We start from the raw sequence: 72,089 nt of genomic DNA, 5'->3' as shown, positions 1-72,089 counted from the left end.
GACAGGAAATCTTTGGATTCGAAGGGGTATCAGTACTTTGGGGGATTTATATGGCCCAAATGGCTTTCTGGATTTTGACATACTAAAAATCATATTTGGCCTAACAAATGATATGTATTTTAAATATATACAGATAAGAGATTACTTGATACGCAAAATGAAAATAATGGAAGTAACACAATCAGATACTTTAGAATGTTTATACTCTGAAAGAACAAAATCACTTATCAGTTTGGGTTATGAACATTTGTCACGTGGCAAATATGATGATAGTACTAAAATTGCGTCTAAATGGTCAGACAGACTTGGCATGAATATTAGTTCGGTGCAGATCGCAACCTCATTATCACATATAAATTCTATAGTGCACTCCTCTAATTTAAGATTGCAATCATATAGAACAATCACACAACTATACTACACTCCGCAAAGAATTTTCAGTTGGACACAGGGCAATTTAGTAACTGAGAAAACAAAATGTTCGAAATGTGATTTGACAGCAGCTGGAATAGAACATATGCTGTTTTCTTGCCCAAAACTACTTACATACTGGGAAGGTATAATCAATGTTTTAAAAAGTAAACAAATTAATACCCCGTTGCTTTCAGCACATTTGGTGCTTTTGGATATTCAAGACGTTAATTGCTTGTATAAAGATCTTATAACTATAATATTTGCGTGTGCTAGGTTAGTGATAGCAAGATCATGGATTTCTAAAGAACCGCCAAATATATCAGAATGGTATAGTCTGGTAAACGAAATAAGAATAATGGAACTCACGCTAGCAAAACACAGAGTCCCAAAAGCGTGCAAAAAAAAGGAAAAGATTTGGAAACAGTTTTTTGAATTTTGAAAACTTAACTACATAACTTTTATTTTAAAATGAGGCCAAACGTATTTGTGATTTTGTATTTCGTGTTAAAGACTCTATCTGTTTCGTTAAAATGTATTTGTTTCTCCTCTGACCTTTACATATGTTTTTTATTCTTTAATTTCTCTGGAATTAATTGAATGGTTTACTAAAGTATACTTTGATATTTTTTGTTATGTAAATGCAACCTGCTCTTTCTTGCAATAATAAACATACTTTAAAAAAAAAAGAAAAAAAAGAGTTATCGTTTTTAAATTACTCTTAATTTGTGGTTTACTAGGTCTGACTCCCAGAGTATCTCTACGAACAGTTGCGCACCTTTCTTTTATTATTGTTTGGTAATTTGCGCTCCTGCTTCTCTGGAGCTGGAATTAGTGAGTCCTGACATATAGCCAACGCTGCTGCTTCCCCTTTAATGTTAATCAACATGATGGCAGACCCTTGGACAAAATTACCCATCAGTTTCATCCCCAAATCCAGGGCAGGGGCTGCCCTCTACTCATTTTGAATCTGTTTTAGCACTTCTGGCAAAACAGCTAATGAGGGTGTACCTTGAGGTCAGGAAATACTGCAGCAAAGACTGTAACCATGGGGTGCAGCCCTCCACCGGGGGACCATTTCCCATTGGCAAGCATATTATCAGAATTCTGTGTTTTTCTTGTATTTCCGTATAGTGAAACACTGCTTCAAGCTGGTTAATTTTTTGTGCAATTAAGAACAGAATTTCCTCCCATCTGGTGGAGGATCCACACTCACTAGATGATGTCATGAGTGATGTCACTGACCATGTCATGAGTCATGTAATATGTGAGGTCAGTCATAAGCAGTGCATTGCTGGGACGTAAGTAATAACTAGCTCAGGTAACTATAAATGCTGAATTTCTATGGTTTTGTGTGTGTAAAATCTGAACTGAACCTTTATATATATGTATGTATAAAATTTTAGTAGAGCTAAAAAGTCTTGGCTATTGCAGGAAAGGCAATGAGAAGACACTGTTTATGGATGGGTCTGAAACAAGATGAATGGTATTGTGTTTGTAAATGATGTGGAGCACATACTATATATGTTTTAGCTCTGCCAAAAGTAGAGGAAGTTTGACGAAATGTATTTAGAGTGTTAAACCAGATGTTGAATCGAGAAAGTAGAGGATAAGCAAACTTGATTTTTATCAAACACATTTTCTATTCAAACTACTGCCAATTGACCATATAAATGGTTTAGTTAAAGTTATTTTCTTAGGAAATAAGTATTGTGGGGCATATTGCCAAGCAATAGCGATAATTATCGCTATTGCGATAATTATCGCTATTGCTTGGTTAGAGACAAAAATTTACCGCTGAGCTGCGGTGATTTCTACCGCAAATAAACCTTGGTATTACCAAGGTTTATCGCAAATGCGATAAAAATCGCAGCAATGCATGAATATCGCTGAAAAGTCAGTGATATTCATGCATTACCGAGCTAATGCTCTTAGCCATGTTATCCACCTCCCATTGGATAACATGGCTAAGAACTGCTCAGGGCAGGTGTTAGCTTTTGGAGATATTTGCGCTTAGCGCGAATATCTCCAAAAGTTGGTAATAGGAGATAGCGATGTTAGCGACTGTTTTCAGTCGCTAACATCTTGGCACGCCCACTTTGCATGTCATTAGTGATAAATATCACTGACATGCAAAGTGGGGCCCAAGATGGTCGCTATCTCCTACTAGCTGTCGCTAACTGGTGTTAGCGACAGCTAGGTAATAGGGAGATAATTTTAGCTTTCTTGGCTTTTAAAACCAAAAAAACGGAGATAAACCCCTTTGATAATATGCCCCCGTATTCGTACTTGGAAAATCAGGATAGATGTTTGATTCATGAATGCCTACTTATCCACCCCACTTCCATGCATTGCGTGGGTTTCACTTTTGTGTAATTCTACACATTCCTGCCAGGAATTATTTTATGAATTATAGACAGGTTTAAATGAAGACATGTTTAGGCATAAACCTATGGATGAAAATGCCATTGAGATCCACATAAGGCTAGCAATTCTTGTGTCAAACTTAGTTAAACCTGCTCGACTGCTGGGTGTTAGGAATCTTATTTTCTACATCTAAAAGATTCTTCAATAACCATCTCTCAAGTGGTCACTAAGATGATGGCTACTTTCTTGGGTTTTCAGGCCGTGGACATGCTTTCCATAATGCCTGCATCTTCATGTTTTATTTATTCCCTTGTGCTCCATAATGTCTGCATCTTCAGGTCATATTAATTCCCTTGTGCTACCACACTTTGAAGTCTCAGCACATTGGCGCGTTACAAAAAAGCGACCCTAGGGGATAACCCTACTCACAAAGCTTCTGCTTCAAGAGGGTCGTAACTTTAAGTGAAATATGCAGAATTACGTAGACAGGTTTGCTAAATGAAATGCAGTGGGAGTGGTCCTCGGGGAATCGAGGGTCTAAATAAACTGCTTCAGTTGATCTATTTTAGACGTGATCGTGAATGAAGCGCTAGAGTCTGTGTGAATTGGTATGCGGTTAGGATGCACGCATCTTTCAATTTTTGCACACCGCAGTGGCAGTGACGTTTAATATTGAATGAATGAAATAAATGTTTTCTATAGCGCACGGCTACTTATAAGAGTGCCCCTGTGCTTTTAGACATGCAAAAGGGGATTAGACAGACGATCGTCCGCCCTTACTCACCGCTAAAGTCTGAATAAGAATGTTTTCGGTTCCTTTTTTAATTTAACTTCCTCAAGGATAAGTCTCAAATATTCAGGCAGTTTATTCCAGAAGTTTGCTGCTTTAACAGTGAAGGAGGAGCTGCCTTATTGGCTGATAAAGAGAGATGTGGAATGGCATCGCCCTTGTATTCCCAAAGGGTTTCCTATGCGGAAGTCATACTTACAGAAACACTAGTCTGAAATAGTGCATGCTAACCTGACATGTGAAATGCAAAGCCAATTTTACCTGTCAAGGTGTCACTTATCAGTGCAGCAATTCCCTTCCGTTGTGGATTTTCGTCATTACTAAGTGACACCTGGAGAGGTTGTGAAAGCACATAGTTCTCCTATTTTCAAAGGGGTCAGGCAGGAAAGAAAGTCTTTTCATGGACAATAATGCCCATTAGAAAGGAGAACAAACATAGTTTTTGAAAATCCACACATAGACCGTTTGCAATTTACAGACTCTGCAGACAAAGGGCTAAAGAAAGCAAGTAGGTGCCCGAAGTATGTCAGCAGAAAGGTTTGTGTGCTTGAGTAGAGAGTTTACATGTATGTATGCTGTGCGCATTTGTCAGGTAGTTGAAGTACTTTAGAGTGTGTGGGCACACCCTAATGCAAGCAGAGCTCTATGACTACTTTTTGAATGGGTTCCACAGTGTTTGATGTGGGTGTATGCACGTTGGAGGTGGGGGACTCTCATCTCCTCCCTGATTCCTACTTTCAACAAATGCATTCCTTCATTCTAACACCACCACTGTATTTTGCATCTGTTTTGTTTTGTTTTAACTCTCTCCGTTCAATCCGGTGACGTGAATTATTTTAGGTACTTGGCCCTGAATATATGTTGCATGGTAAACCAAGTGTGGTAATGAAGCATTCGAATTTACCATTACCGCACATTAAAATTGGCAGTGGGATACATAAAATCTCTTGAGTACGGCTAATATCCGTGTGAGATTTTATTGCACCCGATTTTGTTGCATGCTTGTTTTCCGCCCAGTAATATTGCTTGAAGAAAGTGCACGCACAAAGAAAATGCACCAACAGCAAATTACATATATAAAGAGAAACTATGTCATTTCCTGCTTCCTAACTAATTGCATTGAAGAAAAGAGACTTTTGTTGGAGAAACTCACTGCTCATGTTGTTCCTAAAGAGCAAGCTTCAGTTCATTCTTCATCTGGCGGCTATTTTGAAGATTTGCAACCATTGTAGTGCAACACAAAGAGAGCCATCCATCTACTCAGCCAATTCTCCTTTCAAGCATGGCTCCTGAGATGATCCGATAATTCTAATTCGATAAGCTTGTATTATAAGTGCTTGTGGAGGTGATAGTCATGGAGGAGGCAGGGCTAATGAGACATTTAGTCTCCAAAACCAGTTTCAAATCGGCTCGAAAGTATCAGTGTCTGTACCCCCTAGGAATGAAAATACATGCAAAAAGTGATTCTAAGCCCTCAAACAAAGAGTTGGTGTCCTCATATTGAAGCACAGATGGGAGATCGTGCTTGGACACTGGTGCTAAGCCTGCTCCAAAACTTAAGTTAGCTCCCTGGGGGAAGTCCCTTAAAGTGTATGTCTCTCACCTGGTCCCTTTACACCTCCTGGTCCTGCACCTTTTTCCATTCCCTCACTATTGGTAATATTTACAATACTCTCAACTGATTCCTGGCAGGGAGTTAACTTGAGTTCAGGTTCAGATCCCCCACCTGTCACCAGGCTCTCCCATCTGTGGTTTGATAACAGACCTCAAACTCAATGTTTGAGGCCATGGAATCGTTTTTTGCATTCCTCCACAGTTCTGGGATGTGCAGACACAGAAATTATTGTATGTGTTATTTGTTGTCGTAATTTTATTTTGGTTTTGGCATTAGTCCTGGAGACCAAATACCCCCTTAGGCATGCCTCCTCTTTGAAACTCTCTTCTGCAAGCGCTTGTAATTCACGCTCACTGACTTTATCAGTTCTGATTCGCTCAGGATTAATTCTTGCAAGTAGAATACGCTGACTAGATAGATAGCTGTTTGTTTTGTTAGATTAAAATACGTTGTAAATCAACAAAATGAGTGCCAGATGTTGAAAGAAATTAAGATTGCTCTCAGGAACAAAGTGATGATTGTATCCGCCAAAATAAGTCTCTCATCTGCACTAGCATAGTCAGGAAGCAAGACATAAAATTCGCTCTGTTTTTAAATGTAAGGTTATTTTTTGTAACACACTGTCGCTGTGCATGCACGTTTTTGGAGTGATTTTGCTGTGATAAAATTGGACGTGGTAAAGCTGCTTCTAGTAAAATCGATTCCATGGGCCATTAAAAAATGCTCATTGATGAACGATTATTTATATCCCTCAGTTGATTTTTCTGCCTGGGAACAGTAAGTCTGGGTATGATTTAACACACCCGATGTAAAATAGAACTCGTAATGTGGACATTGCAAGAGACGATTTAAACTGAACCTGCTACTTGTCATGTGCCATCATTAGAAGTAGACATATACAGAGTACATGATTTCCTTCGTACCACCTCCTGATCTGATTGGATATATTATAAGGTGTTTCCGGATCCATGACAAGACATCAATTTGACTAATGCAAAAAGAACACCCATTATCTTTCCATCTGTTAGATCTGGAGGTCTCTAGTTGGTAGAGGTAGGTACCAATGTCCAAATAGGGACCCTTGCTTCTGGTCAGGGTATGGGGGATACACTCTTTATATAACCCCTGCTCATCCCCTTGGTAGTTTGGCACGAGCTGACAGGCTTATCAAAGGCAATATGTAAAGTATTTGTACCAACACTCACAGTAACACAGTGAAATCACCACAAATGGACTCCATACCAGTTTAGAAAAATAAAGTATCTTTATCTAACTGCACAAGACAAAAATTACAAAAAACCAAAATACACAGTTCAAGAATATGATTTTCACAGAGTTCTAGGGTTTGCGTCAAAATAATCCACAGTTGCGTCATGTTTAGCCCAGAGTACCTGTAGATGCAACAAACATTCCAAATGGAAGCTACAGCGTTGAAAAACCAGCGATGTGTCACTCCTGAGACTGTGGGGAGGCGAAGCCGGTCTGTATGGCGAGGGATGCGATACCTTGTATGGATTCCGGTGCCCATGTACGGTAGAAAGTGTCTCACACAGGCACGATGCGACGATCTTCGGGACAGCAACGATCTCAGGTGCAGCTGCGATGCGCGGTGCAGCGTTGATCTTCTCCTCTCGCGGCCCCTCGAGGCGATGGCTCTGCGACGATGTTTGCAGTGACGTGATGCGATCCGCAAGCAAGCAGTGCGGTGAGCTCACCCAGCGATGACAGGCTCTGCCACGATACTCGCAGCGACAGGAAACTTCCCGCACGGGGGCAATGCATCCCGCAACCGAATGATGCGTCGGTTCTTGCCACAACAACAGGTGCTGCGACCATCTCGATCTTCGCTGTGGCGGGAATTTCCTCTCACTGTCGGGGATACGCTCCACAAGCGAGCGATGCGTGGAAATTGCAGATTTTCTTCTTTTCTCCTTTTCCAGCTTCCCAAACAGCAGGCAACATCTTCCAGAGGCAACACAATTGGATCAAGCACTCTAGGAAGGGCAGAACTCATACAGCAGAGTTCAGGGGGAAGCTGGTGGTGAAGTCCTTTTGTTCCTGGGACTACTTAACAGGAGGCCAGCTCTCCTCAGGCCCTTCGAGATCTATTCAAGCAAGGGGACACAGCACACAGTGAAGTCCTTCCCCTCTCCTTGGCTGCAAAACAACTGCAGGTCAGTCCACAACCACACAGCAGGACAGTCCTTCCTCTTCAGTTTTCCAGCTTTCTCCTTGGCAGAGGTTCCTTCTTCATTCCAGGATGATCTAATTTTCTGTAGTCTGGGTAGCCTTTTTTATACCAGTCTTTCCTTTGTTCTCTGGAGGCAGAGAGGCCTTGGCTTAGTCAGAGCCAGTTCAGGTCAGTCCTGGAGCACTTTGTTGACATGATTCCTTCTCTCCTTTCACAGTGCAGGGCAGAGACATCAGACGCCCCACAGGAGATGGAGCCAGCATTGTGGAGGGAGAGCACAGCCCTGGAAACACTCAGTGCACTTTACTAGGGACCTACTGGTAAAACAAATATGCCAATCATGGATAACCAATCACAATAACAATTTATACAGAGAGCATATGCATTTTAGCACTGAACAGCAGTGGTAAAGTGCCCAGAGTCCTATTGCCAACAACCACAGGTCAGGAAAAATAAAGGAGGAAGAAGCAAAAAGTTTTGGGATAACCCTGAAAAACGGTCCATTTCCAACACCATCCATCACCAAAACGGCCTGTTTTCCTGGTGATAAAACTAAACGGAGGCTCTACCCGCAAATCTTTCACCTCTTTTGTCTGTGCCTTAGGACAGTGTTGGCAGAGAAATGTCCCCTGCACGGTGTCCAGTCATGGTTTCCTGCCTTGCGTACCGCACCACATTTTTCAGATATACTGAATTGTGATTTTGACCCTGACCTGTGACCTGAGGCATAGCACTATCTTTTACTGAGGGCCTGCTTGGCACACCAAGCAGGCCCTCAGTAAAAGATAGTGCCATGGCTCTACTTTCAAAGAGTGATGCTGGTAGGGTGTTTTCTTAATTCATAATTGTTATCAGACCTTTTTACCCATCCATCTGAAAAGGAGGCCTACTGGTCACTCATGTGAAGTTCTGCTTCTATCTGCTTAATTATTTTTCATTGCTAATATTTTGAGTATTTGCTGTGCATGTTTATATGTGCTGCCTTCTCTGTACACGTGTGGTGTGTGAGAGTGAACTAGAGTAATGGATGTCTGTGAGATCTATTTTGGATATGTCTGCCCTGTTTTGCGCACATGATGCAGTTGTGGTTATTTTCCCAAAGGTTGAAGAATATCGCTCACATTTCTGAAACTGGAGGCATGTGAGCAGAACCTCCAGTTCTACAATTGCAGACAGTTGATACACAGTCACTTGTTTCTCTAGTCCATGTTCTCTATGGCTGAGGAGGGGAGTGCTCTGTAGGGTGCTCAGGGGGCTGCTGTGCAACCAAGGGTGGTGTCTGTCTGAGAGCCAGTCTCCCAAATGTAAGCAGACAACACCTCAATCTAGATCTCTTGCTGAAAGAGCTGTGTACCTGTTCTGAAATACCCAGAGGCCTGCCTGCCGAGAGAGAAGAACCTGCTAACCCTGCAGGAGGTGTGTCTGCCCAGTAAGAACAATGTGCAATGTGTCCCAGGTGTCTGTGGGGCACCCAGAAGAGAGGACTGAGCAGAGTAATCTGCTGGTCTGCATTTGAAGTGGCCCCCATAGCCACTGTTCAACTTGTCCTTGAGGGAACCAAGAATATGTGTCCTCAGTTGAAGAGGCCCGGTTAGGCTGTGATTGTGTGTCAGATTATGCCTGTCTGTGGCCACAACCGCCGCCTGAAGATTCGGCCTATGCATGGCTCTCCCTGCTTGAGCTATGATAGGTCTGTACATCGGTGCAACTTCCAAAACCTCATAATAAGCCTTTGCTTCAGAACAACTTCACAGAGTTGTTAGCCTCTGTTTGGCTAAAAGTTCCCAGAATAACCAGTTGTTCTAGGGCTGCAACTGCCAGGTGTCCCTGGCTTGTGCATGGAAGCATGTTCTGAAGTTGTGACCAGTCAGAAGAAGCTGCATGGGCTTAATGTTGTCGGGCCCCAGAATAAACCAGATAGCTTCAGTGTAGGTACTTAGTTGAGACCCCAACTTCAGAGACACTAACCATTGGTGTGTCTAGGAAAGTATAAAATCCTGACTGCTGCCTCCACTTCGCAAACCCTCTTGACTAGCCATGTGATGCAGTTCCTTTCTGGGGAATATTATTTGTGTCCACAAAAGTAACTCAGACTCACATAGGCTCAAAATCCAAAATCTTGACTCTCTGGCTTTTTTTATTTCTCACTCGGCAGTGCCCAGTGGTTTCCCAACTTCCCTTCTAGGCACGGGGAGCCCAGTCATTTAAATAGTAGATGGCAAGAAGAAGTTAACAAAGATGCAGTTGAGGTGTGATAACTGAAAAGATATGTAAACATTTTGGAGTTAACCCTCATTGACCTCTGGCAAAATGGATTTCGTATTGCAAACATAGGTGTGAAATGTCATATGATGTATAAATTAGTAAATCAGGTTAATTTTGCTTTAGATGTACTTTTCCCATAACAATTACAGATCTAAGGATTAAATATGTTCAACTCGGTAGGACTATGCCATGCAGCATGGAATGTTGGTGGGACATTTTAAAGTATATGCTTAGCGTTAGAGTTAGGTGGGCCAAATATGTTGTTCTCTCTGTGCAGAGATAATTACTTTCAATCAGTGTAAGCAAAGCCTACGATATTGGGTGTAAAAAATGCCTTATATTTCACGCATGACAAAATTATCTGTGACTGTTTGATGGATTCTAGGCACTATTGTGGTAAAACCTCAAAGCGTAGAACAAAATATACTGAGGATTAGGTGAGAGTATAGAAAAAAGATGGATTTCCTCACAAAGATCAGGACTTGAAATCATAGAGAGCACCACGGGTTCCTCTTTCTTTGTGGGATGACTTGGTCACAGCCTGCTATTGGGGTATGAAGAAACGTTCTGCTTTCAGGAGCTTCTAATCCCTCTCCTTTTCATCCTTCGACGTCTGGTATGACGCAGAATGAGGGTCTGAACTGTCCAGATCTTTTGCTGAGATTGCTGAGTACACGCCCACTGCTGTGGTGCAGATGACCAGAAGCACTCACATCATCGTTCGAAAATGATGGAACACTTTGCAAGGCAAAGGCAGTGCAGGATAGCATTGAATGTGTGTCTTCTTTCTTTAATTTCATGTTCAATGCTGTGTAGAACTTTTCACACAATTGATATCAATGCCTCCCTCAGTACTTATGGCATATTGTATTGTGCTTAAATGCAGCAGATAATGTGAGTGAGTGTGGTTCCTCATGGCTATGCTAGTTGTGCTTCATTGAGGTGCACAGTGAACACTCAAACTGAATGACAGAGAGATGGAGAAGAGGACTAAAGCGCTCAGACAGGAGCAGCCAAAAACTTGGGCAGTATAGCAAATAAATGCATTGCCTTACAATGCCCCCAGGGTAAGTAAGGTAATTAACAGGACCATCACACAAAGTCATTTGGGAAACACTTAGCAGGAATAGATAGAGAAACAACCAGCATATAGCTCTTGTCATGTTTAGGTTTTGCCTAGACAGCGCTTGTGCTGTCTCCTCGAGACATGTTGTATTCATAAAATCTGGCTCCCATGTTACACACATGTTTTTAATTGCCACCTTAAACTGTGTTTTTTAAATCCGTTTTTCAATTGGTTAATTTGTTTAGTAGTCCCTCCTTAGTCCGTTCTTTTCTACTATTGTAACCTTCCATAATGACTGCCCCTGTTACATGTGATGTTACTCTGTACCTTTTAAGTACACAGTTTGTGAGCACTCTTTTGTTAATGCGTTTTGCCCAGCTCGTGTTGCAGGCACAAAAGCTACTCACTTCCCAGATCATTATGGTATTTTTAATATATTATACTTCTTATGTTGCAGTGCGGGATGCTGCACTCTATCTTAAAGTATGGCGGCCATGCCTTTTTTTGGTTCAGCACATCGCACCTCGTCCACCTCCATTTTGTAAAGTACTTTAAACATATTCTTACTGTCTTAATACTACTACTACTACTCTAACTGTCAGTGTGGCACCTGTTAAATTAGCGCCAGCTTTATCTTTGACTTGCATCTTTTGTGCTGCATTGCACTGTGGGGTGTTCTCCCTCCCTCCATTGAAAATGTACACTCTTCCCAGCACCGCTGACTGCTTAGGGAGACCAAAGCTTCCTGCAATAGATGCGCCCAGGGCTGGACTGACTATGGGGTGTTTTGGAATGCTGGCGAGCTGGGGGCTGATTTCACTGCAGTGGGGGCTGATTTAGTTCGTGATCTGCGTGTGCTTCGAAATAATTAAAGCAAAATAAATTTTGTTCAGTACACGCAGGTCCCCATCAACAAAATCAGCCCCCAGCTCAGCAGCATTCCAAAACGCCTGGTAGCTAATCCGGCCCGTTAGGAAATGATCACCTCTCCTCTTATATTTCGTCAGCACTTCAAAGACCATAATAGTATTTTTTGACTTATTATATTAATTTTGTTGAGCTTATTACTGATATTCTTGCCTCTCCTCCACACTTAGCAACGTGTGTCCACCCCACTTTACTTTATGCCTCTTCAGGACTTAGGGAAGAGTGAAGGAGCTTAGCAGCTGGTGTGATGCTTCCACAGCTGGCAAAATCCTTTGTCTGCTAGCTGCTGACAGTCTGCTGGATATTTGAGATGATGACAAGGCAGAAACGTGTTGACCCAGATAGCAGCTGATGAGTACAGCATATTCAGTAAGGCCCACGTTTGCACAGACATGAACAGGTTGTTCTTGCCAGGTGCCCAGACTTTGACCTTGGATTCCCTTGCTCTGCGATTCCTGCTGAAGATCTCCTTTCATGTTCAACTTTGGTTGTGGCTTCAGAGGCTCATGGAATCAGCAGTGTTCATGGTCCCTCGGCCGAGATTCAATCTCCCTCCTCTGTGGGTGCATCTGTTGTCTCATTGGTCTCCTCAGTCGCAGGATCTAAGGCTTCTGTTTTCGGTGTTTTTTTCCCTCCTCATGCCTCTGTGCTAGTGGATGGTGTTGCTCAACCTTTCCAGGGGGTTGCCGGTGCAGCCATCTCCTCCTGTGGTCTTGACTATGGATGTCAGTCCTATCGGGTGGGGGTGATGATGGGGTCTGGCAAGCTGCTGGGGCGTTTGTACCTCCAGGAGGGGATGTGCTCATCCAATTGGAGGGAATTGTCTGTGGTGTCTCGAATGGTCCTGGTGTTTCACCAAATGTTGCTGTGGCAGAATCGTGCTATCCAATAACATGGTGACTGTGGCCTGCCTGAATCATCATCAGGGAAACTGGTCCCGGTCTCTGAATGATGTGGTGTTTCCCTTGATTTGCTGGGCAGAGGAGCATCTGTTGTGTCAGTGGTTCACATTAGGGGGGTGGCCAATGGGGTGGCGGATGCCCTCAGTCATTTGTTTCCCCCTCCCAGGAATTGTCTCTGACTCCGGTGATCTTTCGAGAGATCTGTGAGAGGTTCAATCTTCCCTTTCTGTATCTGTTTGCTTCCGGCACAATGTTCAGCTTCTCTGCTTTTGGTCCAGGGATCCTCAGGTTGAGGCCTGGGGAGAGATGGGCTGACTCTTCCTTGGCTGGCCCACCTGTTGCATGCGTTCCCGCCCATTGCTATGATCCCCCATTTTGTTGGTGTGGGAATCTCGGGGGGTGGTGGTAGTGGTGCTGTTTTGGCCAACTGAAACTGTTCAGGGTCCATGGTTGCTCCACTGCTTTCAGGGTCCTCTGATGCTTGCTTCCATGTTGCCTCCCCTACTCCTGCCTCTGTCGGTTTGGAAGTTAGGAGGCAGTGGTTGCTGCAATCGGGGTCTCCCCCATCACTTAGCTTTGGCTATTCAGCAGTCTCATCAGCATTCAACTCAACTCTGAAGTCCTATGAGAGACATTGGGGGAATTTTCAGAGCTGGTGTCATGCACTGGGGTTGGCTCCGCGAGAGTGTACTTTGCCGGAGGTGCTGCAGTTTCTTTGGGAGGGGTTCAAGAAATGTTTGGCTGTTTTCATCTTGCGTGCTCACTGTATGGCCATTAGGCATTTAGGTGCCCTCAAAGGAATTTGTCGGATGTGGACAACTTGGTGTCCAGGTTGCTGAGGAGTTTTTTATTTTCCCGTCCTTTGGTGAAGTCCTTGTTCCCTTTATGGGAGCCTCCCCTTTTGTTGCATACATTGAAGGCTGCTCCATTTACGCCTTTGGCTTAGGTGCATCTTAGGTTTGTCACATTTAAAGTGGCAATGACTTTGGCTAGGTAGTTGGGGGCTCTGATGGCGAGGGAGCCTTTCCTGTCATTTTCTGATGATGGGCTGGTCTTGCGTTTGGATTTCTCTTTTGTTCCGTTGGTTCCTTCGCAGTTCCATTGTCCTCAGGAGTTGGTCTTGATTCCCTTTATCGGGGATTGATTGTCGGAGGATGATCTTCCTTGGTCATTGTTGGATGTCAGTGTGCCTTACGGGTCTATCTGGATCCTACTCCTCCTTTTCAGAAGTTGGACTCCCTGTTTGGCCCTTTTGGGGTTTCCTATCAGGACAGGAAGGCTTCTCCTTCGTCCATTTGTTGCAGCAGTCATTGAGTTGGCTTACACCCATTAGGGTTCCCCTTCTCCTGTTGTGCAGAGTCGTTCTACTCATGGGATGGCGGCCTCTTGTGCTGGGGGAATTTCCCTGTCTAAAATCTGTAGGGCCGCTTCCTGGGCATTCTCTAACACACATGTGTGTCATTATCGGATCCAGAATTTGCTGGATGGTAATGCCAAATTTGGGTTGGGGTGGTATGAATTTTGGTGTGCTGCTAGGGTATTCTCCCTTGTAATGAATGGGACAATGACAGGAGGGACCTGGAGGTAATGCCGTATTTACTTACCGGTGATCCTCATTACTCCTAGTCATGTGGTCCTCCTCCCATTCATTATGACCCACCCTCCCTTCCAGATGGCTGACCTTCATCTGGGGCTTAGTAGTTCGGGGGGAATGATGGTTAAGTATGTTTATGTACTCCGGGTGGAAGGGGTGTGGGTATGGTCCTGCATTCCTTCATTTTTTTTTCTGTTGGTGAAATAGGATGATCTCACTTGTAATGAATGGGACCAGAACAGGGCCTGGAGTAATGAAGATTACCAGTAAGTAATAGTGAGAGACTCTTAATTTTATGGCTAAAAGATCGGATATGAACACTGTACTGAAAACATTACAAAACATTGTGGATTTTAAAACATCACCAATATAAGGAAATACGAAATTTGAGATTTTTCTTAATTGAGAAGAAATGTATGCTCTTAAACCATGCAGAGCTTGCTGCTATGAAATATGTTGTTGCCTGATGCCTAAATAGATTGGTTGTATATTTTGAACAATTAACATTCATGTTGTATGTTAATTTTCTAAATTAAATGGTACACGATTTCAGCAGAATGCGTATTATTTAATAACATTATATCAAATAACTAGGCTAAGACCTAGTTGAAGATACTTCTAATAAATAGGCCTTGTTTTGTGTTAGTTTTTAGCATGGTTACCTCCTCTGAGTGCAACATACATCTGAGGCAACGTTATAGCCTAAATCGGCTTTCTTTGCAATCGTGGCATTCAGTAGTGAGCTTTCCAATTTCAAACATGAAGATGAGATCATAAAATGCGTCACTGATTTTTCATTTGTTAGCCTATCGCCTGAAACAATTATCTTGCATTTCGCTCATGAATTTTCCCTAAGCTACAGTTATAAAATTGTAGTACTGCATCATGAAAACCCGCGGGAATTGCCATAAGCTAATAACGCATAACATGCAATATATTATTGTTTTGTTTCTTGTTAGTTTTCCGTTATATCTCCATTCAAATAAAACTAATATAAATATGTTTTCCGGTGAACATAACATTCAGTCTGGGTTATAGACAGAATTCTTGCATTCTGTGTCTGCGGATACAGCCTTCCAAAGACCTTCATGGAGATTAGTGAAGTACAGTCTAAGGTTTTATTTCATAACATTCAAGGTTTGTTGTGTTCTGGTTAAACCTAAATTAAGGTATTAATTTGTATATAACAGGTATATTTGTTTCACTAGAATAATGACATGGAATCAGTAGCCCATATATATGAAGCCTTTGCATTGTCCATTCATTGCTAGGAAAATGCAAAACCTCAGAAATATTTACAAAGCCACCGAGGCCTGATTAACCTGGCTTTACATAGCTTTATAAAAAAGGTATTGCATGGCAGCTGTTTGCACTGATTTACGTTCCGTATCAACTTGGGAGGCGTTTCAGGGGCGGAGCATGAGTGTTCCTATGTATCCACCCATGGATTTCACGTGCAATCCAAGATTTGCAAAGACATGGGAGCCTGGCAAAGTTTCACAATTCTACACCTGAGCAAGTGAGGCATAACAAGGAATAATATTTTAATTTCTCCTCTTGATTTCCTCTTTTTACATGTGCTGCATTCTGCTGAATACATAGAAATTGGAAAATGCCTCTCAGGTGTTCCTTCCTGCACAAAAATAATGCTGCCTGCAACATAGGCACCCTTGCATTATGGGTGTCTGTGCTACAGGCAGGACTGTTTTCGTGCAGGAAGGCACCTGGCACACAGTACACCACCACAAAGAGAGAACAGAGCAGAAATGCTCCATGTCTTCGTAAATATGAAGCATTTCGTCTATCTCCCTTCCACACAACACAGCGCAGCAATTTTGCTTGCTGTACTGCATTGCTTGAAAGTTTAGTAAATATGCCCCCGAAGTGTTCATTATTGGCTGCAAAGTTTGTTGCTTTAAACAACTCCCTAGTAAATAAATACATAATCAAAAGTAAGCTTTTCAGTAGTTGGATGACGATAAGTAAACCAGAGTTATGAAGGTATGAGATTGACAAATCGTTTGGAAGTAGTGTTTTTGTTCAGGAGTCATGTTGCATCAACGTTTGCCTTAAATGTCCTCTGGTAACAGACTACACAGTTGGGGGTAGATTTACAATAACTGGCGCATCCCCAGGGATGCGCCAGTTATTGTTCGCCGCAGCTCCGCCACCCATGGTGCGCCGCATTTAGAATGCGGCGCACCATGGGGCAAAAATGGCACAGATGCGTGACGCATTGCTGGAGTTGCCTCGCAAGCGCGACGCAGCTCCAGCAATGATCAGGGGGGGCCCTATCTGTCCAATGCTGCATCAAGCCTTAAGCCTGCTTCAAGCAGGCACAGGGTTTTGACGCAGCATTGGCCTAAAAGTGACTTTTAGGAGGCGTCCCTGCGTCGGAACTTCCCCCCCTGTGCCGTAACGCCTCCTTCTGGCGCAGGGCTTTACAACGTGACGCATCTCCCAGATAGCAATTCCTTAAACATGGCTATTAAAGTTTCACAATTCTTTACCTTCATACATGTGTTCATAAACTATGAAAAAAATCTGATAAACTAAATATGTAACTTTTTCACTTTTATTTCACAGCTTACACTGCCATACAACTGAAGTAAAAACGGTGACAACAGACAACTTTCAAGAAAACTACAACATCTACATTAAAAAAAAAACATCAAACACAGTGAGTATATAAAGGAACTGAAAAATAGAACAATATAAACAAAATAACAATTTTAACTAAGAAATACATTTCTCTTCTCGGCTTCTGCAAATTGCACCAACAAAAACTCCACAACATTAAATTAAACAACTACAACTAGTAAGTATTAATTGTTTTACTACTAAATACAAAACAATACAATTTAATTAAAAATATATGTAACAAATTAATAACAGAAACCTTTTTCCTTCATACCAACAGAAAATATAAAAGTGAATAAACAAAGACGATCAAAACATACCATCAAGAAAAGTAGAGCAACACTAATATATGTATATTTGATATAATAATATTTATACTAGCATGTTTATAATTAAGAATTGCATAATTATTAAACATATATATATATATCTTCACAGTTATACTTCAAAAATGGCAGAAAGAACAAAGTTCATTTCATCGCAAAAGGGGAAACTAATGCTTTGCTACATGGGTTACATTTATATCCAAGAAAAAGTTATTGAAAATAAAACCCATTGGAAATGTTGCAAATAATATTCCAATGCATGTTATGGGAGATCCACTACTACTGAGACCAATGTAGTAAATGTTAGAGAACACAATCATCCCCCCAATGTACCTGAAGTTGAAGTAAGAGATGTCCTGGAGACAATAAGGGAATCAAGCACAAGTTCTCTAAAACAAACACCCACAACCGAAAGAATGTATTGACTAGAGTGCCAGAACATGTCACAGGACAACTACCGTCTATAATTTGTAAAGACTAATAGCAAATACTAAAAGAGCTACAGCTCAAACTCCACCTGTCCTCCACATTTTTGGAGAAATTCAAATAGTACCTGTGTATACCTTCACCCACAAAGAGGAGAGACTCCTTATTTATGACAATGAAAGTCATGAAAAAAGAAGTATTATTCATATATTCGGAGAAGTGTGGCTCACCGGTTAGAGGCGGCAGACCCAGAAGCAGAGGTCGGCTCGGGACCAGGGTTCAATTCCCGACGCGGCAGGGTATGGAACCAATGTCAGCGGGCTCGATAAATCTCGCCTCCGTGCCTCTCTAACCATGGGTCCCATGCTGCAACTATGGGCAATAGCTTGCTTAATCTCCACAACGGCCCCCTCACTGCCGGGGATGCCTGGCTTCACCTTGGGGATGCCCAATAGGGACCATCTCACAGGAAATGCCAGGACGGGCACACAGCGCCAAGAAACCCTGGGGTGAACATGCGCTCTACAAATTCATACTAGCATAACATAACATAACATATATAGTCCAAGATTGAGGGCATTATATCGCTTCATGATGTAGCGGGGGCTCCTCTCCCCCAGGGTTGGGATTCCGATTCTCTCCCTTCCCCACTCAAGTGTGCTCGTTCGCACAGGTCGCGGGGGGCTCAATTCCCACCCCCTGCGCATACTAGAATATAAACTCATGTGTTTTCCTGGGTATGGTTAGGTTTAATCATTTATTTTGATTTCATCCTTGGTTCTTGTTTTATTTTCCTACCTATTGTAGCGTTCAAACACATCAGCATTTTGTTTTGAGGTCATGTGTTCCTCCTGTGTAATGGTTGCTGTGACAGTATGATGAGCCTGTACAAGGTTCGCTCCTCAGATTTCTGCTGGCAGGGGCAATCCAAAACATGTTACTAAACTGTACCTATACTATAGCTACCTAATGCACGTTGTTTGCTCCTGTGAAGAAAGATGGAATGCACTATGGTCCCTGTAAATTGTTTGTAATCCTTGCATTCAAATCTATAAACAGATTTTGACCCAAAAAAAGAATTATTGTGTTTGCAACTAATACGAATTTACAAAATCTTAAAACCTGCGCAATATGGATGATGGATGGCACATTTAAAGCTCCAAAGTATTCTATCAGCTGTATACCATCCACGGAGAATATGAAGAGACAAATATCCCCTTTATTTATTCATTACTGCTTAATAAACAGAACACCACTTATGTATAACTACTAACTTTAGTCAAACAATTCACACATAATTACTGTCCCCAAAGAATCATAATAGACTTTGACCAGGCAATTATTCAATCCATCCTCAAACTGTACCCACACACTGCAATTCAAGGTTGCTATTACCATTTCATTCAATTCAGAGCCTATGGAGGCACCTACAGAAATCTACTATGAGCATAGATTATTCAACAAATAACAACATTGCCTATCAAATAAACAAATTATAGCCCTGGCCTATGTCCCAACTACTGAAGCAGCCAATCAGTACAACCTACTTATAGAAAGTCCTTTCTATCAAGCTAATGAATCAAAATTAAGTCCCTTCTTAGTCTACTTTGAAGATACCTGGGTTGAAAGGTTACATAGGTCAGGGCACCGTAGATAACCTAATTTTCAGATCACCTGGTGGAACGTATACGCCAGTACTGTGGCTCAAAATGCCAAAACAAACAATGTGGTAGAAAGATGGCATACTGTCTTGCAAGCCACAATAGGAAGCGGGCAACCCACACTTCCCAAACTCATAGAAGCAATAAAAAAAGAACAGAGCTACCAAGAACTCGGACTAGAGCAATCACTAAGTAAAATAGGCCCTAAAATAAGCAAACAAACTAAAACCATGTACGAATACCTAAAAAAGAAAACTAAGTTGTATCCAACTTCACAAGGTCTAGAATACCTAGACATAGTTGCTAAATCAATTATTTAAACTCAACAAAATATTAAAAATCATTTAAATCTTACCACTATAAAACATATAAACAACACATTTTTTTGTAATATTTATGATTATGTCATAATATTTAAAAACTAGCACAAAAATATATGACATAATATAAATATTAAATAACAAAATAAATAATGAAAAAAGAGCTACATTTCCGACCCATTGCAAAAAAAATATACTTACAGTTATGTAGCAGTAGAATATACTCAAAAACAATAAAATCCACAGTAAACCAATTAAATATAATTCCATTGGATAACAAAGCCCTCTAAAAAAATGCAAAAATACAACTGTACAAAAATAATCCAATAATGCAATCCTCTTTATGACAAAACCTTCAAAAACCCTAAAATAGTTTAGAAACAAATGCTCCAACAACCTGGGAAAAAAAGGAAATGTAAAGTAACTTGTTATCAAATAACAAATAACATTTTCCTTTACTGAAAAAAAGCGTCAGCAAATCCATCCTTTCAACAAAGACAAAACCTGTAAATAAAACAAAAAAACACCCACCCACAACACAAATACAAACCCACAAACACTAACATAAACATTAAATACAAAATGATACATTTAATAAACATATATCAAACACTACATAACATTCTAATTATACCCAACACTACGTCAAACATAAGAAACACAAAACTACCAAAACAACACCTAACTACACCAAAAACGTTGAAATAATGCCCTAACAAATTTATTCACACTACTACCGTAAACCTACCCTAAAACTATGTTAAAAGTACATAAAATTAAACTTATCTGAACAGACGAAAAGCAGCTCCTAACCACCAGGTTCCAGCTTCGAAAAAGACCTAAAAACAAAACCGATAGAAAAAATGGCTGCATATTTGAAATGAAAAAAAGACTAACTCCCCATAGAAAACAATGGAGAATATAGAAAAACAGCTCAAATGTAATATTTAGGGGCCAATTCCGATTCAGTAAAATCCCGTACGAATAGCCGTATGGAACATTTTTCCCGTACCAATCGTATCCTCGAACGTCCCCGTACGTACAATGTAGTACGATGCGTACCCAAAGCAGCTCTCCGTCCGTATTGTACCAAAGCCCGCACGACTCAATAATCCGTACGAATCACATTCGGAATGCACAGTACGCGATGTCCGTACGGATCGAAGCATCATTTTCCGACCCAGCAAGTACGATTCGTCCAGTCAACACTCCGTACGACTCTTTTTTTACGAAAGCTCAAAATTTCTGGAAAAGCAGAATTCGACTCAAAATGCGTGCAAAATGGACCCCCGGTATGGTTCGTACACCCCATGATCTTAGGGGTATGGTTCGTACACTTACGATCATGGGGTACGGTTTGTACACCCCATGATTGTAGGGTATGGTTCATACACCTACGATCATGGGGTACGGTTCGTACATCCCATGATCATCGGGGTATGGTTTGTACACCTACGTTCATGGGGTGTACGAACCGTACCCAGCATGATCATAGGTGTATGAAACGTACCCCTACAATCATGGGTTGTACGAACCGTACCCCATGATCGTTGGTGTACACAGTGTACCCTACGATCATGGGGTGTACAAACTGTACCCTATGTGATTGTGTGGCTCTCCGTACAATTGCTCATACGCGATGTTTACCGTACGAATCGGGTACTCATTCCCCGGTCCGGATCGTACTTGTCGGGTCGTACAGCGTATTTACGAATTGTATGGTTCACCTTCAGGGTTCGTATCGTATGGATTTTCCCTTGCTTTTCGTACTATTCGCAACGATTCGGATGTATTTTGTTACTACAGATACTACGTGTTCAGACGAATTTGTATGATTCGTACGGAAACGGCTACGAATTCGAATCGTCAAACAGATTTCCCGAATCGGAATCGACCCCTTAATGTATATTAAATAAATGTTTATTTCATATATTGTATATGTACCAAAAAGATAAAAATGGGCAACACAATCTATATGCTGTACAAAATATTTCTGTTAATATTGTACAAAATTTAACATATTAAACATTATTTTATTAAAAATAATATTCAATGTACTAAATAATCAAATATAACCTTGTCAAATGCATATTATAAAATGTTTCAATAATAATACAATTATATAAAATGTTTTATAAAAATGTTTAAAAATGTACACAAATGTTTTGTTTTTGGTACAAACAAATAATATACCATAAAAATGAAACTTGAATATTTTGCTTAATCATTACATGACTAAGGGGCTCATTATGATAGCGGTGAATCCGTCACCGGCAGCCTGCCGGTGGCGGATTCACAGCCAAATTGCAGCTATTATACGCCTGCCATATTATGATTGTAAGTAGTTTGCTGGCGGGCAGGCATTCCGGTTGCCTGGTGGACCTGGAAAGCATACCCAGAATGGTGGTGGTGTCTAGCAGGCACCGTCCGCCATATTAGGATGCTTCATCCCCGCCAGCGGTGGATTGTGGTTCAACCGCCATTCACATACTGGCAGAGATTGACTTCAGGGGCCCGTTGCAGGCCACTCTTGTATTAGAGGGAGTTGTGGGTGCATTGAGGGGGTAGGAACCCATGGTACCCCCTTCATTTCCCTGCACCATGTGGCAGAAACTGCATGGTGCCTGCAACATAGTGAAGGGAAAAGCAAGACCTTCATGTCTACCATTGCGGCAGGTGCTGCAGCCTGCAACACCTGCAGCAATGGTAACCATGCCCAATGCGACTCCCACCTTGGCAGTCGCATTGTACCTCCATGGTCGGGACCGCCGCCATATAGGTGGACGGTCCCAATTCCCGTGATGATGGCAGCCATGGTAATGAGCCCCTATGTTACCAATTTTTTTTACTATTTTTTAAAACTGTAAAGAATATATATATATATATATATATATATATATATATAAATATATTATTTGTTTGCCATTTATACATGAAAAATGAAAGTTACAAATTGCTATATTTTATAACAAAATATGAATATAATCAAAATGTTTAATTTATGTTTTAAATATTACAATACATTTCCTAACCCAAAAAATGAAAAGAATTTTATTGTGAATGAAAATATAAATGAATTCACATATGAAGTTGTTGAAAATAAAAACTAACATACACAGATGAAATGTACAAAAACGTATACATAATATATAATAAAAAATTCCTATTACTTACTTCCAAAAAAATTTACTCTGACAACAAGCAGAATACCCCTAAAACATTACTATCCCAACAACAAAAATAAGCATACTCAACAAAACTGCTGTAAAATAAACCATAATAATTTACTATTCTAGCTCCAACTCAAACTAAACTCAGAGAAAGTGCTGGATAGTAAACCATAATAATTTACTATTCCAACTCCAACTCCAATTAAACTCAAAGAAAGTGCTGGACAGTAAACTATAATAGTTTATTATTCCAACTCCAAATCCAACTAATCTCAGGGAAAGTGCTGGAATAATAAACCATGATATTTACTATTCCAACTTCAACTCCAACTAAACTCAGGGTGAGTGCTGGGTAGTGAACAATAATTATTTACTATTCCAACTCCAACTCCAACTAAACCCTGGGTAGGTGCTGGATAGTAAACCATAATAATTTACTATTCCAACTCCAAATCCAACTAAACTCAGGGAAAGTGATGCATAGTAAACCGTAATAATTTTCTATTCCAGCTTCAATTCCAACTAGACTTAGGGTTGGTGCTAGATAGTAAACCATAATAATTTACTATTCCAACTCCAAATCCAACAAAACTCATGGAAAGTGCTGGATAGAAAACCATTACAATGTACTATTTCAACTCCAAATCCAATTAAACTAAGGAAAAGTGCTGGATAATCATTTAATATTCCAACTCAAAATACAAATAAAATCAAGGAAAGGACTGAATATACCGCCCCATATTGATCTTTAATACTAACTAAAATATATTCTTAACAAAAAACCTGTTAATAAACTTTTATTCATTTTTAAAAATACAATACAATTTTTGTTTAAAATAATTACAAATATTTAAATATTTTCAAATTATCAACAAATATTTTAAATATATAAATATTTTAAAATATGTTTTAAATGAATTGCAAAATTGTATTAAAATGTATTTACAAATACAAATTAATGATAATTTTTTAATGTATTAAAATTATTAACATTTTTTTGATAATTCTAATAAAAATATTTTGAAACACAAATATTTTTGAAATGTATAAAAATTTATCATTTAAGTTTTATGATATTTTATTATACATTTATAAATATTTTAGTGTAATATTTAAAATGTATTTTTTTCCCCAAACATTCTTAAATTACTCACCACCCATATCCCCTAAAAACCCAACATCCCACTCCTGAAGTTAAATAAAAATTTAAATAAAAAATATTTCAAAACAATATTTTTATATTACTCCCTACCCTTATCCCCTATAAACCCAACACCCCGCTCTTAAAATATATACACATTTTGCAATTATAGTAATTTTTTATCAACATTTTTTAATTACTGCCCACACTATTCCCCCTATAAACCCAACATCCCTAAAAATTACATTAAAACAAAAAAAAACATTATTTAAACATAAAAAATGTATTTAAACATTAGAAAATTACTAATACAAAAAAAGAACATTAAAAAATGTGATATTATTTTCATCAATATTTTTACCATTGTTATTTTCAAATTCGATATTTTCAAATTCGATTTTTCAAAATGACAGTAAAATTTATATTTTTAACATTGAAAATACTTACCTCAAGATTTTACACCATCGATATTCTTACCACGTTATTCTTGCATGATGATATTTTCCCATCAATAGCAGCTGCCAAGAAACAATGTGGTAAAATATGACAGTGATGAAGCACATTCAGTGAATAACAATCAGAGGCTCCCTAAGAGACATGGTACCCCCGTGTCAGTTAACCAGCCGTCATAGAAGGACTGAGACTCGGATATTGAATGACCATGACCATTCATCCAAGTACTTTCCTGCATGACTGTTGAAATGAACGTGGTGACTGCCTGTGGACAACAAAATGACACCTGCCTGGCCTCAAAAGCTTTGTGCTCCACAGTCAATTTTCTGTGTCACTGCCAGGACATGCAACAAAATAGACCACCAGAGAAACTTTCTAAAGTTAATTTTGTTAGGGCGATAAATCCATCTATTTTGGATGTACAGGATGGGGGAAGTTAGAAATGTAGGCCTAGTGCCTTTGCCTCTCGTGTAGTTTCTCGTCAATCATATAGTTGAAGATGCATGTTAAGTTTGCACGCAGTGTTTGTTTGCATACACATAGTGGCTTATTTACTACTTATTGACGCAGAGCAGCACAAACACTCACTTTGCTGCACTGCCTTGCAACAAACGAAAAGGGCAAGGATGTGCTGAATCTATGAGATATAGCACATTCCTGCCCTCTTCCACTATGCTAGGGCACAGTTGGCTGCCTTGCACCAACGCAGGCACCCGTAAACCATGGTGCAAGGGTATCTGCTGTGAAGCGATGATTGTTTTTTTGCAGGAAGGAACACCTTCCTGCAAAAATGATTGAATGGAGGTGTTTCCTTCTTTCCATGTGTGCTGCATTCTGCAGCACACATACAAAAAGGAAATAACAAGGAGAAATAGTTTTTATTTTTCCTCGTTATGCGTCCCCTGCAGAGGCTTAGGTTTTTGATGCATTCTCAGGTTTACAAGTTCTTGTAAATCTGAGAATGCATCAAATAACAATGAGAAATATTTTTATTTTTTCTCGTTATGCATCCTCTGCAGAGGCTTAGGCTTTTGATTCCTTCCCAGGTTTACAAGTCCTTGTAAATCTGGGAATGCATCAAAATCCATGGGTGTTGCATGGGAACACCCACCCAACACCAAAGGAACGTCCCTTTGATGCTGAGTAAAGCAACGCAGTGAAATGCTTGCTTTGCCTTACTCCATATCTGCCAGTCCATGAAAAGCCACATAAAGTAGCTCTGCGTAACCTCACATATATGGGTCTGCACACTGCGCTAAAAAAGTGATACACCATCAGTGAAATGGGCTTGTAAATAAGTCCCATACTGTATATGGTTACAAACTCAATTTCTGATTTGTTTCAGGACTATTCAGTGTTATCAGGGAATGTCAATGGTGTCAATGATAAATGTAAGAGATGGGTTGTGATGCTATTCATTAGGAGGTTCTCACCTGCTATAGTATTGCTCCATGAAATTAATCTGTGTGGTACACACTGCTATTTCCTTTGTAGATACGGTAATTCTAGACTTTTTCACCCGGGTTACACCCATGGCTCCAGGGGAGTTGGATTATTTTGAAACAAAAACCTCCCATTATAGTGTGCATAAGATGTCTACTGACCCCCTCAGTAGATATGTAATGAGTACAGAATTTCTAGATGATCGTGTGTGGTCTATGATAAGTATGCACGCTCCCACATCTTTGCTAAACTCAACATTAGAGATCCTTTCAAAGGTAGTGGCAGAATCTCTGATGGGATTAATATTAATTGACAGAGATTTTAATGCCATCATGAACTCCGATATGGCACAGTCACGCTCCCAAAAGCAACTTTCACTATTGTTGTTCTCTATAGTAATGGAGCCACTTACACTACTAATACAGGTGGATGCCCAAGTTCAATATTTTAGTTGACAGGCAGGACACAAGGCAATAATCCCACTATATGCAGACAATATGCATTTATAGAGAAACAACCTTTACAACGCAGTCATTACATCACACTACCTTTACATAACAGTCCTTACATCACAACATTCTTTACATAGCATGTTATTACAACGCAGCAATTACATTGCATGTCACTACAATGCATGTCATTACAACGCATGTCACTACAGCACAGGAAGTACATTGCAAGTCATTACAATGCATACCATTACAACGCATAGTACCATTACACTATCCAACACTTACCCTACTGTTGCACTCACTGGAGTTAAAATAGTAATTTTTACCCCTACACTATCCAACACTTACCCTACTGTTGCACTCATTAGAGTTAGATTAGTAATTTTTACCCCTACATTATTCAAAACTTACCCGACTGTTGCACTCACTGAAGTTATTATAATAATTATTACCCCTATACTATCCAACACTTACCTTAAATGTGATGTAATGATATGCATTGTAATTGTAAGCTCTGTAAAGGTATAATGTGATGTAATGGAATGCATTGTAAAGGTAGTTTCTGAAAATGCGATGTAATGGCATGCAATGTAAAAGAATACATTGTAAAGGATGATGTGATGTAAAAACTGTGTTGTAAAGGCATTCATTGTACATGTATGCCTTGTAACGTCATACATTCACATTTATACATTCAACCACCCTACACAATGATTCCTCATCATATGCAAATCCTTAAAATGTATGAGATTACCTCAGGGCTCAGATTTAACTTGGGGAAATCCATTTTGGAGCCAATAAAAGGAGACCTGCGGTGAACACTATGCGTATCAGACTCTGGGTCGCTGAGTGATGTTTCTGTTAACTGGGCATGATAATATCACAATCCCCAAAATATAACTGCTCCTTATCAAAGTCAAAAACATCGATAGGGTGTGGCCTACCCTCTACCGACCCCAGTGAACTCAAGAACTACTGATCCCCTTCCCAGCCAGGGCCCTGGAGAAAGTCATCAATTGTTAGCTCACTGATTGTGGAGAAGTGTGGCTCACTGATTAGAGCGGCAGACCCTGAGGCAGAGGTCTGGCCCGGGACCAGGGTTAAGCATGGGCGGAAAATCCGTTACGCTCGCGGATTTTGCGGATTTTCGGTAAATTCGCAATCTGCGAACTCCCGCAAATTTACCGAGAATTCGCAAATCCGCGAGCGGCGGATTTTTCCGGGGGCAAAAGTTCAAAACTTGAAGCCTGGCCTGTTGTAACTATTTTAGGATGGCGCCGGCAAGCTGCCAGCGCCATCCTAAAATAGTTACTAAGTTAGCTTCAACAGGAAGCTCTAATAGATAAAATAAAGCAGGTGCTCGATTTTATCTATTAGAGCTTCCTGTTGAAGCAAACTTAGTAACTATTTTAGGATGGTGCTGGCAGCTTGCCGGCGCCATCCTAAAATATTTACCATGCCCTTCCTGTGACTTCTACAGCACACTCAAGGGACCCCTGCGCCCTTCGGGGCGATTGCATAGTAACACACACATGGTCGCTCGAACTAGTTGATGCTCAAATTCAGTGACTCATTCATTAGCCCAAAAACAATCATGAGCGTCTTCGAGGCTGGACAGGTGTGCCGCTTCCCAAATCTACCGTGGAAAGTCAGCTGTGATGCTGGGTAGAGGCCTTTGCATCCTTGACTTTCATGAGCGCAATCCCCGTGCTGTTCCTGTGACCAGGAGCTTCTTTCTCTTCATATTATTGTGTTCGCACGGGTTGCTGCAAGTTCGCATGCGTTTTGTACAATTTCGCAATTTGCGAAATTGTACAAAACCCTCGCGAACTTGCAGAAACCCGTGCGAACATAAAAAAGAAAAATCCGCAAATTCGCGAGAATTCGTGGATTTTGCGGATTGCGAGTTCGCAAATCCGCAAAATCCGCGAACGCGAGATCCTCAAAATTTGCCCATGCTTAACCAGGGTTCAATTCCCGACGCGGCAGGGTCTTGGGCTCAATGTCCACGGACTCGATAATTCTCACCTAGGTGCCTACTCTAATCATGGGTCCCACTCTGCAACTCTGGGCAATAACTTGCCTAATCTCCACAACGGCCCCCGAAAGCGCTAGGATGCCTGGCCTCACCTTGAAGGTGCCCAGTAAGAGGGCATCTCACAGGGAAAGCCAGGAAGGGTTCCACAGCGGTATACAGCGCCAAGAGTGGAGAAGAGTCTAGCCGGTGGCAGTGGCTGACCCTATCTGCTTGCGCTGTGTGCCACAAGTCCTGCACTGCGAGCACTGATAAATAGTGTTTTTAAAACTTAGCGACTGCTAATTTTATCGTTCAGTGTATTTCTTGTGTTAAAATTACTGTGTACTTTTTAAAACTGTTGCCTCACCTTGTAGGCTAACGTTACTGTTGCTTGGGATTTCACTCTGAACATCTCCCGCCCCGGTCCGCCGCGTCCATCTTGGGCGTTTGCTGCGGAGGGTGGAGGAGGAGCCCAGCACTTCCGGGCTCAGGGCTGCAAGGTCAGCGCTCTAGCTGCCCTTACCTGACCATAAATGTGCATAGGACCGCGACCGCGCAGCGGACACGTGCAGCGGGCGCGCCGGAAGCGCGCTGAAGTCGAGCCAAAGTCCAGCCCGTCTGCGCCCGTCCGCGACAGGACGGGGTGCGGGGCTAGGATTCCTAGCCATCCCCACTCTTCACCGATACGGTATGATAGGCAGGAACTGCTAGACCTATGTCCCGATGTCACCCTACCTTGTAAACACACTATGGAGGCGCCATCTCTGCACAGCTGTCCTCCGTGCTCATTCACGCCGATGAAGTCACCAACTAAGGCTCCTTTTATTAGGCAGATTAAGGCGGGACTAATTAACTGCCGTTCACTCAGCAAACACAGTATTCAAATATATCATTTACTCGAGGATGAAGGATTCGATATCCTGTTCTTAACCGAGACTTGGTTAGGTGAACTTTCAGACCCTGACATAATAGAGGCTATGCCTCCTGGCTACTCCCTCTCCAGACTAGACAGGAAGGATGGTAGGGGAGGAGGAATTGCTATAGCAATCAGATCTCCCATAATCTGCTCCCTATCTCCTATCACAACTGATCACTGTGAAGCAGGATCGTTCACTATAGTCATCGGACCCCAACTCTCCCTCTCAGGCATTCTTGTGTACAGACCTCCTGGCAGACTGTATTATTTCACAACTAGCCTTATAGAAGCCACAGCACACCTAGCAATAAGGAAAAGCAGATTGATGGTGCTTGGTGACATGAACGTACACTTTGACGATCCCCTCGATATGGAGGCTAAGGAAATCAGGTCTGAACTCCTTTCTCTACAGCTCGACCTTATAAACCATGACCCCACTCACAGACTGGGCCACCTCTTAGATCCTATCTTTATAAATGGTTCCGGAGTACAAGCCACATCCCCTATTCCGGTACCCTGGTCTGATCATTTTATTATTCCATTTGTCATTCAGTTATTTGAGTCTGATCCTAAACCAGACTGTAATCACCGATACCTGCGGCGGAACTGGAATTTTTTTTCCTATGATACCTTTAACAAGTTACTCGAAATAGGAGGTCCCTTGGGAGGCACTGACTGTGAAACAGCCTATAGTCACTTGCAGAACCACATCTTAAAGGCCCTAGATAGCACCGCTCCTATTCGTAAAATGAAAAACCCCAACAATGTGAGGAAATCAACCCCGTGGTACACGCCTGAACTGCAGGCAATTAAATCTGCCTGTAAGAAATTAGAACGTGAATGGCGCACCAACTTCTGTCCTACTATTAAAACACAGTACAAAAATGCTCAAAAACAATATAATAAAAAAATCCGCTCCTCTAAAGCTCTTCACTATAAAATCCGCATTGGGGAGGCAGAGAACTCCTCTAAAGAGCTTTTTAAAATCTTCAAAGAAATTTCGGTGCTTACCAATGATAACCAATCCTGTAATGATTCGGTGGAAACCTGTAACAAAATAGCGCAATATTTCTCGGGGAAAATCACCGCCATCTATGCTAACTTTTCTGGGCACCTGACTTCTGGCCACGACTTTAAGGAAAGCTCAGAAATTGATCCTATGGAGCATTGCCTACAAAGTTTTTCGGTACCCCCTCCGGAAACGCTTATAAACATTTGTAAAAGCGTCAAATCGGGTTCTCCCCGTGACCCAGCCCCTCCGAAAGTACTTATCACTAGCTTACATGTACTAGAACCTTACTTCAGGCATGTCACTCAAGTATCCTTTTCCTCTGCTTGCCTCCCGGAGGACTGGAAAAAAGCTATAGTATTGCCCATTAAAAAGAAACCCAATGTGAGTCAGGATATATTAGAAAATCTGCGACCTATTTCCCTCCTTCCGTATCTTGCGAAAGTGGCCGAAAAAATAGCCAACAAGCAACTTATGGCCCACTTAGAATCCAATAATTCCTTGCATGGATCCCAATCTGGTTTCAGAACGAACTATTCTACTGAGACAGCCCTCCTAAGAGCGACTGAAACTCTTCGGGCAGGAGCTGATGAGGGTCACACAATGGCACTTATCATGCTGGACCTCAGTGCTGCGTTTGACACTGTAGCACATTCCATCTTGCTACAGTGTCTAAACAAAGCTGGGGTCACCGAGACGGCACTAGGTTGGCTAAAAGCTTTCCTCTTAGGCCGCAGTTTTCAGGTCCAAAGAGGTACCTTCCTCTCTGACAGCATTACTCTTGAACAGGGGGTGCCTCAGGGCTCTGCCCTGAGCCCCACCCTGTTCAACCTTTATATGGCCCCGCAGGCAGATGTGGTACAATCGTACGGCATAAAATTAGTATCCTACGCCGACGATACCCAACTGCTCATCTCATTATCCCAAGCCCCTACCTTAGCTGCAACCAACTTCAAACTTGCATGCAGGAGCTTGCCGGTTGGATGATCCAACACTGCCTGAAACTCAATGGCTCCAAAACAGAGGTTCTTGTGATAGGTGGTAATGCTACCAGCTGGACTCAGGAGTGGTGGCCTCCTTGTCTGGGTCCTTTACCTACCCCCGGCAAGGAAGCCAAGAACCTAGGGGTCTGGGTTGATCCCAAACTCTACTTTGACAGCCATGTCCACAAAGTAGTAGGGAAGTGCTTTGGGGTGCTAAAAACCTTAAATCAAACTCTGAAACTCCTTCCTTTAGAGGCCAGACGCACCCTGACCCAAGCACTAGTCATCTCCCGTATTGATTACGGTAATGTGCTACTCCTAGGGACAACAGAAAAGAATTTGAAAAAGCTACAAGTCCTCCAAAACACGGCAGCACGGTTAGTCCTTAGGCTACCTAAAAGAGCTCCATCGAAGCCCACCTTGGATGCTCTCCATTGGCTTCCTATCAAAAAGAGGATCCTTTTCAAAGCACTCCTCATATGCTACAGGATTAACTCTATGAAAGCCCCTGAATACCTCAAGGATCTAGCCATTCCCTATGAGCCCAACAGAGCACTTCGCTCTATGGGAACTGGTCTCCTTAAAATTCCTCGTATAAAGAAGGCCAGAATGGGAGGACGATCTTTTCGGGTGTTGGCAGCCAAGAACTGGAACTCCCTCCCTATGAACATTAGACTAGCTGGAACAGAAACAATTTTCAGGAAACTCTTAAAAACTTACCTGTATACCCTTTAATCTCGCCCTATCTCTTGCTACTCTCTCCACAGCGCGGGGACACGCCGGGATGGCGTCACCAGGCGCTTTATAAACTCCTTTATTATTATTATTATTATTAAGATACCTTTCAGGTGATAGTGTGCTTTACAAGTATACACACACACACACTGATCACCTGGAAGGAAGCAACCTACTCATTGCTTCCAAGTCAAGCTTCCTCTCCAACCACAGCACTGAGATTGCTCTAATAGCCGCTAACAACGACATCAGATTGAGCCTCAACAGCAGCGGGACAGCAGCCATGATCCTCCTTGACCTCTCAGTGACTTGCAGCACAGTATCGCATCACACTCTCAACACCAGACCCCACTCATTGGCACCAGTGGAAACATCCTCAAGTGGATCACCTCTTCCCTCACAGTATGCACACAGAGTATCCACCTACTCCTTTCATCTCTGAACCCAGCAGCATCATCTGGGTATCCCCAAGGATCCACCCTGAGCCCTACCCTCCTCAATACCTACATGATGTCATTGGCCAACATAATTCGCACCCATGAACTAAACATCATCTCATACACAGACAACACCTCTAATCCTCTCTCTCTCAGAAGAAACCACCAGGTCCATCTTCCAGAATGCCATGACCAGCGTGGCCGACTGGATGAAATCCAACTGCTTAAAGCTGGACAAGACGGAAGTGCCTATCTTCGGAAGGAACACCTCCTCATGGGACAAAACTTGGTGGACCACCACACTCGGACCCTCACCTACTGCTACCAACCATAGGCACAATCTCAGCATCATCTTTGACAGCATTCTCTCAATGAACCTCCAGGTCAATACAGTAGCCATCTCCTGCTTCCAGATCCTCTGCATGTGTTGTAAGATTTCAAGGTGGATCCCCGTAAGCACAAGGAGCCAGTGCAGGGTCCCCGAATGTGGCGAGACATGAGCTCGACTAAGTAGATTGAGCCAAGCCACCACATTTTGGCCTGTTTCCATTTTTGTACCTTAATATTGTGATAGACCAGCATACAGGGAATTTGCTTAATCTTCTGTGATAAACCACTCTGTTCCGGGTTACCTGTCATCCAGGATACATCATTGTAAACTCACAAGAATCCTGCCTTCTTCGTGTGGCCATCTGGCCAAAGTTCGTAGGGTCTGGCTCATGTAAGTAGGAGGCAGATCCATCTCCCATCTTGGCCCACACGCTCACTGTTGAATCAATCTGAAGGAAAGAGGCCTTTTAGAAAGAAACTTAAGACCTGGCTTTGAAACACTTTATTCTCTCTGAACTCTTTCTTGAGTAATATATATCACTGGGGCACACTCTCTGATTAGCCATGTGCTCAATAAATCCTTTCATTCATTCAATCATTGATTCATTCATTCGTATCTCAATCTGTGCCCAGTCAAAAGTTATCCCTTATCAAATATAATAGGGTAACTCACTGTTATCTGTTGGGAGAGGTTGGCCTCACAGTAGTGAAAAATAAAGTTAGGAGTTATTCGTTACTAGGACATGTAAAACCTAAAAACATATGCCCTACTTTTAAATACAATGCACCCTGTCTATTTGAACCTGCCTTAGGGGTGGCTTATATGTTTTATAAACGAAGGTTTAGGCCTGAAATGTTTGTCTTTTGCCAGGTCAAATTGGCAGTATTATACTGCACTACAGTCTTCAATGGCAGGTCTGAGACATGTTTTAAAGTGCTACTTAAGTGGGTGGCAGAATGGGTGCTGAGGCCAAAGATTAGCACTTAATTTAACGAAGGAATGGGTTTCACTGGCATCATTCTTTCTAGTTACTATCTCTATGCTAAATGCATCCTCACAATCAAAATAGGCCCAAGAATGCATTATGCACTTTAAAAATAGCAATAAATGCTATAGGACACAAACAACAGTAGCCAGCAGCGGACAACTTCTCTTTTGTACCTGTGCTCCTGCAGTAGGATTGTTTTCCTCAAATTACTCCTAATCACTCAAGCGGGTGTAAACGCATAATATCATCACCAGAGCAATGGCTGATTGCTTTTGCTTAATTAAAATTTCTCTCACAACAAATTTGCAAGGCCAGGGCACTTGTAGTGTCATATACTAGTGACTTATAAGCAAAATAAATATGCCAATCAGTTTTAATCCATTTGTACCAAGTTTTATAGAGAGAGCACAAGCACTTTAGAGCAGGTTAATGGTGGTAAAGTGCGTGTCCTAATGCCAACAACATTTAAATACCAAAAACAGGAGAGGTGAAAGATAAAAGTTTGGGAGTGACCCTGCAAAGAGGAACAAGTCCAAAAGCAACTCAATGGTGAATTCATATTTTTTATAAATATTAGAAAATGTCACTACTAGAACATTAACGTTTCTCTTCCTGAAGCTTCTGAAGACTAATTTGTGTTAGCTCACTAGCAGTAGCTCAGTGAGTGCTTAGCACCGATGATGTGCTAAAACTGCCCCCAGAATAAAGATAATGTCCTGGGTATGAGGAGGAGATGTTTTTGTTTCTCTAGCAATAAGACCTGCTGGGCTATGCCCAGGGACCTAATTTACTTCAGAGGGGCGTCCCCTGCCACAAACAGATGTCAGATGACACCTGAACATGCCTATTGTTTGTTTTCCAATTCAGACAGGCACTAAACGCAGAGGGAGGAAACCTTCCCCCAGTACTGGCTTGGAGTGATCAGAGATGATGGCTGCTCATTTCTCTGACCACACCTCTGGGTGGGCATTTAAGCTGTGCAGAAGTGGAGAAGAGTTTTCATTCTTGAATTTAATGAGTTAGGGGCACTGGAAGATTGTTTGCAGCCGGGCACACAGGACCCTTGGGAGCCTTCATTTAGTTGTTCGGGAGGGACCATTAGCTACCAAAACCCACAAGCTAATGCCAGGCATAAATGTAAACTTGGCAAGCATCTTTTTTATAACAGCTTCTGGACCTAAGGAAGACCAATAGAGTACTGTGTCTGCTGTCTGTGACTTAAAAGGATCCCTGAAGGACTGGACCTGCTCCCCCTTCTACCTAGGACACATAATTGGAGTTCTTGGGTCAGTTGGCTGGCCTCCTGTTTGTGTAAAGGGATATAAAGCTCTACAAAAGCTCTTTCCCTTGGAACTTCTAGCTGACCAGTACCAAATGAATCTGACCAGGACTCTACTGAAGAATTCTGCTGTAGTGGGTCTTCTCCCCCAAGTGCTGTCCCTGTGGCCCTGGCACCCTTGGTTGTGTTTAACTGGACTTCTCCTAACATCTCTGAAAACCCAGGACTTATTGGATTTCTAAAATTCCAGAGGACAAGGGACACGCCTGCTAAGCTGATCTGTCCAAGGCGTGACATGACTGAGCTAGAGAAACAGGTTACCCCTGCCCCGGAGATTTATTTCAGCTGGACCGCTGCAAGAAGGCATCCAGCTTCATGGGGTCCTCATCAGATACAGCCTGCTGCCTTGTCCCACTTCAGCATTCTAAACTCTCTACGTGAGGTCGGTGGACCATCACTGAGAGGATACTCCACAGCAACTGCAATGAAGTACCCTCTCTGCCAAACACTAAAATGGCATTTAAGTCTGACGGTATAATTTAAGACCGGGCAAAGCACCAAAAGTGACTTGCTAGTGTTGGGGTATCCATGGGCATTACAGTTGAATTTCTCCCACTCAGAGCTCTTCCCATACAAAATTGAAGACTTCAGCGGTACCTTGGCCAGCATCTCTCCGACTTCCTGAGGATGTCATCAAATACAGACTGCTGCCTTTCCCCGCTGAAAGATTGTGCCTTCCAGAAAAAAGAACAATGGCAAATTCTCCGACTAGGCAAAACCTAGGTCATGTGTGTCACCTGGGCTCCATCGCGGCAGGCTTCATATCAAACCTAGGTCGCGGCCTACCCTGATCATTGATAACCATTCGCTTGTTGTGCTTTTTGTCTCTATGATTACGTAAGTATTTAAAAATGTATATCTCCGTTCCCCTTGTTGCATTTGTATTGTTTGGTTGTTATTTTGTTCATTAAAATATTCTCTATTTTTATGAACTAAAAAGGCGAGATTGTTATGGTATTGTGTTTTTGAATTTTTATCTATTTTGGTTTTTCTAAATGCTTTGCACATTTTCTCTAAGTTATGTCTGTTTGCTTTGTGCCATAGCTACAGGGGCTGAGCTCAGGTTTAAATTTCTGAAACCTGTAGCTGAACTTAACGGGATAGTGCCAATATTACTTGGAAAATAACACAAGCAAAGTTTTAAAAATTTGCCATTTTCATGGGAAAATAGGCAAAAACAGCGTGTTGAGGTGAACAAACAGGTGACACTGAGAGCACTGTACCTTATACCCTTTGTTGTAGGCATGAAGTGCATGTTTTTAGAAAGGAATGTAGATTTGTTAATAGGGCAGATTTGATGCAGAAAGATAGCATAAAAGTGTACTAGTATGTCATTGGTATAGAGCCTTATGACCTGCTCAGACAGATTACTGTCATTGAAAGTTAGCTACTTCTATGCACATGTGCGACTAACCCTTATATGATGCACCTGTGGGTAACAAAATATGTGATCTGCATGGTATAAAAACCATTTTTAAGCCTATTGTTACAAGGGGGCGAGAGAGCTTTAACAGTATGTTCAGAAAAGTTAACATCCATATTACACGTGTATGATATTCTATAGAACCGTGTACCCTGAATGAAGAATGGTCAGAAAGATGGGTTGTCAAGGTTGCTAGCACTAAGTGAAGCCGATTTGTATTTTGAAGAGGCAGAGTACGCGGTTGAATGTTCAAATGTACTATTATCAAGTGGACTGGAAACGATGAAAATGTGTGCACTCACAGAGAAAAGTTAGAATTTATGGATGGAAGATAAATGTTAAAGTGATTTTATGGATTATCTGATGAAGGAGTGGTCAGTAGTATAGTAGCATCACTGGGGAGATACCAGACAATGAATAGAATCAAAGATGACGTAATGCAAAGTAAAGGCATGTTGTGTTGGTTAGAAGACAAAATGATACCACCTATGTGAATATGAAAGGAGATTATGGCATTGTGTCACAGGGTATATTGGGATGTCTGGTACTAAGATGAAGGCAAGAGAACTTAGTGTTGATGCTGTTAATGGCAGAAGAGTGCGATGTTCAATGTGTAGTAGGAGAGATAAGCTGGCTAAAGCTTGTTGAGTTCCAGTGAATCCAGTTGAGTTAACATTGAATTCCTGGAGTAAATTAGCCATTGACTTGATAGGGCCATCAGTGGTACATCAAACAGAATCATATGTTACAGTACTGACGGTTTATAAAATGAAATAGACCGAAGTCTGGATGCAGTTATTTAATTTCTTGAAAATGCGTTTGCAAAGAGTGTTTGCTGAATGAAATTTGGTTGAATAATGGTGTGCAGTTCATTTGTAAGAATAATCTTAATTTTCTGCAAAGCAGAATCAAACATATGAGAATCACATTGTATCAGGATGATGCAAATGACCAAGGGGAATATTTAACAATGTTGTGAAAGAATCTGTTCAACTTGCCATTACTTTTGGAATCTGTTAAAGGAAGTCATTGCAGATTTCAATAATGATGAATTGGGTTGCATCTAATACTGTCACGCAAAAGTCGCCTTTTGAATTATTGATGGGCAGCAATTCAGTGACCATGATGGAATTACAGTGGTTTATCAAGAAACAAATACCAAAGTGTGAGCAGGTGGATGAGGAAATAGAAGAGCGAAGAGGAATCAGGAAAATGTGCCGCTGTGTGAATTTTTGAAAGAAAATTCATGAAATTAACGTGAATATGTTTAATTGAGGTGATGAGTCAGGACCAACTAACCTGTGCCTTTCGATAAAGGTACATTACATGGGTGGATCCACAAAAAGTGGTTGAAGTGTTCAGGAACAGATTTAAAGTGAATTCAATAAAATGTGGCATTTTAGGAGGGTTTTGTCGTGTTTCAATGTTGAGGGTAGTGGCACGAGACTGTAGAGGATGGACATACAAGAATGTGTTCCTTGATTTGTATGAGAAGGATGTGCTGTTGAGGTCGGATGAGAGTGAGAGGAGAGGGAAGGTCATGGGGATTAGGGGCAATATATATGGTGAGATTTTGTGTGTGTATGCGTGTGGGTTGTGGGGTGCGTTTATTTTGTATGTGTTTATTAGGAATGATGGTGTAAGTTACTGGTACATGGTACATGGAGTGCGCGTGGTGGGGTGCAATGTAGAATGTGAGGACGTACCTATGCCGGAATGTGCAGTGTGGAATGCTGGCTGGTGTGTTAGGGGTTAAACGGTGACTGAAGTTGGTAACCACTACAGGAGCGTCTGTCTTCTTCAAGTAAATAAAAGACCCAGAAGAAAGAGACACGTCTTGACGTTTGTGATAGGACATTTTGCAACTAAATTCGGAGAACCTGTAGACAGTAAATTAAGCCCGGAGCGAGGGGGGCTTCTGTTGATACTGACGTGAAAGAGCTCAAAGTGTTGGCCAGCATTTCAGAGACTCTCAGAAAATGCTTATCTGAGGCTAATAAAGAACTGCGCGGACTGCGGTCAGTCTGGGACTCGATCCGCCTGCGTGATTATTCGGTAATAGGCAGCGAGCGGAGAACTAGCACGCCGCAGCTTCAATTGCTATCAGCTGCTCCCCGATGAAAATGGACGCGCATCTGCCTAATGCATTGTGATGTGAATGTATCCGCTAATATGCAGCAGCACAGAAGGGAACGCCATGAAATAAATATATCCGATACTGCAATAAAATGTGAATGACAGAGTGTTAAACTAAGGCTCTCTGATATTGATGGAGGTCATAATGGTACAACAGCATGAAAAGGATCCACACGAGGCGCAATCTGGTGGCAAGCCATAGCAGAGAGATTGTGCCTGTAGGAAGCCACTGTGAGTCACTACCATGTATGGACCTTGCAAGCTGCATATTATTATGACAGTAATCTACGGAAACAACTCTACACCTGAAAAGAAGCATAGCATTCAGCAAAAGGTTCATTCCAATTCTTTCCAAGTCTTAGAAATCTTGGCAGCATTTGCAAAGCAGCTTTTGAAAGGTAAACACAACAGTAATAGTTTGCATTACGGAGTATACCATGACATATTGGCCAGCGTATTTATGCTGATCGGTGACAAAGTTAGTTTTAAAGCCTGCTTCAGGTAGCCATGGCTACATAAATGCTGATGCATGTAACTCCTTCGTGTTATTCAATCTGACTACTGAACTTTTAAACGGTAACTTCGTATGTATTAAACCTTTCTTAGTTTACGTAACCAGTTGCTGTTGTTCATTGCTTATTACACGGAACAGTTTTAAAGAGTTTGGAAAATTACTAGGGCAGTGGTACCCAACCTGTGAACCAGGGACCCCTGGGGGTCTGTAAGGCAATCTCACAGGGTTTGCGACTGCTTAGAAAATGAAATAATGTTAATAGATTAACAAAATGTATATAAAGAAACTAAACGTACAATTGAGCATTTTGAAAGGTACTGTAAATTTTAGGAATTTGAAATTGGAGGCTAAAAATTATTGGAATCCTCAGATTGATTTGTGGAAGCAGTGCAGGGTGCACCAAACAGAATATAGTATAGATGATGAGTGGCTGCTGTCTTTTTGCCTAATTCCTCTCCTTTTTTCTCACACCCTCATTACCTTGCCCTTTTTCCCTTTCCAGTTTTGTTTTGGATTGTGTTCTTACATTTCTTTTTCATAGCTTGACAACAAAATGTTCTACTTGGAACTGCCTCTCTGGCAGTTGTAGTTTAGGTGCTGTCTGAGCTGGTGGTCCTTGCATAAAGCTACTTAACCACATCCGTGCGGGTGGGATTTACTGCCGGTGCTGAGCCCTAATAGAAACGGGCGTGGTCATGACGGAACGGTTCCGTCATGAGCACAGCTCAACTGATGCTCATGACGATACCGTTCCGTCATGAGCATCGAAGCGGTTACTGATTCCCTTTGGACTTCTTTACACTGGCGGCGAGTTGTGCATGCGTGGGAACAGGAACCTGGACCATCCATTTCCCCATTAAACCCAATTTTGTGCTGCAGCTTTTATTAGCATTTTTTTTGTAATCTCCTTGGACTTTACTTCTTCTGTTTGCAAATTTTTGATTTTGGGAGAGTTGATTCACTCTCACTGTGGATTTGTGAGCTCCAGTTGTTAAAGATTTTAAAGATCTTCAGGCCCAGAGTGTTGGAAATGGCCCTTTTTGCAGGGTTATCACCAAACTTTTTGCTTCTTCCGCCTTTAATTTTCATGACCAGTGGTTGTTGGCAATAGGACTCTGGCCACTTTACCACTGCTGAACAGTGCTAAAGTGCATATGCTCTCTGTTTAAATTGTGATTGGTTATCCATGATCGGCATATTTGTATTACCAAGAAGTCCCTAGTAAAGTGCACTGAGTGTGCCAGGGCTGGTGATTCGAATGCTACCAGTGGGCCTGCAGCACTGATTGTGCCACCCACATGAGTAGCCCTAAAATGGTGTTTCAGGCCAGCCCCAGCAGTGCCTGTGTCCAGTCTGTGAACTGCCATGTCAACCTGGCCAGTGTCCTCACTGACCAGGCCTAACCCTTCCCTTTCTGTACATATTGGACACCCCTATGGAATGCCCAAGGTACCCCCCCCCCCCCTGGCAGGGTGCAGTGTATGTGAAAGGTAGAGCATGTACTAGTGTGGGTGACATGCTCTGATAGTGAATTACAGACATTTTCATTTTTCACTATTGTAAGGCTATCTTGCCCATAGGCTAAAATGGGGAATGCTGTGTACAGTGGTTACCTGCATATCTTCCAATAGGAGCAAGATAGGAAATAAAAGTCTGCTATCCCTGAACTCAGAATTTAATACCACATCTTTTAGGAAAGGTGGTTTTTAAATCCTGTGTTTGAGAACAGCACTTTAAGAAAGTGGCTGCTCTCTTGTCTGACCTTTCTGTGTGCCTTGGCCTGCTTGTTAATTGACTGTCTAGTTTGTGAGTGACAGGGTCTAGGTGGCTCCCAGAGGCTGAGTAGTCCTTCCCTGGGTTGAATTGCTCCATCTGCATCCAGAGTGGTGGGAGGGGATAGCACCTGGGCCTCAATAGGGCTGTGCCTGCCTTCCACAATGCTGGCTCCACCTCCTGCTGGGTGGCTGACGACCCTGCCCCTCTCTCTGAAAGGTAAGTAGAAGCCAGGAAAAAAAAGGCTCAAGGAACACCCAGAACTAGTTCAGACCGGGCTCAGAGCCCTCCTGCACAAAGGGAACAAAGACTTTTAGGGGTATAAGTATAGGACCCCAGACTACATAAAATTAGATCATCCTGGAATCAAGAAAGAACCTCTGCCAAGGAGAAAGCTGGAAGACAGAAGAGGAAGGACTGTTCTGCTGTGTGTTTGTGGGCTGACCTGCAGTTGCCTTGCTGCCAAGGAGAGGGGAAGGACTTTGCTTTGTGCTGTGTCCCCTTGCTTGAAGAGATCTCCAAGGGCCTGAGGAAAGCTTGCTCCCTGTTAAGAAGTCCCAGGAACAAAAGGACTTCACCCCCAGCTTCCCCCCTGAACTTTACTGAGGGAGTTATGTCCTTCCCAGAGTGCTTGGGCCAGTTGTGGTGCCTCTGGAAGTTGAACCTGTTGTTTAGGAAGCTTGAAAAGAAGAAACTAAAGATATTCTGCAAAATTTAATGCATCGCTTGCTTGCGGAGCTTATCCCCAACAGTGCTAGGAAATTACAGCCACCGCCAAGGTCGAGATCGTCGCAGCGACTGTTGCTGCTGCAAGAACCAACGCATCCAGTGCGGGAAGATTACCATTGTTGCGAGAATCGTCACAGAGCCTGTTGTCGCTGGGAGAGATCATCGCACCGCTTGCCTGTGTACCGCATCACGTCGATGCGAGTGTCGTCAGAGAGCCATCGCATCGAGGGGCCACAAGAGGAGAATATCTACGCTGTGCTCCGCATGGTCGCCGCACCTGAGATCGTCACCGTCCCGAAGATCGTCGCATCATACCTTTGCGAGACGCTTCCTACGAAACCTGTGCACCGGAATCCACACAAGGTTTCGCATCCCTCCCCTTACAGACCGGAGTCATCGCAACACACCCGATGCGTCCAGCGGGGTTGTCGCATCGCCTCCCCAGGGTCTCAGGAGTGACACTTTGCTTGTTTTTCAATGCTGCAGCTTTCACTTGGAAACTTTGCCGCATCTAAAGGTACTTTTAGCTAAAACGTGACACAACTGTGGATTATGTTTAACGCAACCCTAAGAACTCTTTGAAATCATATTCTTGAACTTGTCAATCACCCATTATGCACTTATTGTATCACTCCGCCAACACCTAAGCACTTATAGGGCTGATTTACAAGCCCCCAGCACCACCAGTACATCACCTTCTGTGACGTAGTGATGGCCCTGTGGACTCTTCCATATTTAAAAGGAGAGGAAACGCCACCCTGCATAGCTTTTCCTCTCCTTGAAAATACGACCCATTCAAACGCAGCACTTTGCGTTGAAGGGGCGTTCCGTGGGTTTTGCTGTGTATGTTCTTGGAACAAGACACATCTCAAGATTTATGAGAAATCGTAAATCTGGAGATAAATGTGAATGCTGAGCCACCCTGAAGGTAGTGTAGCAAGGCGCAATGAGAAGAAATATTTTCATTTCTCCTCATTTTTTCCTCTTTTAATGTGTGCTGTATTCCACAGCACACATTGAAGGAGGAAAATGCCTTTAGTGATTGATTTTGTGCAGGAAGGTGTCCTTTCCTGCACAAAAACAATCTCCCCACAACACAGACATCCTTGCACCATAGTGCAAGGGTGCCTACGTAAGTGCATGGCTGCAGTTTGTGCACCAGTGGAGAGGGTAGCACAGAGTTACGACATATTCATGTAAATATGTCATATCCCTGTGCTTCAGAAGTGCTGCAGCGCGGTGCAGCTAAAGGGCTTGCAGTGTCAGGCTGCAGCACTTCCTCATAGATCTGCCCCTATAAATTTACCGGACACTACAAATGCATTCTGTCAGTCAATCATGCTCTATACATATATTCAACTAAACTTTCAAACATTACCGTGCAATTATAGGTCTTTTTTTTAACCAGATAAGGTAGTTCTGATAAGAATTTCTTTTCTTTTCTATTTTTTTTGTATTTTGTTTGGTGTATTTTCAAAAACTGAACATAAAAAGGAACAAATTAAACAGGAAACTTTTGGAATTAGTTATCATTCCAAAAAGAACAGCAACACAAAATTAAGAGAGATGGTTTCGTTGGGCAGCACAAACTGCATCCACCGATTGTTCACCGTAGCATAACATTTTTTACACTGGACACAGTGTTGTTCAAATAAGTTAATTCTGGTCTTATGTCCATAGCAGGTGTTCCTGATGATGCTCCTGATGTACTAGCGACAGCTGGTGATGGGTTAAGATCAGCTTGCCTCATTTCCTCCTGAGCAAGATTGCGAGGATGGAAAGTCCTGGGATGCTTGCACATGCTGGCAGTGCCGCATGAATACTTTTTCTCACTGCCTCTTGAGAGGACTCTCTTGCAAATTTTGCAGGTCACCTTCCTGGCATTTACTCTTTTTTTCTCCTGCTGGAAAGGTGAGGAACTTCCACACAACAGATTCAGGCCTCTGTTTAGGTGGTGCCTCCTCCAACATTTCTTCATCCGAAGATACTTGCACCTGCTGATACTGCTGTCCTGGTGGCATTTTTTTTGATAATTTTTTAAAGACACCAAAATAAGCCAAAAAGGTTCTTGCCGGAAAACAGATGTTCCTCTGAAGATGCTCCAACAAGAATGATTAAAATGGGTGCAGTCCTTCAATAGTTACAGTGGGAAATGTTATGAATCAATCTAATCTTTTTTTTTAGGTCACATGGTATCCGAGTACCGTGCGCTCAAGAAGTGCGCACCCAACGCGACTTCGCGAAAATATATTTAAAAATAATATAAGTTTATTCCAAGTAGAGATATATTATTTTTATAAATACCTTAGATAATATCTTGCCCTAATATGTACATTAAAGACATATACATATAATTTTATACCATAACATTTTTTGCGGGAGTCACGCCCCAGCACATATATAACGTCACTTGGGGCCCGCCACTGCTCAAGTGTCGTATACCGCAATGCGCATGTGTCAAGAATGCATGTGAGCAGGAGTCGGGGACCGGTCGCATACAGGTGGTGTACAGGTCGCGTACACCGCGTAACATTGTACGTCTACTTTTTGGAACTGCACCACTGACACATATATTATATTCACTTACCAACACACAAATAAACACAGTCAGACACCCAAACAACTGTTTCCAAAAACCCATATTCCTAGACAATCAACCACTCACACATCTATGCATATAGTTACAACTCTCCCATACAAATACTCAGCCAACTAATCAATAACTGATATAGACACTTTTATAGTTAGTGACCAATTGAAGCAGCAGGTAAGACAACAACAGAGACAGTGATACACACATCCACATAGTTTAGTTACTAATCCAAGGATTTAGTGAGACACTTTTAATTACTTGCTTAAACAAACAGTCAGACAGCTACGAAATCCTCCATCCAGACAGTTATATATACACTCAATCTCCAATACAGATTGGTATATATATAATAGATATTTAAATTTCAAACAAACCCACATTCACAGGATGATGCCATCAGTGATGTTATCAGTGATGTCATTTGAGATGTCATAAGTGATGTCATCAGTGATGTCACTGATAATGCCATGTCATGAATGATGTAATATGTGACATCATCAACAGTGCATTGTGGGCGCGCGAGTTATAGTTGGCAGAATTAACTATAAAGGAGGAATTTCTATGGTTTTGTATGAGTGAAATGTCCAGCTAACTATAACACTCATAAAACGTATGTTTTTTTAGTGAATATATATATATATATATATATATATATATATATATATATATATATATATATATATATATATATATATATTCACTGAAAAAACCATAGGTTATAGACCATATATAGTTAGGAATTCGCATTTACAAAACCTTATTTTACTCACACAAAACCATTGAAATTCCATATATAGTTAGTTGCACTAACTATATATCGCGCACCCGCAATCCACTGCTGATGATGTCACATATTACATCATTCATGACATGGTCAGTGACATCACTGATGACATCACTGATGACATCACTGATGACATCTCATTTGACATTACTGATCACATCACTGATGATATCATTCATGTGATACTACGATGAACCTCTTCAGACTCTAATATAACCTTAGATACAATCAGTGTAAACAGACACTCACAGACTGTCACTCATCCATGGAGTTACTCACACACCTAGTCAGTCATGCAAAGAATCAATCACACCTCCATTTCCTCAACTATACAGTTATACAAACTTTACTTATTCAAACATATACTAACACATATATACTCTCTTATACAATCCCTGATACAAGTTCACAATGATCCATACAGCCACTCACACATTCACTGGCTCTTATGCACAGTTATTTATATATGTCAACTCTCACATGTACTGTGTTTTACATATGTACTTACTTTGACATGTAGCACTGAGATATCCATTCACTCACCAATACACTCATGCACACAGTCAACCGCCCATACAGCTGTTTCCACATGCACTTTTGAAACCATACATCTAGTGAATCAACTGCTCACACATCTATGCACAGAGTCATACACCTCCCAGCCACCCACACACACACTCAGTCTCCCATACAAATACTTGGGCAACCAATCAATAGCCCATATAGTTACTCATATAGCTACTTATCAACACATGCAACAGTTTACAGAACAACAGACATAATGGTGCACAAATTAAGACAGTTTAGTCACTAACCCATGCACTCAGTGAGACACATTTAATCACTCACTCATACAGTCAGTCATGCACCTACTAAATCCTTCATCCAGACACTTATACATCCACTCATTCTTCAATATGTAAGACATATTTTAACTTTACAGAAACATACAGTCACTGGATGTTGTCATCAGTGATGTCATCAGTGATGTCATTTGAGATGTCATCAGTGATGTCATCAGTGATGTCACTGACCATGTCATGAATGATGTAATATGTGACATCATCAGCAGTGGATTGCGGGTGCGCGATATATAGTTAGTGCAACTAACTATATATGGAATTTCAATGGTTTTGTGTGAGTAAAATAAGGTTTTGTAAATGCGAATTCCTAACTATATATGGTCTATAACCTATGGTTTTTTCAGTGAATTTTCAAGGTTTTGTAAATGCTAATTCCTAATTATATATGGTCTATAACCTATGGTTTTTTCAGTGAATTTTCAAGGTTTTGTAAATGCTAATTCCTAACTATATATGGTCTATAACCTATGGTTTTTTCAGTGAATATATATATATATACATACATATATAAACATATATCATCTGTATATCTATATAAATACAAACATAAATGCATGCATACATATACATATATGCATACAGATGCATGTTATTTACATGAAAGTTGAAAAAACACTAATAAAAGCAAAGCTAAAAAGCCACCTCATTACAAACAGAATGGCTTTAACTTAAACGAGGGCGAGATCTATTGCATTTTCAATGCTTGTTTACTTTGGTTCCATCAAGAAGGCATTCAGATGTGTCACACATTTGCCATAAATTCTGAATGTTAGCACTCTAGTTGCACATTAGATCACTGTAGTAAAGCTACTGCTCACCAGGGACGTCTGCTGCTGGTATTCAAAGTGCATGTTTCAGTCTGCATGTCAGAATTTTTTTAATGAAATAGAAGAGGATTTGAGAAGTCACTCAAAATGATCCCTAATTTTTCTTTCTGAAGCACTAATCATACTTTCTATGGCAACATTAACCCCCTCATGTTGTTCCTTTTTAAATTGAGTGTTTTCAGACTTACCACTTCATTCCAATCAAGATGGCTTCTGGTGTGCCATACTTTTGTCATAAGTAAGACTGTTAGCGCTCTAGTTGTTCTTTAGAACACTCTGGGACATTCTGTCATTGGGGAATACTTGGGGTACATCTGGGTGATATTTGGGCTACATTTAGGCTCTTTTGTCTCTGGTGGCCATCTTGGGAGACTGTATGTCAGAATTTTTTAATGAAATTGAAGAGGGTTTGAGAAGTCACTCAAAATGTGCCCTAATTTTTCTTTCTGCAGCACTAATCATAATTCATATGGCAAAATATACCCCCTCATTTTGATCCTTTTTAAATTAAATGTTTTAAGAGTTACCACTTTATTCCAATCAAGATGGCTTCAGGTGTGCCATACCTTTGTAATAAGTAGGACTGTTAGCGCTCTAGTTGTTCTTTTGAACACTCTGGGACATTCTGTCATTGGGCTATACTTGGGCTACATCTGGGTGATATTTGGGCTACATTTGGGCTCTTTTGTCTCTGGTGGCCATCTTGGGAGACTGCATGTCAGAATTTTTTAATGAAATAGAAGAGGATTTGAGAAGTCACTCAAAATGTGCCCTAACTTTTCTTTCTGCAGCACTAATAATACCTTCTATTGCATAATATACCCCCTCATTTTGTTCCTTTTTAAATTAAATGTTTTAAGAGTTACCACTTTATTCCCATCACGATGGCTCCAGGTGTGCTATACCTTTGTAATATGTAGGACTGTTAGCGCTCTAGTTGTTCTTTAGAACACTTTACAAAGCTGCAGTAGAGCACAAAGGAATCAACTGACAGTCTCTGTCCTTGTTGGATGTACATGTTTTACTGAGAATGTCAGACTTCATTTTCACGTGACTGAGAAAGATAATGTGAATTTACAGAAAATATGCTTTCAGTTTAGCTTATAGATCCCCTTCCAAACCACTGTGGGAAAATCATGAGATATTAGTTTTCTTTCAAACAATATTCATGATATCACAGCAGAAGGCTTTTTCACATGGTAAAATCACCTTAGAACACACCACAATTCCTAAAACGAGTATGGTACCATCAACAAATGATTTATAATGTAACTAAAGTCCTAAAACCCTCTATTAACTACAATGCTTTTTAATGAGGTGCTATCATGTATATTGGTCCCAAGATGGCTGCCAACACTTCTTGGATGAAGTGCTGACAGCCAATCAGATCAGATGTGTGGTTAGGCTCCGCCCAGATATATATATTTTTTTGAACCTAAATTACTCAAAATCCACTGGAGCACATATATTGAGACCTAGCAAAGGCACATCGGGCTAACAGTCCCTACAATTTTGCCAAGTTTCGTGCAAATCCATTCAGCCGTTCGAGCTAAAAGTGAGGCCAACCGCCCTATGGAAATTAACATGGGAAAAACGCGTTTTGAGACCCCCCTTTTTTCTCGGCCCCCCCTTGATGAAACCCCCCAAATTTTCAGGGGCTGCTCAGAAACAAAATGTTCCATTTTCCTGAAAATTTCAGCTAATTCCGTTCACAAACGCCAAAGTTATTAGACATAGAATTTTCAAAAATCCCATAGAGAAAAAATCCTAACTATATATACCTACTGGCGACTGCCAGTAGGTAATATATATATATATATATATATATATATATATATATGTATATATAGCATGGGTTGGTGAGTAGCTACATAAGTGTGTATATGGGTTATTAGTTGATTTTTTGAGTATCAGTATCACTGTCTGTATGGTTCGATGGGGGTATTACTTAGCACATAAATGCATGAATGAGTGACTCACTGTATGTGTTTTGAAGACAGCATATGTGTAGGACTGTATGGGTGGATGAGTGTGTGTATGGGTGTGTTAGAGAGTGAATGGCTGTCTCAATAGTATCTTTTTGAGTAACTACATATGTTTCAATCTAGTATATGTGAGTATTGATGTATATAAGGGATTATACATGAGAGTGAGAGATTAGAAGAGTTCCTGTATAAATAAGTATGTTTTTCTATAAGTGATTGTTTAAGAGAGTAAGAATGTGTCAGTTTCTGTAAAAGTAACTGTAGTGGTGTGTGTATAGCTGTATATGCAAATAAATGGATGTTTGATAGTTTATTTGCATGTGTGAGTATGTGTGTGAGTAACTCTATGAATGTCGGTGTATAACAGGATGTATAGGTGTATGAGTACATATGATGAGCGAATACATGCATGAGTGACTAAATAGAACTGTTGGTGAATGAGTGGATGTGTATGTAGATTTTGGAATCACTGAATAGGTTCTTCTAACTGGTATTGGTATCTCCATTTTTTTGAAAATTTTATTTTTTATTTTTGAAGTTGTGTATCAAAGGTTACATTACACTGAGAGGAGGTCTGCCACTCTTTCACAACGATGTCATCAGTGATGTCATGAATGATGTCACTGACCATGTCATGAGTGATGTAATATCTGACGTCATCAGCAGTGCATTGCGGGCGCGCAAGTTATAGTTAGCTGAGCTAACTATAATGGGGGAATTTCAATGGTTTTGTATGAGTGAAACAACCAGCTAACTAAAACATGTGTGAAACCTATGTTTTTTTCAGTGAATTTCTAAGGTTTTTAAATGCTAATTCCTAACTATAATGTGGCTGAAACCTATGGTTTTTTCAGTGAATTCCAAAGGTTTTTTAAATGCTAATTCCTAACTATAAAGGTTGTGAAACCTATGGTTTTTCAGTGAATTTCAAAGGTTTTGTAAATGATAATTTTTAAAGGTATTCATTATTATATTTCTGTTTTTCTATACTAATTTCCTAAATTTTTATTATAATTATTGATAGTTATTTTATTTTTAAGTTATATTTCATATTCTTAATGTAAAATATTAAAACAAAAGTCTAAAATAATTTATTTATTAATTATTTTTTTCTCAAATTTATGAAAATAAAATTCTATATTTTTCCTTTTTCCTTTTTGTATAATCGTACTGTATGCGTACGGTGGTTGCACATACTTTGTACAAGTAATCATACACTGAGCGTACCAATGCATATGTTACGAATACGCTTGGACGTTACGCGTCGCATCGACGCTTCCGTGTGACATCATGTACGACGCCCCGTGCGCGTACGGCGCGAAAGCTTCTAATTGTTTAAAAACATATATTTATGTATTTAATGTATTTAATGTACATGCTAAGGAAAGACATTATCTGGGATAATCATGAAAATACTTTTATTAACTTTTAATAACGGTATATTACTTTTGAAAGCAATTACGAGAAATGCAACTGTACGTCATACGTACTCGCAACGTAAACGCACAGTAAATGTACTGTAAGTGTATCCAAAGCCATGTGAGCATAAAAGGAAAGTTTTGATTCATTCATAATACTTCATATTTAAACTGTTGAAAGACCCTTCCTATTTTGATCATTCTATAATGCTGCTCTTTTTGAAACTTCATCAGAACATTCCTGTGAGGAAAAATTAGTTGCTGAGCAACTTCAGAAAAAGAGAAAAGAAGCTTTCATTTGCAAGTTTTTTACATATCCTGAGGGACTGAAAAAAGTCAATGCACTGAAAGTAACTTGCAAGATCTGTGATGTTACTCTTTCCAGAGTTGATCCCACTAAAAAGTACTCTTTCAATACAACCAGCATGGTTCACCATGTCAAAAATTTGCATCTAAATAACTATGCAAGGATGGCAACACAAACGTTTCAGGAGAATCTTCAACCTGCAGTTCCTACTACCTCAACTCCACCACCACCTCCTCCGAGCAGTCAGCATCCTATTATTGTGCCACAGTTTCCAGATGTGAAATTTCATTGTAAATATTGCAACAAATTACTTTGTTACAATCAGCAGTCTATTGATCTCATTGTGAAGACTAAAGAAGAGCACCGTTGTCCAAAACATTAATTTTATTTTTAACTTTTTTGTTCCTGTTCCACACTTTTGTTGTTTGTTTGTTTCCAGATCCATTTTTTTGGTTTCTTTTAAAAAAACTTGTTAAAAAAATACAAAAAAATAGAAAAATAAATAGACAAATAAAACAGCTCTTATCAGAACTACCCTCACTGGTCAAAGAAATAACTATATTTCTATATTAGCCTATGAAAGTTTGTAAAAATAAAAGTGTACTTCATAAATGAATAAATGAGTCCATTAGTAGTGTATGGTGAATGTGAAATGGTCAAGTGAGAGTGAAAGTGAGAGTGTCTTGCTGAATGTATAGCGCATTCACTTTTAGAACAGTATATACATAAGCACATACTGCTGAATGACTCACTAGAACATTGAACCAGTAGTGTGAGAGTGTTTGGTGAAAGTCTAATGATACACACTAGGGAATAGAACCTATAAAAGACAAGTTTGCCAGTGCATAAAAAAATACGTATGTTGTCCATAAGGATTTGAAACAGTCCATACCCTAAGGCCCACTTTACACCTTGACTAACTGGGTAGTAGCTAAATGATTACAATTCTGGAAGCAGATTGTCTCTATTATATAATAATACATTTATTCTTGTAACATTTCACAATTTAGTGTAGCTTCCATTATAATTTCATCAGGAATTTCATTTTTCTGGATATCATTTTCAAAAGTCATCTGATGAATCTCAATCTCATCTAATGCTTCCACAAAAGCATCATCCAAGGTTTCATCAAGAAAATCAAACCTGATATCTCCAACATTCATTTCTTCCACTTCAATAACGTTGCTCATAAATACTATGTTCATCTCTTCTAAGACAGTTTTAGTATTTTCAAAATTGTCTTCCATATTGTATTCTTGATTTTCCATTGTAAATTTGTTATGCTGACCTCCTTCTACCAAAACATAAACACTTTATTTTATCTTTTTCCTACTAATTTACCCTTTAATAAATATTATATAAATACTATTCTCAACTACTTTATAGTATTATATAATTATAATTATGTATATGAACGTTCAGTTTTAAAATTTCTTAAATTACCATACCAGTCACTCCTTATCACTATCTGAAAAAAAACAGGCTGTTATCATAAAATTCAGTAGCAAAAAAAAGTGCAATATCTCTATTCACTTTACCTGGTCCAAACTAGTACATGTGTTGTAGTGAATGCAAAGAATACTGGAACACTCAGTATATTTATATTTTAAGATTTTCTAATCTATATAAAAGATACAAACCATCTTTGTATCATTGACATGGATACATAATGGAAACTAACAAAGAACAATAATTTAATAACCTACCCACTCTATCTCTATTCCTTATCTATAATGTAGTCTAATGCTACTAATTACCTACTCCTTGGTCTTTATGTTTATCTGCAACCTTTGTGCTTTCTCTTCAGGAATATCTCTGAAGCAAATTAAAACGGGTCTGAACTCCGGAACGTCGTAGGTGAAGTGCGCACTCGTTAGGCAGCGCACGCCTCACCAAGGATTCCACACAGGAGTGTGGTAAATTACTAGACAGCCACCGCATCTTTCCTCGACACGGCCATATTTGAATTCCTCTATTGCACTTAAGCACTCCAAGTCTATTTCCTTGCAGATTCTTCATCTCTCCTGCGCCAGCTAAGGTTTAGATAAGCCATTATCGTATCCACTGATTAATTAGGGGTTCTGACAGGTACACTCACTATATAATTTTTTGAAATGTCCTTAAAAAATACAAAAAAATACAAACCCTCTTTACACATTGATGTTCTCCAATCCTTGTTTTGTTACTTCAGCTCGGTTGAAGCACATTCCATCGACCATTTTCAACAGTTCTTTGTACTTACCTTAAGCATAATTAATATTTAAAAAATTATATATTATACAATTCCCATCTGTGGAAGACACAAAAAAATACAGTTAATATATATCTTTTACAATACAAAATAATTTGTAAAGTATTACATTTGCCCTTTTTGCTGTTCTCAGAATATATTGAATTTCACTAGAAACACTGACTTCAACACTACTCATCACATAACAGCGGGCAAAAAAAGATTATCTTAAAAAACCATTCAACATTCTCAATAACAATCTAAGAAATAGAAATAAAACATATCTTAAATGTTTTTTTCTAAGAGCAATTTCTTACGTATATATGACACCTCTCAAACAATCATAAAATAACAAAGCATTATGAGTAATTTTTATACACTGTAAATAATGTAACTTACAAATATTTGCTGACAAAATATACAACAAAAACTCATTATTGCTTTCACATACTTTTCCGCACGGCCAAATAGTATGCATCAAATTCTTACTTTGCCAACTGTACAATAGTAATCCTCAGCATCTGCCTCCCAGCCATCTGATCCAAAACCACAACATCATTTGCTCCGTCCGCCAGTCTTCATCCCTCAACCCGACGCTATTCAACATCTACATGGCCACCCTCACACAAGTAGCACAACATCTCCTACGCCAACAACACCCAGCTCATCCTCTTCCTCACCAAAAAGTGACATACCACCAAAAGCAACCTCCACAACATAATGAGGTACATCACCAACTACATAAAGAGCAGCTCTCTAAACCTGACCCACCCCCTCAGCCTTGGACAACTCCTGCTAGCTGACTACACTGTGGACAGTACCAGCACCTACCAACCATGTGCACAACCTAGGATTTATCCTCAACTCCTCCCTCTTCATGATTAAGCAAGTCTACACCATCTCCTCGTACTGCTATAACACACTCCACATACTCCGCAACATTTACAAGTAGATCCTAACCAAAAGAAGAAGAACAGTGACACAGGCCCTCATCAGCAGCAGACTACACTGTGACAAAACACTCTACACAGCAATTCCAGCCAAACACCTGCAACAACTACAACAAATCCGAATCACCTCCACCTGAGTGATCATAAATGTCCCCTGCTGCAGACACATCACCCACCACCTGATACACCTACACTGCCTCAATATCAACAAGACAATCACCTTCAAGCTTCTTACCCTCACTTACAAAATACTCTACAACACCAGACTAAACTAGCTAAACAGCAGTAATCCAGAAAGGCCAAATTTGTATCTTAAAATTTTGGCTTTAAAAATATTGGGTAAGAATTTGGTAACTCTTTAGGCAAACGTTGCTTAAAAACTAATTGACTATCATTACAATGTATCCAACCTTTCAGACATCTTAAATAAACAGTGTAATGTCCAGATTTTGTAGAAAGTCCATCATGAAAAATAATTGCAACAGCTACAAAAGTTCTTCCTGATATTGAAACTTGACCAGCTACAAAATGTTTAATTAAAGTTTCCAATTATCTTCTATAACCTCTACAACGTTGCAGCATTAAAATTACATACTGCCCATATCTTTGTATAAGTAATGTTTATGACATTTTTGATTTACATTGGCTACACTCGATGTTTTGACTTGCTCCTCTAATTAGATTGTTAAAAGACACTGATTCACAGTCAGGTAAAGCCAAATATATGAATTGCTGTGCCTATGTTAGTGCCACACGTATCCACTGATTAATTAGGGGTTCTGACAGGTACACTCACTATATAATTTTTTGAAATGTCCTTAAAAAATACAAAAAAATACAAACCCTCTTTACACATTGATGTTCTCCAATCCTTGTTTTGTTACTTCAGCTCGGTTGAAGCACATTCCATCGACCATTTTCAACAGTTCTTTGTACTTACCTTAAGCATAATTAATATTTAAAAAATTATATATTATAAAATTCCCATCTGTGGAAGACACAAAAAAATACAGTTAATATATATCTTTTACAATACAAAATAATTTGTAAAGTATTACATTTGCCCTTTTTGCTGTTCTCAGAATATATTGAATTTCACTAGAAACACTGACTTCAACACTACTCATCACATAACAGCGGGCAAAAAAAGATTATCTTAAAAAACCATTCAACATTCTCAATAACAATCTAAGAAATAGAAATAAAACATATCTTAAATGTTTTTTTCTAAGAGCAATTTCTTACGTATATATGACACCTCTCAAACAATCATAAAATAACAAAGCATTATGAGTAATTTTTATACACTGTAAATAATGTAACTTACAAATATTTGCTGACAAAATATACAACAAAAACTCATTATTGCTTTCACATACTTTTCCGCACGGCCAAATAGTATGCATCAAATTCTTACTTTGCCAACTGTACAATAGTAATCCTCAGCATCTGCCTCCCAGCCATCTGATCCAAAACCACAACATCATTTGCTCCGTCCGCCAGTCTTCATCCCTCAACCCGACGCTATTCAACATCTACATGGCCACCCTCACACAAGTAGCACAACATCTCCTACGCCAACAACACCCAGCTCATCCTCTTCCTCACCAAAAAGTGACATACCACCAAAAGCAACCTCCACAACATAATGAGGTACATCACCAACTACATAAAGAGCAGCTCTCTAAACCTGACCCACCCCCTCAGCCTTGGACAACTCCTGCTAGCTGACTACACTGTGGACAGTACCAGCACCTACCAACCATGTGCACAACCTAGGATTTATCCTCAACTCCTCCCTCTTCATGATTAAGCAAGTCTACACCATCTCCTCGTACTGCTATAACACACTCCACATACTCCGCAACATTTACAAGTAGATCCTAACCAAAAGAAGAAGAACAGTGACACAGGCCCTCATCAGCAGCAGACTACACTGTGACAAAACACTCTACACAGCAATTCCAGCCAAACACCTGCAACAACTACAACAAATCCGAATCACCTCCACCTGAGTGATCATAAATGTCCCCTGCTGCAGACACATCACCCACCACCTGATACACCTACACTGCCTCAATATCAACAAGACAATCACCTTCAAGCTTCTTACCCTCACTTACAAAATACTCTACAACACCAGACTAAACTAGCTAAACAGCAGTAATCCAGAAAGGCCAAATTTGTATCTTAAAATTTTGGCTTTAAAAATATTGGGTAAGAATTTGGTAACTCTTTAGGCAAACGTTGCTTAAAAACTAATTGACTATCATTACAATGTATCCAACCTTTCAGACATCTTAAATAAACAGTGTAATGTCCAGATTTTGTAGAAAGTCCATCATGAAAAATAATTGCAACAGCTACAAAAGTTCTTCCTGATATTGAAACTTGACCAGCTACAAAATGTTTAATTAAAGTTTCCAATTATCTTCTATAACCTCTACAACGTTGCAGCATTAAAATTACATACTGCCCATATCTTTGTATAAGTAATGTTTATGACATTTTTGATTTACATTGGCTACACTCGATGTTTTGACTTGCTCCTCTAATTAGATTGTTAAAAGACACTGATTCACAGTCAGGTAAAGCCAAATATATGAATTTCAGCGTCTATGTTAGTGCCACAGGTAAACAAACAATTTCAACAGTCATGTTGCCCTTTATAAGAAAGGCCAAAAAGGTTTTCAATATCTATACCTTCATCTTCCAGTACAGCAAGCATGTCTTGACTTGCTCCTCTAATTAGATTGTTAAAAGACACTGATTCACAGTCAGGTAAAGCCAAATATATGAATTGCTGTGCCTATGTTAGTGCCACATGTAAACAAACAATTTCGACAGTCATGTTGCCCTTTATAAGAAAGGCCAAAAAGGTTTTCAATATCTATACCTTCTTCTTCCAGTACTGCAAGCATAAACATTACAAATTCCTGACAATCTTGCTGAATATTCAGCATAAATTGACTAGAACCAGAACATATGTCCAAAATATTTCGAATATCAGAAACACTTAAAATTTACTTTTATCACTACTACATTTCTCATAAACAGAATACAACAATGAACAAAATCTTTTGTCCTGATTTTCAACAATTTGCTGTTGCAAAATTTCAAAAACAAAAATAACATTAACAACTACATTAGCATAGCAGTTGACACCACAACTATTTTCAAACCGATAACCAACATTCTCTTCAACATTGTCCTTTTTCTTTTTGCTTTCAGGCGCAACTTCATCTTGTTTTTTTTCTTTCTCTATATTTTCACTACAGATATTCTCAAATCTTCTTTTTCTACCTACCACGCGCTTTTCAAATACTGGATATTGATGACCTAAATTAGGTGCATGTTCTCTTCTTAACCTATTATACTCTTTCACACAATTTACATCTGCACTAACCTTTGTCTCATCAAAATCAATCAAGTACAATCCAGATAAAGTTCTGACTCGAGACAAAACAACATATGCCATACCCTCTTTAAACATGGTACTTCCAATATTCACTAAAGCACAATCTACACTTAAACCTTGAGATTTATGAATGGTCACTGCATAAGCCAAAGAAACAGGAAACTGTTTTCTGCGAACATACAAATCTTTTACAAGCAAAAACCGAGCTGAACAACGACTAAATTATTGTACTTCTTCAATTTGATCAAATTTGATTTTCAAAAATTCAACACAATCTCTATTTACGTAATTAACTAAATCAACAACTTTACCCATTACTCCATTTACTAAACCTTTTTCCACATTCAAATTACGTCGTAAAATTACCCTTCAGTTTTCACATGCATACAAATTATTTTCAAAACCAGCAATTTTACCTATCGATTTCTCTAAAGAATCCAATTTCCTCTTCAATTTTTCACTCAAAATAATAGTGATTCCTTCATGTTCTATTTTATCAATATTTTCCAATTTTAAAAATTCTTCATTTTCCAACTTCAACATTTCTTCATTGAATTTAGAACATTCACGTCGTGTTAGCATGAAGCAGATTACAGATTTATTTTCTGCAATTGTCATGTATATTTTCTCTGGTACCATATTTTTATTTGGAAACAAATTGGAAAGTAATCGTCTCTGTAAAGCTTGTTTGCCATGTCCAGTCATTTTTCCAATTCTTATATCTTGAAGAATAATTCCATAATCAACATCATTTGCTTGTCGCATATTTGTAATAAGTTCCTTATACTCAAAATATGACCAAATGTTTACATTTCCAATACTCCCCAAAGACTTTCTAGTATCCTCATGCAGCAGTGTTTTAAACACTGGCTGTCCTTTTACAGGAGTATGTTGTAGAAGATCTCCAAAAACTATGACGTGCTTTCTTCCAACTATTACGTCATACTCTGTTTTAAGAATTTGCTGCATTCTTAAATGCACAAAAGCAAACATTAAGTTTGATACCATGCTTACCTCATCAATAAGGAGAAGTTTCATTTTCCTCAAAACTCTTGAAACCTCACAACAAGCTTCTCCAGATAGCTTGTGGTATTCTAATTTGTTTCCATGCTCTACTGGTATCATTAATAAACGATGTTAAGTAATTCCTTTAATATTGTGTGCTGCTAATGCAGTTGGAGCAGTGAGAACACAAGACAAATGCGACTCAGTTGTTTTCTGTAGAAAACCTCTGATTACTGTAATTAAAAAAACTTTTGCCTGTTCCAGCTTGTCCACTCACGCACATTCGGATAGGTTCAAATGATGAGCAAGAGCACGAAGAAATCCATGGTCAATCTGTTCTCTAAATTGCTCATATATTTCTTTCTGCTCAAGATTTAGTTGTTCTTCCAAATTTCCTAAGTTTCTAACATTTTCTTGACCTTGATACATTGGTGTTACCACCTCTTCCATAGCAGTTGCTGCTTCATTTTGAACAATTGGTTCTCCTAGTGGATCCTGACTCAATGGAGCAAAAGTTTGACTCTCTTGAGAACTGTCTCTAGCAATCTCAGCTGCAATTGTAGCTTCTTGTTCAATTTCGTCATTCAACATTTTCACATAATTAGCAAAAACAGCACATTAAATAGTATCTTTAGGTGCATTGAAGGAATCTTCATAGCTCTCGAAATCTCCAAGTAATTCCAATTCTGAATGCCATGGCTTGAAAAGTTGCAAAAGAGCTAAATAGTAAAATTGCTTTTTGTCAGGTGTTTCGCAACTCAGTTTACGGTGATTAATCAAATGTCCTTTTCTTTCTTTCACCGGACATCCTTCGGAACCAATCAAGGCATATATACCATTATTTATGTTTTCCTTAATATTCCGTTTAAAAATATAGTTTTGCAGCACTTCATAGAGACAAATTTTCTCAAGATGATGACTTCTATTTGGATAATATGTATCCAACATAATTGTTTTCACAAAATCTGTACTTTCTGGCTCTTTTTCAGCTAAATATTCAATTTCTTGTACAGATTTAAGAACTCGGTTACGTTTTGCAGCAAGACCTATACTCACCGAAATGATTCTTCTTGATTTGGAGTATAGACTTGCAGATGATAAGCGATCTGAGCATTCATACACTCCAATTTCTCAATGAGATAACATCTTCAAACTGTAAGTACATAATTTCTTACTTAGACTCTTCTCATGGGAAATCTCTTCGACATTTCCTTCAATTCGGTCTTTTCTGATTTTGTTATGAACGATGTTACATATCGAGCAACAGCAATGGAATTGTCTGCAACATATTGAATATCCATATGAGCATTCCACATTGACAAAATGACTGGGTTATAGTCACTTATGTAGTTTGACTCTTCATTTCTTCTTAAGTTGTAAGTATTTTTTGGAGACTTTCTTGTGATAGTATGTTGCAAAGGTGACATAAAACTGTTCACTCTTCCTTTCTATATTACTGGACGTGGAAATGCAAAACGACATTTGGTGTAGAATTTGTCCTTAGATTTGTACTTTCGACGACAGTATTTCCCACAACGATGGCTTTGGAATCGTAAGACTTGTTGTCTTAACTCCTTATCTTGTGTACTTTTGGGTATATCACATGTAGCAAATTCTTCAATAAAAGACAACACAGTATCATCTGAGTCTGTACCACATTTGGGATCATCTTTGATCCATATTAGCATGTGTATGTGAGGAGCACCTCTTGCTTGATACTCCTTTCTCCAAAAGAAGTCCAGAACCTCTCTAAGAGGAGGATTTTTTTTATTAGTGATAAAAGACATCATAGCGTCAAATCTATGATTGAAATACCTGCATACATTAACTGGATCCAAAGAGCACAATTCTCCAGGTGTCTTGTATTCAATATTTAGTATATTTGGATTTGCCTCTCAAAGAAATTGAAGTAAATCATCTCAAGCATATTCAGCACAGCTTAGAGTAAGGAACCATGTAGGAGTTCCTAAGTTCCTTTGCATACATTTGAGTTCTCCATGACGATGGTACCAGTACTCATTAGTACCACGCTGACACGCCATGAGATTAATTAGCTGAGATTCAAAAACGTTATCTTTCCTCAGTACTTTATCCATAAATTCCTTCACCAAAACATTTTGCAGATGTACACCTGTTTTCAATATATGGTTTACTGCATAACAAAGTCCAGACAAATCACTCTCAAACAAAAGATGAAACAAATACGGAATACATTGTCGAAATCTTGGATCTTCTGCATATAATCTTGATGTCCGGTATTCAGATGCAGGAATCTGCACAGGTCGGTCATCATATCGTCCTCCTTTTCCTGTGGGAAACAATTGAGGGAAACAACGAGCTTCCAAGCTTTTTTACCATACACCAATGGGACTCCCTTTTGCTTCTTTCATTTGGAATAACTCTATAGTATTTCCCATCACTTCTTTAGCATGCAGTAGATGAACACTGTAATGTTCGTGGATTTCTTCAGTTCTGGACACATCCACTTTTTCAATTTGTCGAGATGGCAAGCCACTATCTTCTTCTACAGTTATTTCTTCTTCTCTCACATACACATTTCTGTAATATTTAATATTTTTACCAGATACAACGTTGCCTTTTTAACTTTCTTAACATTCACTAATTCTTACCAGATTTTCTTACTCTTAGTAGGAACGCCATTAACAAGAATAACTAAAGGCTCATCCTCTACATTTTCTACACTAATTGTTTCAATATTTTTCTTTAAATCTAGAGCAAATATACAACTTTTCCCTTTAATCCTCTCTGTAAATCAGAAGGAGGCAATTTTCCTGTCTTAGGCTCCATACGAACAATAGCCTGAAATGGATGCACACATTGAATAAGAATAGACTCATAGGTATTTAAATCGGTCAGTTCAGAAGGGTTATTTACCGACTCAAGATTATTATGCACAGCTCTACCTGGCATTTTGTTTTCATCTAATTTGTTATAACAATATTTACAAATACACTGATCAGAACCCAAATTACGTCACACTCTGTTTTAAGAATTTGCTGCATTCTTAAATGCACAAAAGCAAACATTAAGTTTGATACCATGCTTACCTCATCAATAAGGAGAAGTTTCATTTTCCTCAAAACTCTTGAAACCTCACAACAAGCTTCTCCAGATAGCTTGTGGTATTCTAATTTGTTTTCATGCTCTACTGGTATCATTAATAAACAATGTTAAGTAATTCCTTTAATATTGTGTGCTGCTAATCCTGTTGGAGCAGTGAGAACACAAGATACATGTGACTCAGTTGTTTTCTGTAGAAAACCTCTGATTACTTTAATTAAAAAACTTTTGCCTGTTCCAGCTTGTCCACTCACGTACATTCGGATAGGTTCAAATGATGAGCAAGAGCACGAAGAAATCCATGGTCAATCTGTTCTCTAAATTGCTCATATATTTCTTTCTGCTCAAGATTTAGTTGTTCTTCCAAATTTCCTAAGTTTCTAACATTTTCTTGACCTTGATACATTGGTGTTACCACCTCTTCCATAGCAGTTGCTGCTTCATTTTGAACAATTGGTCCTCCTAGTGGATCCTGACTCAATGGAGCAGAAGTTTGACTCTCTTGAGAACTGTCTCTAGCAATCTCAGCTGCAATTGTAGCTTCTTGTTCAATTTCGTCATTCAACATTTTCACATAATTAGCAAAAACAGCACATTATATAGTATCTTTAGTTGCATTGAAGGAATCTTCATAGCTCTCGAAATCTCATTTGTTTTCACAATATCTGTACTTTCTGGCTCTTTTTCAGCTAAATATTCAATTTCTTGTACAGATTTAAGAACTCGGTTACATGTTGCAGCAAGACGTAGACTCAACGAAATGATTCTTCTTGATTTGGAGTATAGACTTGCAGATGATAAGCGATCTGAGCATTCATACGCTCCAATTTCTCAATGAGATAACATCTTCAAACTGTAAGTATCTAATTTCTTACTTAGACTCTTCTCATGGGAAATCTCTTCGACATTTCCTTCAATTCGGTCTTTTCTAATTTTGTTATGTACAATGTTACATATCGAGCAACAGCAATGGAATTGTCTGCAACATATTGAATATCCATATGAGCATTCCACATGGACAAAATGACTGGGTTATAGTCGCTTATGTAGTTTGACTCTTTATTTCTTCTTAAGTTGTAAGTATTTTTTGGAGACTTTCTTGTGATAGTATGCGGGTGCCCATATGGGCCCGCAACCCGGCCCAGGGTAACCTCTTTTGCAATCTTCCTCTCCACCACCGCTGGATTATGCTGAGCCGATAGTTGGTTTCTACAAAGTGGTTCCCCACGAAAATCCCCCGCCGGGATGTGGAAACCATATAAGAATCCATTCCTCAACACCCCAGCGGAGACATGATCAGGGTATTCGTTTAGCCAGGGGATCATTGCCATGATATCAACGGGGGTAGCTAACGGTACACAGTGGTCCCCCTCAGTCTTGTTTGGACCCTCCTCTACCTCCCGACCCGCCATTCTTGGATCTGCACGAACTCTCGGGGTGCGAGAAATTCCCGCAACCCGCACACGCATGTCTGAACTTACATGTCCCTTGTGGTCTGGTGCAGTTGCCCCTGTTAAAGCTCCAACAGACCCCCTTCTTTCCCCCATTCCCACCAGTCCTTGCTTGGCGGTCGCCACCGGCGCCCGCTTGAAAGGGCACCGCGGGCTGTTGGCGGGAAAACCCCGACCCATTCCCGCCTGGCGAGGACGTCTTCGTCGCGCCCGGCAGGAGCTGCTTCTGCCAAGAAATCGAGTCGAGACAATCCCACGTCAGTGATGAATCGTACTCTTAAGCCTTATGGAATTTCATGTCGTAACCCATCCATTCATTCCCCTCATACGTTTCATAAAAGTCCATTATTCGTGCCTGATAGCAAGACAATTCAGGCAAAACCTCGGGCTTACGTTCCCCAATAATTGCAGTAAACATCGCAAAGGCCTTGGCCCAATTTGTTATTGTCTCATCCACCCTGAATCCCGCCATCTTGGCTCGCCAGACACTCGGGTGCCACAAATCTTTCTGCGTCTTAGCATACTCCATCTCGCGATGGTCAGTCAGCAGAGAAAACATATTAACATACTTGTCAGCCCATATCAATTCTTTCGTGGCCAACGGGATATGTTGAACCACTCTCTCCCATCTTGAGGGCAATGAGCCCTCCCCCGCAATTGGCAATGCCTGCTTACCCGGTTTGGTTGTCGTTCCCGCTGTTTTTCCGATGCCAGCTGCCGGTCCTTCCGGGGTCACCTGTGGGGGGACAAGAGGGAGATTCGCCTTTGCGGCATCTCGCGACTGCCGCAACTGCTGCATTAGTAACCTGGCCTCTTCGGCCGTGTCTCCAGGTGCCGTAGCACCCCCTGTTTTTCTGCCGAGCCATGCGGCCAACTGGGCGGCCAATTCAGGTGGCATGTCCTCCTCGTTGGCGGGAGTAATCACAACCGGAATCGGCTGACCCGCGTCCGGGATTGGTACCGGGGCCTCGACTGGAATGGCAGGGCTCGCCAGGGGTACCTCGGGGACCGGAACCTCCCCCCCTGCCGCCCTATTACTGACCCGTTTCCCCCTACCCTCGGGGGCAACTCCCGGCAATGCCGGGCCTATTACCTTCTTTGGTTTACCCGGATTGTTCATCGCAGCCATCTGCTTCTTCATGTTCGCCATATCTCGGCCAAGCGCTGGGACCATAACAACGTTTCGTTCGATCTTCACCATTCTGCTTACCAGCATGCGAAGCACCTGGTCAGTCTCCGACTTCTTTCCTGCCTTCTTGCCAGACATTGTTTTCAAATATTCGCTCCAAGTTGATCAACACGGTCCTGGATCCTTAGCCTCGAAGTCGCTGAAAGAGAAACACAAGAATTACAAGTTCTCAAAATTGCTCCTTGTTCCGTCGAGGGCTCACGTTCAACGAGTGGGTGCAGCTTCCAAGCACAGGAACAAGAGGATGCTTCTTCGGATTCCCGCTCTCTTTATTCCTCATCGGGAGGGCGTGAACCCTCCGTGGGTACGCCTACTGGGCGTGGCCATCGGTGTAGGTGTCTAGGACAACCCCTCTTGGGCGGGAAAAGGCGCGCCCCGGCTACGCCGCTTCGGGCATACCAGCCGTGACACGACCCCCGCCCAAAAACGGTTTTCCGGGAGGATCCGGGCCCCCAACCATACGTTCGGGGGGACCGAGTGGTCGCCCCTTTCCATTTTCTTTGTTTCACCGGACATCCTTCGGAACCAATCAAGGCATATATACCATTATTTACGTTTTCTGTAATATTCCGTTTAAAAATATAGTTTTGCAGCACTTCATAGAGACAAATATTCTCAAGATGATGACTTCTATTTGGATAATATGTATCCAACATATTTGTTTTCACAATATCTGTACTTTCTGGCTCTTTTTCAGCTAAATATTCAATTTTTTGTACAGATTTAAGAACTCGGTTACGTTTTGCAGCAAGACGTAGACTCAACGAAATTATTCTTCTTGATTTGGAGTATAGACTTGCAGATGATAAGCGATCTGAGCATTCATACGCTCCAATTTCTCAATGAGATAACATCTTCAAACTGTAAGTATATAATTTCTTACTTAGACTCTTCTCATGGGAAATCTCTTCGACATTTCCTTCAATTCGGTCTTTTCTGATTTTGTTATGTACGATGTTACATATCGAGCAACAGCAATGGAATTGTCTGCAACATATTGAATATCCATATGAGCATTCCACATGGACAAAATGACTGGGTTATAGTCACTTATGTAGTTTGACTCTTCATTTCTTCTTAAGTTGTAAGTATTTTTTGGAGACTTTCTTGTGATAGTATGTTGCAAAGGTAACATAAAACTGTTCACTCTTCCTTTCTATATTACTGGACGTGAAAATGCAAAACGACATTTGGTGTAGAATTTGTCCTTATATTTGTACTTTCGACGACAGTATTTCCCACAACGATGGCTTTGAAATCGTAAGACTTGTTGTCTTAACTCCTTATCTTGTGTACTTTTGGGTATATCACATGTAGCATATTCTTCAATAAAAGACAACACAGTATCATCTGAGTCTGTACCACATTTGGGATCATCTTTGATCCATATTAGCATGTGTATGTGAGGAGCACCTCTTGCTTGATACTCCTTTCTCCAAAAGAAGTTCAGAACCTCTCTAAGAGGAGGATTTTTTTTATTGGTGATAAAAGACATCATAGCGTCAAATCTATGATTGAAATACCTGCATACATTAACTGGATCCAAAGAGCACAATTCTCCAGGTGTCTTGTATTCAATATTTAGTATATTTGGATTTGCCTCTCAAAGAAATTGAAGTAAATCATCCCAAGCATATTCAGCACAGCTTAGAGTAAGGAACCATGTAGGAGTTTCTAAGTTCCTTTGCATACATTTGAGTTCTCCATGACGATGGTACCAGTACTCATTAGTACCACGCTGACACGCGATGAGATTAATTAGCTGAGATTTAAAAACGTTATCTTTCCTCAGTACTTTATCCATAAATTCCTTCACCAAAACATTTTGCAGATGTACACCTGTTTTCAATATATGGTTTACTGCATAACAAAGTCCAGACAAATCACTCTCAAACAAAAGATGAAACAAATTAGGAATACATTGTCGAAATCTTGGATCTTCTGCATATAATCTTGATGTCCGGTACTCAGATGCAGGATTCTGCACAGGTCAGTCATCATATCGTCCTCCTTTTCCTGTGGGAAACAATTGAGGGAAACAACGAGCTTCCAAGCTTTCTTACCATACACCAATGGGACTCCCTTTTGCTTCTTTCATTTGGAATAACTCTATAGTATTTCCCATCACTTCTTTAGCATGCAGTAGATGAACACTGTAATGTTCGTGGATTTCTTCAGTTCTGGACACATCCACTTTTTCAATTTGTCGAGATGGCAAGTCACTATCTTCTTCTACAGTTATTTCTTCTTCTCTCACATACACATTTCTGTAATATTTAATATTTTTTACCAGATACAGCGTTGTCTTTTTAACTTTCTTAACATCCACTAATTCTTACCAGATTTTCTTACTCTTAGTAGGAACGCCATTAACAAGAATAACTAAAGGCTCATCCTCTACATTTTCTACACTAATTGTTTCAATATTTTTCTTTAAATCTAGAGCAAATATACAACTTTTCCCTTTAATCCTCTCTGTAAATCAGAAGGAGGCAATTTTCCTGTCTTAGGCTCCATACGAACAATAGCCTGAAATGGATGCACACATTGAATCAGAATAGACTCATAGGTATTTAAATCCGTCAGTTCAGAAGGGTTATTTACCAACTCAAGATTATTATGCACAGCTCTACCTGGCATTTTGTTTTCGTTTAATTTGTTAGAACAATAATTACAAATACACTGATCAGAACCCAAATTAAAACAATTCTCTACCAACAAATAAGTTGCAAAATCCTTACATTCTTTAATATTTTCCATTTCACTCTTTAAATACAAATCATTACTCCTGGTCTGATTTTTATAATGAGTTCGTCGACAACAGACACAACAATAATTTGGCCTTTCACCTGAAATCACCTTAAGCTTTGTAAGTTCTTGCTCAAAATTATCTGCACTACAATGTTGTACATTCTCTTCTACATTTCCTTCTATTAATATCTCAATTTCTGCACTGTCTTCCTCAGGACCAAAATAACTAACCTCAATTTCATCACAAACGTTCTTTACATTAGATACAGATACATGCAGAAGAGCACTGTTCAACTTTTATTAACACTAGATCTGGAATTTTTGCATAATACAATCTTCTGACTAATTTTCTCATTTCAGAATGATGTACTACTAACATCCTGAAATGGTGAAAAACACTTCGACATACTTTTTTAGAAACACAAGCCAGAGAATGACCTTGCAAACCAATATTTTCTCTTACTCTCCAAGGGTCTAGTCCTTGCAACATCTTAATCTTTTGTTTCACACTTTTCTTTGTATAGCTACGTAAGAAATTGCGTAAAAAATCAATAGATTCTTGCCGTACACTACAAATACTACTACAATTCCAAGTGTACACTGGAGCTTTAGGACGTCTCCCTAAAACTTAATCGGCTAACACCTCTTCTGCATTTCTAGGAACAATTTTCACTTTCTCAATAGGACAACCATTTCTAACCTCATAAGCACGGCCACTAGTGTCAACTGCATGCAACAAATCATTACTCTTAAGATTACTTTCTTCATTAAAAAAAGGCTCAGAACTTGAACTATGTTTCCATTCACCCAAAAAAACCTCACAAAAATTACTTCTGTTAATTACTCTTCTCCACATACTTTTGGCCTCCATTAAATAGTTTGGTTTACCTAGTGATCGAATTCTATTGATTACTAAAAGAAACAATTTTGTTTTCATTTCAAAAGCTTTCTCAACTACATTTTCTATACCTTTCTTCTTCTTATAAAATGCTGTTTTTTTACATCCCATAATTTCTTTAATTAAATTCAACACAACTCCATTAAAATACGATTTTTTTCTAATTTCCATAAATTGGCTTTTCCTCCATTTACTATATACTATTTTTTCTGCAGTTGACTTTCCATGGATTTTCCTCTTTATTCTTCTTTTCCTTTTTCATTGCAGACACACTAATACCATTTTTTCCTTTGTGCACACTACTCTTAGTCTTTAATATGTTCCTCAGAAAAGTGTTCCTTCTCTTACCAGGACTTTTTTTCTTTCTCTGAACACATGGTTCTTCATGTAAATCTTGTGGATGACTTCTCTTCAAATAAACACCTTTCTTTCGTTGTTTCTTCTTTTGACATTTGGTAGGCATGATACCGTTTTTTCAGTATTGATAAACAGAATCTATAAAAATATATATATATATAACATTACAAAAATACCTATATCAAATATTCTATAAAAATACTTACAACAAGAGAGGAAGAGGTATGAAACAAGGGAAAATTAAATGAAAAAGGGGAGTATAAACAGACACTGCAATATAACGGGATAAAGGAAGCATGAATAAACTGGAAAGTATCAATAGGTAAGGGAGTCTATGAAGAGAAAGATGGAATTATGAGGAGAGAAGAAAGGGTATAAGAAGAAAAAAAGAAACTAAGAAGACAGGGGGGGCACTATAAAAAGACAGAGAAAGACTCTAAAGAAAAAAGAAGGAATATGTGAAAAGACGCGCAACTATAAGAACAAAAAACTAATACTAGCAAAGGCCAGTGTGTATAAGGACAGACAGAACAATACCAGAAGAGAGCACAAAGAATGTGGGGAAAAGAGGAGCATAAGGAAAAAAGGGATGTACAAGAACAGAGGATAAGGTCTGAGGAAAAAAAAAGGAGTATAAACAGATGGAATGTTATGAAGAGTGAAAAGTGTATGACGAAAGAGGCAGTAGTATGACAAGAGAAACAAATATAAAGAGAGCGATCAGTATGAAAACACGGAGAATATGAGGAAAGCGCTGCAGAGTGTATGCAGGGAGTCAAGAAGGAGTAAGAGAAGAGAGCAAACAATATCAACAGATTTAAGAAGTATAAACAGCGAGGACAGAAAATGAAAAGAGAAAAGAAATATGAAGAAAAAGAGAAAAATATAAACACAGAGAGAAGGAGTATAGGACAAAAGGAAATATAAGAAAAATTCAGTACTATAAGGAGACATGCACAAGTAAGAGAAAAGAGAGGAGAATATGAAAACGGGGGAGTTTAAGAACAGGGGGAAAATGAAGAGACGAATATGGCAATACGAAAAGACGGCAATATTAGTAGAGAGTGCAAAGTATAAGAAAAGAGAGGAGAAATGTGAGTACAGAGAGAAGAAAAAGAAAAGTGTGAGAAAACAATAGGGAGTACCTACAAAGAACAGCAAGAATAACAAGAAACAGAGAATATAAGAACCGAAGAGTATATATGAAGAAAGAGGAAAGACTGTAAAAAGACAAAGAGACAAAAATGTGGACAAAAGACAATTATAAAGGAAGACTGACCGTATAAGGAGAGAGGGAGTACTATGAGATGAAAGTAAGAACTATGACAACAGTGGTGAATATGAAGACAAGAGAGAAAATAAAGAGGAGGACAAATATACAAAAAGAGGAGCAAGTATGAAAAAAAGTATAAAAAGGGAGCATAAGAAAAAGAAGATAGTATATTGATAGAGGAAGGAGTAAGACGAGACAGGAGGGAGTATAACAAGGCTTGATAATATGGCCCATAATTCCTTATTATACACACATGCACAGTGTGATATCACCCAAAAAATTATAAGACCATACATTTTATCAAAACACATTCACTACTGTAAAATGTTTAAAAAGGTGTGAATATAACTCCTTAATGTACACACATGCACAAAAAACGTTTAAATGACTATACATATTCCATGTATATACTTACAACATTTCAGTGAACAACACTGACTCATTTTCCAAATACATATGCAAATTAACACATTTTTTCTGCCACTATTACATCAAAAAAACTAGGGGGCATATTATCAAGGACCGGTGTTACAATTATCGCTGTTTTATCAGCAGGAAACTGCAGATAAAACAGCGATAATGAGCTTGATAATACACCCTTGTTAATTCCCATAGAAGCCCATGTTAACATCAGATCATGGGCTTTTATGGAAATTAACAAGAGCGTATTATCTCGCCCATTACCGCCGTTTTATCAGCAATTTCCTGTCGATAAAACAACGATAATTTTAACACCGGTCCTTGATAATATGCCCCTAAAACAATCAAACAACAAAGACGCACAAAAGGCTTGTAAATCGATCCAGACTATATACAGAGGGAGAGAAACAAGAAAGAGGACAGAACCGGTAGTATCAAGAAAAAAATTAAATATCAAGAGAAAGGGAAGAAAATGAGGAGACAGAAGGAATAAGAGAAGAAAAAGGAAAATATAAAAATACAAACAAGGGCAATTTGACCACAGAGGACAATATAAGATAAAGACAGTAGTACCGAGAGAGAGAAAGGAGTAAGAGGAGAGAGAGGGAGGTATAAAAAAGAAAGGCTAGAAATTATGGAAAAAGGGACAAATATAGGGCCATTTTATGAAGAAAGGGTGACACATTATCGCCGCTTTTATCGGCAGGAAACTGCCGCTAAAGCGGCGATAATGGGCTTGATAATACGGCCTTTTGAATTCCTGTTGAAGCCCAGGTTAACACCATAACCTGGGTTTCTATGGGAATTCACAAGGGCATATTATCAAACCCATTATCGCCGCTTTAGCAGCAGTTTCCTGCCGATAAAAGCAGCGATAATGTATCGCCCTTTCTTGATAATATCGCCCATAATTCCTTATTGTACACAGACGCAAAATGTGATATTAAACAAAAAAATATAACAGCATGCATTATAGCAAAACACATTTACGACTATAAAATGTTTAACAAGGGACTAATATAGGGGCATATTATCAAGACAGGCAATAAAATTATCGCTGCTTTATCGCCAGAAAACTGCTAATAAAGCGGCGATAATGGCCTTGATAATATGCTCTATGGAATACCAATCGAAGCCCATGTTAGATGTCCTTCATATCTAACGTGGGCTTCGATTGGAATTCCATAGAGCATATTATCAAGCCCATTATCACTGCTTTATCTGCATTTTTCTGCCGATAAAGCAGCGAAAATCACCTGTCTTGATTATATGCCCCATAATTCCTTAATGTACAAAGATGCACCACATACATCCCCATACTATTTATCAACTAACCTTTCAAGTTAATTTCTTGATTAAGAAGAATACCACTCAAACAGTAGATATTCTTATACAGAATCTCTCTAGTTCAGTGTTTGCAGCAAAACCGCGAAATGGAACATTTTCCCTCTCATTTTACACATACATACATATAAACAACCAATTAAAATCCTCCACACATTAATTCAAAACGAAGCACACATTTCTATTGCTTTAACATTTCAAGCCTTTCCAACTGACATACCTTTCCACCCTACCCCCAACAGATCATGCAAAAGTCAACTGTCAACAGAGGTGAAAAATTCAGCACTGTATAAAACACTGCTCCTCAACAATTTTAGACTATGCATAAGCACTTACTTATAAGTACCAATACAGAGAAAAGGTCTAATTACAAGCAACCAACATATAAACACATAAACTTGATAGATATCTGTAAAATATATTTTTTATTGATTTTTTCTTGCTTACGTACGCTTATGTGAAACGACAATCAGAATTCATAGAGTACACTTACACTAAATATACCGTAAAAAAAAAAGTTGCATCACTAATTTTTTTCAATCCCCAGGGACCCCATCCCCCGGTGCTCAAATATTACATTCAGGACCGTGGGGAGAGCCCCAAAACCCTCACGGTCGCAGCCGGCTCCCAGCGTCCTTCAGGAGCCAGCATTGCTTTTTGTCAGAGAGATCAGCTTACATGCCGCTCTCTCAGACGAAAAGCAATCTGCTTTCCTACTTGAAACAGAACTCTCCCCCTACCATAGCAAACAGCAGTGTCCCAGGGATAGGCACCCCATAACACTACAGGAGCCCGCCCTGTTAGGTGGTGGTCCCCACGGCCATCAAAGACTCAACAAAGCCCATCCAAGACTTTGACCTTGCGGATCATTGTAAACCCCCTAAGCTGTCCTAGAGGGACAGGAAGTCCTATAGCAAATAGCAAACTTTTCCTGTCAATCTACACACTCAATCTACACATATATACAAATAAATAAAAAATCACATTTATTCCCACATTAAATCAAAATGAAACACACTTTTATATTGCTTGAACTTTTGCACCCTTTCCAACTGACAGAACTTTCAACCCTTCCCCCATTCCACAATCTGCCAGTTACCATAGAAACACTTCAGAAAACATCTAATTCAGCACACAGGTGAAAAGTTCATCATACATTGTTGCAAAATAAAACAGCAAGTGTACTTGACTTGAGAATATACCAGCTTATCTTATGTAACATTATTTTCTATCAGTTTTTCTTAACCAATAAAAATCAGGCTTTTAAAAAACAGAAACATGCATCCTAGCTTAGTGTAGAATATTGTCGAACAACCAATCACTTCTTTTCTTTTTCAAAACTGCATGTTGTCCACCATTTTAGAAAAATCTTACTTTTTTAAACTGCCATTTTATTTACAGAGACCTTCAGAGTGCATCCAGATCTCTCTTCAAGATGTTTACAGTGTGGATTGT

Source organism: Lissotriton vulgaris, chromosome 5 (genome assembly GCF_964263255.1).
Source record: "Lissotriton vulgaris chromosome 5, aLisVul1.2, whole genome shotgun sequence".
In the NCBI taxonomy this organism is placed as follows: Eukaryota; Metazoa; Chordata; class Amphibia; order Caudata; family Salamandridae; genus Lissotriton; species Lissotriton vulgaris.
This window is presented reverse-complemented; position numbering follows the sequence as displayed.